Genomic DNA, 72,089 nt, shown 5'->3' with positions numbered 1-72,089 from the left:
GTGTCGTCTCTGTTACAGGTGGAAGTGGAGAAAGGCTTTGTTATAGGCCCGTTCAACAGCTCTCCGTATGAGGTCTGGAGAGTGAGCCCGCTGGGCTTGGCGACGGGCAAGTTCAATAATAAAAGAAGATTGATTTACGACCTCTCTGCGCCTTATTCCACTTCGGTTCCCAGTATCAATTCGCTAACTCCTTAAGATGAGTTCTCCATGAGGTATGCCTCTATAGACAAGGCCATCCAGGCAATCATGCAGTTGGGAAGGGGTACCTGGCTTTCCAAGGCAGACATCACAGATGCCTTTAAGTTATTGCCAATCAGGGAAGACCTGTGGAGATGGTACGGGGTGAAATGGCTTGAGCAGTATTACTTTGCGGTAAGCGCCTGTTCGGCGCCAAGAGTAACCAGCTTGCCACAGTTCTACACTGGGTATTACAGAACGTAGCGAATTGCGAATTCACGATTCACTACTTGGATGACTTTCTCCTGTTGGAACATCCGGCTTCTAGCCCAACCAACCTCGAGTCGTTACGAAGTCTGTTCCAGGAATTAGGGGTTCCAGTTTCCCCTCATAAAACAGAGGGTCCCATCAAGTGCCTCACGTTTTTAGGCATCACACTGGATTCGACAGACATGCAGGCCAGTCTACCTTCAGAAAAATTGGTTAGGATACAACAGACAATTCACAAATTTGCAAAATACCGCACTGTCACAAGATTCGAGCTACAGAGCTTGTTAGGCATGTTGGCCTTCGCGATGCGTATTATTCCTCAGGGACGTTCCTTTATCTCCAGGCTCTTGGCGTTGTTGCCAGCTGTGTCAGGGCAACGGGGCTCGGTCCGCTTGGGTGAGGAGGCCATGGCAGACTTGGCAATGTGGGACTTGTTTCTGTCTGAGTGGAACGGTATCTCCTTTTTCGTGCCATCAGTGTCAGATCAGTCCCCATTGGTAGTAACGGACTCCTCAGCGGTGGGCTTTGCGGCGTTGTATGGCAACCAGTGGTTAGCCAGCTCATGGCCTTCGGAAGTATTGGACGTCCCAGGTTTCGACAAGACTTCAGCCCTGTTCGAGATATACCCAGTGGTGGCTGCTGCTTTCACATGGGGCGACGCCTGGGCTCATACCACGGTCAGGTTCCTGTGTGACAACGCCTCTACGGTTGACATCTTAGATAAGGGGCGTTCTAGCTCAGCGCACATCATGAGATTCGTTAGACGGTTCACATGGCTATCACTACATCATAAATTTCACTTTTCATTTCAACACATAGATGGGTCAAAGAACTTGGCAGCAGATGCGCTTTCCAGAGCTAAATTTGACGTGTTCTTTCAGGTGTGTCCAGACGCAGAAGCTGCCGGCATCCCGGCGCCATTCTTCAAAGATCTAGTCATGGACTAAATACCTACACAGAAGTGGCCAACTCTTTGATCAGGATATCTTTAGCCCCTTGCACCATTCAAGCCTACGACTCAGCCATCACCTTGTTCACTTCTTTTATGCACAACGTAGGGTCACCACCTGTCATTTCGGTTCACAATGCTCTGGCTTTTGTTGGTTTTTGCCATTCTTCACTACACTTATCATATAACACTATCAAGCTTTACCTCTCCGGTTTGCAGCATTACCATTCTCTCTCTCACCCTGAAGCATGCTCTCTGCACTCGTCACACGCAGTCAAGGCAGCTCTCAAAGGGGTACGGGTATTGGCGGCACCTAGGCCTCCGTCACGCTTGCCAGTCACGGGTGAATTGTTTCGCAGCATGTCTGCTCTTCTGGACACGTGTCCGTTTGGTTATCAGGTCAGCACGGTGATCAAGGCAGCCATCTATTTAGCATTCTATGGGTTTCTTAGGCCTGGGGAATTCACTCGTTTTCACAATAGGTCACCGGGTCTGTCTCTAGCTCAGCTCTCACGTTGTGGTTATGGCTTCATGCTCACCTTGTTATTCACTAAAACCAACAGGCACGGGGCAGTTGTTAAGTACTTCCAGACGGATCATCAGTGGTGTCCGGTAGCAGTGTTTTCGCGTCTCTTTTCAATGTTGGAAGGCAAATCGGCAGACAGTCCACTTTTGCCGATTGCTTCATCAGCACTCACAACTGTGCAATTTCTCACTCATGTTCGTACCTTAGTTAAGACCCTAGGCCATGATCCACGTCGCATCACGGGCCACTCATTTCGAATTGGAGCGGCGTCGGCTGCTTCCAAACACGAAGTTCCTGCCCACATCATTAAAAAGTTAGGCAGGTGGAATTCGAGTTGTTTTGACAGGTATATACCTGATCCCTCGTGTGAAATGGCCAATGTGTTCAAAGTGTTGGTCTTAAATTAAATAAAATAGAATTGCACCTTATTCATATGTATTGTCTTTTTTGCCCTCTATAGGCTTTCCCTCCGTACGCGGTTTTGGGCACACATCAACCGTATTTTGTTTGTTATGTGCATTGTTTATTTTAGGTGCTTGGGTACAGCTCCAGGTGTCCAGAGATGTAAGTATGTATAATGGTGATATTGTTGGGTTACAGGTTCTAACGACTCTTCGAGCAATGACCACAAATATATAAATATATAAAATCGTACAGACACACTGACATACACACACACAATATATATATATATATATATATATATATATATATATATATATATATATATATAATATATAATGTGAGCAAGTGAATGTATGTATATGTGTGTGTATATATCTGTGAGTGATTGTATGTGTGTGTACCTGTATGTATGATGTGCCTGTTGGCTATATCTTTTAGAATATATTCCATGTTGTATGTATGTGTCAGTGTCTCTATGTATGTGTGTATATTACGTATGTACTATATGTGTCTTTATGTTATGTGCTTGTATTTATTGTATGAAGCACATTATTAGGGAATTAAGAGGAATGTAAGCACATTACATAGGGAATTTATGGAAGCAGAGAATATATTTTATTTATATTGGAACATTATATTTTTATGTAGTCTGGCACTGTGTATAAATCCTTAACCCCTTAAGGACCCAGCCATTTTACACCTTAGGACCCAGCCATTTTTTGCACATCTGACCACGGTCACTTTAAACATTAATAACTCTGGAATGCTTTTAGTTATCATTCTGATTCCGAGATTGTTTTTTCGTGACATATTCTACTTTAACATAGTGGTAAAATTTTATGGTAACTTGCATCCTTTCTTGGTGAAAAATCCCAAAATTTGATGAAAAATGTGAAAATTTTGCATTTTTCTAACTTTGAAGCTCTCTGCTTGTAAGGAAAATGGATATTCCAAATATTTTTTTTTTTATTCACATATACAATATGTCTACTTTATGTTTTCATCATAAAATTGACGTGTTTTTACTTTTGGAAGACACCAGAGGGCTTCAAAGTTCATTTTCTAACAGGGGATACCCACGTGATAAGATAGTGCAGGAGTGGTTACAAGTGAAACAAATACCGAGGAAGACACTTATGAACAAGAAGGAGAAGAAGGAGGATAAGGGGGGTGGACACACGAGGTTCATATCCCAGTTTAACAAACAATGGTCAGGGATGCGGAGGATCCTGACGCGTCATTGGCACGTCTTACACAGTGATGCTAAGTTAAGACACCTACTACCGGATAGGCCCCTTATGACACCCAGGAGGGCACCCAACTTGAGGGACTTATTGGTGACCAGCCACTATGTCCCTCCCAGTTCGGGACAATACTTGTTTGGATCGAGGGGACCGCCCTGGGGCAACTATCCGTGTGGTAGATGTGGAGCCTGTTCCGTTATGGAAAGGACTCAGAATTTTGCCAACTCTAACGGGACGAGGGAATATAAGATCGTCCACACCATCAACTGTGGTGTCTCTGGTGTGGTTTATCACGCGCGCTGCCCATGCAATAAAATCTATGTGGGTATGACCACGCGGGAAATGAGAGCGCGCGTGATGGAGCACATCAGAGACATAAAACATTCCGCACGCGATGATTGGATAGACTAGGGTGGATCACTTGGGAAACCTCTAGCCAGACATTTTAAGATCATGCACCAATCCAATTGGAGACTATTGAAGGTTAAGGGCATTGATAGGATCTATATGGGGAATAGAGGAGGCGATGCCACAGGGGCCCTCCTACGTAAAGAAACAAAATGGATTGTGACGTTGGATACCATGACCCCTAAAGGACTAAATGAATATTTGAGTTTCTCTCCCTTCCTATAATTTGGGACTTGTTTTTAATGACTGTTTCTTTTATTGAGGTACTACTGTGCTCTTTGTGATGAAGTGACGTATATGGGGACACCTAAGGAGGAGTGAGTCGATTGGCATCATTGCAAGAATCATTTTTCACCCACATGGAACAACAACATTTGAAGGATGTGGACCTACGTGATTATCCGACAGCAAAGAATTTGGACACTTAAAACTTGGGACTGATATATACCAATAATAAATAGGATTCCTTTTTTCCTGAGGACCATTTGGGTCTAATATATATTATATAGTTATATCCAGGTTTTGGGAATTTTCACTATGCGGTTATAGGCATATATAGGTTGTCTTTGGGGTTGTGAGTGTGTTATGGCTATGGAGGTGGTGGATCACTTGGGATTTGCACGGTATGGGTTGCATGTGTGCATGTATGTGGGTTTGGTGGGGATTTTTTTTTGGGGGGGTGGGGGGGTCGATTGGTGGGGGGGGATCGATTGGTATGTGTGTGTGTGTGTGATGTGTGGGGTGTTGGTATGTACTGGGAAAAGGGGGGGGGGATGGGGGATGGGGGGGGAGTTTGTCACCACTACACGAATTAATTAATTACTTTATATTCACAGTTACACTACATTAAGTTTATCATTATCTTCACACTATGATCACAAGCACATACAATGATTACAAGTACACATAATAGGGGGTTTATCACTAGGTGGGTAACTGAGTCTTGCTCTCCTATGGGATTATTATTATTAGTATGATGAACAATTTTTTATCTCGGGGTATGATGGTGTTGGGTTGTGCATGCATGGGTATGTATGCGGGTGTATACACATGTACGCGTGTGTGTACATGGGTGAATGTATATATACATTCACTTTATATATTTTCTCACATTATTGAATTTCTGAATTATTCTCAATATTGGCATCTATGGTATGTTGAAATGGGTGTTTTGGTTAGAATATATCATTGGATATGGGATGTTTGGGTGTAGGCTGTGGGATTCTTGTGTAGGTTTCCATACTAGTCTGTAGGGGGCTCCCTAAGGACAAGGATACGTAGTTGCTAGAGATATAAAGAGATCATATGATAGATATGGATACTAGTATGGATTATAGGTCCTTATGATTCTTGCTGTGATAGACAATGAGGGTTATTATAAATTTATTTTGTAAGAATTAATTTAGATTTAGGATCCAATAGTATGGTATTCCTACTTTTGATATTTGATATATGATTAGTATTTCTATTCTATATATATATATTTTTCAATACAGTGCAAACAATTTATAATGTTGTGTACCTTTCCCTTGTTGGGATATGCGATGCGGCTCCCCTAGTTGATACTCTAGAAAGAGGATGGTTACGCCTGGAGCGCATGCGCGGATTCGTGGCGCTGTGCCGCCTTTCGGAGGGCAGTCAGTACGGGTGGATGTGCTTCAAGTTATGACGCGCATCCGTCAGTGACGCCACCCGGAAGTCGGCCGGCATCCAGTTCCGCTACATGCGCCATTTGAGGGCGACCATATAAAAAGCCGGTAGTTCCTACCTCATATAGCGCCTCTTGAGAAAGGAATCATCCGAAACACGTGTCGAGGTTGCAGGATCATCACTGGGAAGCCGCCAGCATGTCACAATTAGGTATGATTTGAGATATTGTTCTCCTATGTGCTGACTAAATGAATACTGCAAGACTGTATATTGGCATTACTGTGATTTCTGTATATATCCCAGTGATATCCTGCTCAGCTTTGTGTTGGGGGGTTTTTAAGGGTGGGTTATTTTATGGGTGTTTTTTCTACCTGTTTTGTATACATTAATAAAGATGGAATTTTGATTTATATCTTTGGGCTAATTTTGTAGGTTTTGTGGCTTCAAAGTTCAGCAGCAATTTTCAAATTTTTCGCCAAATTTCCAAAATCTAAATTTTTCAGGGACCAGTTCAGGTTTGCAGTGGATTTGAAGGGTCTTCATCTTAGAAATACCCCACAAATGACCCCATTATAAAAACTGCACCACCTAAAGTATTCAAAATTACATTCAGTCAGCATTTTAACCCTTTAGGTGTTTCACAGGAATAGCAGCAAAGTGAAGGAGAAAATTCACAATCTTCATTTTTTTACACTCGCATGTTCTTGTAGACCAAATTTTTGAATTTTTACAAGGGGTAAAAGGAGAAAATGGATTGTTATTTTTGTAGCCCAATTTCTCTCGAGTAAGCACATACCTCATATGTCTATGTAAAGTGTTCGGCGGGCGCAGTAGAGGGCTCAGAAGCGAAGGAGCGACAAGGGGATTTTGGAGAGCACGTTTTTCTGAAATGGTTTTTGGGGGGCATGTTGCATTAAGGAAGCCCCTATGGTGCCAGAACAGCAAAACCCCCCCACATGGCATACCATTTTGGAAACTAGACCCCTTGAGGAACGTAACAAGGAATAAAGTGAGCCTTAATACCCCACAGGTGGTTCACGACTTTTGCATATGTAAAAAAATATATAATTTTTTTCACTAAAATGTGTGTTTCCCCCCAAATTTCACATTTTTGCAAGGGTTAATAGCAGAAAATACCGCCCAAAATTTGTAACCCCATCTCTTCTGAGTATGGAGGTACCCCATAAGTTGACCTGAAGTGCACTACGGGCGAACTACAATGCTCAGAAGAGAGTCATATTTGGCTTTTTGAGAGCAAATTTTGCTCGGGGGCATGTCGCATTTAGGAAGCCCCTATGGTGCCAGGACAGCAAAATAACCTGCACATGGCATACCATTTTGGAAACTAGACCCCTTGAGGAACGTAACAAGGGGTACAGTGAGCATTTACAACCCACTGGTGTCTGTCAGATCTTTGAAACAGTGGGCTGTACAAAATGTTTTATTTGCACAGCCCACTGTTCCAAAGCTCTGTCAGACACCAGTGGGGTGTAAATTCTAACTGCACCCCTCACTACATTCCGTGAGGGGTGTAGTTTCCGAAATGGGGTCACATGTGTTTTTTTATTTTTATTTTTTGCGTTTGTCAAAACCGCTGTAACAATCAGCCACCCCTGTGCAAATCACCTCAAATGTACATGGTGCACTCTCCCTTCTGGGCCTTGTTGTGTGCCCTCAGAGGACTTTACGCCCACATATGGGGTATATCGGGAGAAATTGCATTACAAATTTTGGGGGGCTTTTTTCCCTTTTACCTCTTGTCAAAATGAAAAGTATAGGGCAACACCAGCATGTTAGTGTAAAAATTTTTTTTTTTTACACTAACATGCTGGTGTAGACCCCAACTTCACCTTTTCATAAGGGGTGAAAGGAGAAAAAGCCCCCCAAAATTTGTTAGGCAATTTCTCCCGTGTAGGGCAATACCCCATATGTGACCCTATTCTGTTGCCTTGAAATACGACATGGCTCCGAAGTGAGAGCGCCATACGCATTTGAGGCCTGAATTAGGGATTTGCATAGGGGTGGACATAGGGGTATTCTACGCCAGTGATTCCCAAACAGGGTGCCTCCAGCTGTTGCAAAGCTCCCAGCATGCTTGGACAGTCAACGGCTGTCCGGCAATACTGGGAGTTGTTGTTTTGCAACAGCTGGAGGCTCCATTTTGGAAACAGTGGCGTACCAGATATTTTTCATTTTTATTGGGAGTGGGGCTGTGTAGGGGTATATGTAGTGTTTTTTTACTTTTTATTTTATTTTGTGGTAGTGTAGTGTAGTGTTTTTAGGGTACAGTCACACAGGCGGGGGATTACAGCGAGTTTCCCGCTGCTAGTTTGAGCTGCCGCGCAAAATTTGCTGCATCGCAAACTTGCAGCCTGATACTCACTGTAAGCCCCCTGCCCATGTGAATGTACCCTGTACATTCACAGGGGGGGAACCTCGAGCTGTTGCAAAACTACTACAGTCTATCAGTGCATGCTGGTAGTTATAGTTTTGCAACAGCTGGAGGCACACGAGTTGGGAAACACTGAGTTAGGAAACAGACAATGTTTCCCAACCAGTGTGCCTCCAGTTGTTGCAAAACCACAACTCCCAAACATTCTCAGGCATGCTGGGAGTAGTAGTTCGGCAACATCTTTAGAGCCAGATGTTGCCGAACTACAACTCCCAGCATGCTTGGAGTTGTAGTTTTGCAACATCTGGAGGACTACAGTTTGCAGACCACTAATACAGTGGTTCCCAATCTGTGCCCTTCCAGATGTTGCAAAACTACAACTCCCAGTATGCCAAAACTGTCAAGGCATGCTGGGAGTTGTAGTTCTGCAACATCTGAAGGGCCAGATGTTACAGAACTACAACTCCCAGCATGCCTGGACAGTAAGGGCATGCTGAGGATGTGTAGTTTTGCAAAATCTGGAAGGGCACAGTGGTCTCCAAACTGTGGGACTCCAGATGTTGCAAAACTGCAACTCCCAGCATGCCCAGACGCCAAGGGCTGTCTGGGCATGCTGGGAGTTGTAGTTTACAGGGTCCCATTACAGCAATGCATGTCGCTTTACGGCTGAAGATCTACTCACCTGTCACCGCTGCCGCCATCTCCGTCGCCGGGATCCGGGTCTTCAGGGACAGCACTCCCCCGTCCCTCTCCGCGTCCTCCGGTCTTCCTCCCGTCCTCTCCGGACTTCAAGGGGCCGGGCAGGACGGGAGGAAGTAACCGCCCCCCCCCCCCCCCCCCTGCGATTGGTCGGTTAACTAACCGACAGATCGCAGGGTCCTGGCTGTCTGTCATGCGAAATTACCGGGCGGTCGGGTCCCAGAGGCCCGATCAGCCCGGTATCGCCGCAGATCGCAAGGGCGATTTCCCTTGCGATTTGCGGCGATCGCCGACATGGGGGGCCTACATGGCCCCCCTCGGCGTTTGCCCTGGATGCCTGCTGAAGCATTTCAGCAGGCATCCGCTTCCGATCTCTGCCCGGCGCGCGGCAGGGTCCGCAAACCCCCAGGGCGTAAGTTTACGCCCTGGGTCCTGAACAGGTTAATGGTGGCACAGTATAGTTAAATAATAGTGGCACAGTATATAGTTCAGTAATGGTGGCACAGTATATAATGAATTAATAGATGAATGGTGGCACAGTATATAGATCATTAAGGGGGGTACGGTATATAATTAAAGGGAAACTGACAGGCTGTTTACTCGCACTAAACCCAATACACTAGGTTACAGTGCAGGAGAACAGGAGAAAGATAATGTTATACTTACTAAATGTGGACCAGCCGTTTTCTAGGTATTGCCCCACATTGCTAGTATGCAAATTCAGTCTTGTGCGCAATGGAGGCGGAGCTTCCCTGTCTCCATCCTGTATGCTGTGCTATGCCTGGACGTCTTTGTATATTTATAATTATTTTTTAGCCAACTTGTATATTGCAGCATGTAAGCATATATTAGTGTGGTGTCCATCTCTTCAGTGTAAGAACCAGGGCTGTGTGGAGATTCCTGCATATGGTGGGTGCTGGGTGATTGGGGATGGGTGCTGGGTGATTGGGGATGGGTGCTGGGTGATTGGGGATGGGTGCTGGGTGCTGGGTGATTGGGGATGGGTGCTGGGTGATTGGGGATGGGTGCTGGGTGAGGCCAGATACAGTGCACGTTCTGTCATATAGAGCTCAGACCGGGGCATATAGGGGGAGATTTATTAAAACCTTTACAGAGGAAAAGCCTTCTGCAAAATGAAAGCAGCGATCTGATTGGTTGCTATGGGTGACTGCACCGCTCTTTCTCTGCACAGGTTTTGATAAATCTCCTCTATAATACAGTATATTATAGGGCAGCTGTCACATGTTTTCTGTAAATAAGACTGACAGCACAGCCAAAGTGTATATACACATGGCAGACCTCAGAGAAACTGTTCTTGACTTTATTTTACAAAAGCACCAACTTTTATGGGACTAGGAATGTCAAGGTGGCCTGGCCAGAGGTCCACTGTGTCCCTGGGCCGCAGCCCATTAAGTCTGGCAGACGTTGTTTTAAAGAAGTGCCCTCTTTTTTTACTTGAGCCCCTGCCCTCTAAAATGTCTGTGCAAGCCCCTGTTCCCCACATTAAGTGCAGTATAGTCCCCCACATTAGGTTGGCAGTATAGTCCCCCACATTAGGTGCAGTATAGTTCCCCCACAATAGGTGCAGTATAGTTCCCCCACAGACATACAGCCTTCAGCCATATACAGTGTATGGCTGGAGGCTGTATGCCTGTTTACTGCCCCACTTCAGTGTTCCAACCACCACTCCGGATTCACGATCTACTGCTGTGGCCTATGGGCCATAGCAGTAGGTCCCGGGACCGGAGGAGAGGTGGTCGGAACACTGAAGATGACGTGCCGCTGGTCACTTACCATGCGTGCGCGTCCTCCTCACTGCTCCGCTCCGCTCCGCTCTGCTCTGCTACTATGGGAGCACGCACGGGACATCAGTGACATCCCTGCGTGCGCTACCTACCGGCGGCCCCTGCGTTTTGAAAGTTAATGCGGGACCACAGAGATGTAACCAGGGCATCCTTGTGTCCTGAAAAGATTTTTCGGGACACAGGGATGTCCCGAATGTGACGGGGGGCCCCTGTGGGCACGGGGCATTGAGCAGGTGCTCCATGAGCGCCAATGATGATCCGGCCCTGGGAACATGACAGCGGGCATTATATGTGAGGGGCACATGACAGGGGCCCCCTGACATGTGCCCATATAATGCCCCCTGACATGTGCCCCTCACATATAATGCCCCCATGTCATGTGCCCCTCACATATAATTCCCCCTGTCCTGTGCCCCTCACATATAATGCCCCATGTCCTGTGCCCCCACATATAATGCCCCTGTCCTGCCCCCTCAGGGGGCATTATATGTGAGGAGCACAGGACATGGGGCATTATATGTGAGGAGCACATGTCAGGGGGGCATTATATGTGCATTATATGGGCACATGACGGGAGGGGGGGCTCTGTCATTTGCCCCCACATATAATACCCCCTGTCCTGTGACCCCCACATATAATGCCCCATGTCCTGTGCCCGGGTGCCCCCCACATATAAATTATAGTGCTCCCGGTCATGTGTCCTTATAATTTACCCTTTTTCTTTGCAAATCCTTTGCCCGAGCAGCTCTAGTGGTCACCTTTCTCACACATTGCTCCATTCTGAGAGTGAAAGCCGCGGGGACGTGATCTCCGTGCACTGGCGCGATGGCCAGCTGTGGGTGGCGTCCCAGCGGCTCTCACTACAAGAATGGTGAATGGAGCAGCATGTATGAAATGTGAGGGAGTGGTGGAGCGGGACACCATGCTATAGTACAGGAGCGTCGGAAGGGGCAACAATCTCGGGGCCTCCCTGGATCCACCACTGGGGTGGGCAGCAGCGGGTCAGGACTCTGGGCCCTTCTATTTACTCAGAGCACAGGGCCCGGCATGGTGCAGGTGCTCCATGAGTGCCAGTGATGATCCGGCCCTGCATGCAAGTATATGGGACTTCTGTTGCCTTACTCCACAAGCTCCGCTCTGCATCTCTTGATCAATGTGTCAGTCCGGCTTGCAAGCCACACCCCATCTCACAAAGACACGCCCCCTGTTTAAGCCCCACCCCTTTTATTATATACCCCTTTTTGTGCATCGGTCTGGCTTGCCATGTTCCCTTCTTATTTTGGCTTACAATATCTTCATCACAAATCAGTCCCACCTGATGGCAGGATATGAGGATGGGACATAAGGACGGGATGTGGGGTCTGGATGTGGGGACGGGATGTGGGGTCTGAATGTGGGGACGGGATGTGGGGTCGGGATATGAGGTCAGGATTAGAGATGAGTGAATTTACAGTAAATTTGATTTGTCATGAACTTCTCGGCTCGGCAGTTGATGGCTTATCCTGCATAAATGAGTTCAGCTTTCAGGTGCTCCCGTGGACTGGAAAAGGTGGATACAGTCCTAGGAGACTCTTTCCTAGGACTGTATCCACCTTTTCCAGCCCACCGGAGCACCTGAAAGCTGAACTAATTTATGCAGGATAAGTCATCAACTGCCGAGCCGAGAAGTTCGTGACGAATCGAATTTACTGTAAATTCATTCGTCTCTAGTCAGGATGTAAGGACGGGACATGAGGTTGAGATATGGGGACGGGATATAACAACAATATATGAGGACGGGATATGAAGTCAAAAGCTTTATCGTTTGTTGATTTTTCCTCCCCAACAAGGATTAGGAAGGAAAAACCGGGCAACGCCAGGTACTCAGCTAGTATATGATAAATCTAATACATTTAGATACTGTGGGCTTATATTTTACCACCTCTTAGTTGACGTAAAGTGGTGAAACATTTTGGCATTAGATATATATATATGTATCTATTTGCATATGGTGTAGGATTTCAAGGCATGGAAGCCATGTAACTTTGCTTCTTAGCTTTACCCCTTCTCAGGAAGTATAATGCAAATAAGGCTTTTATTACAAAAAAGGTTCTCTAGGAGTGGATCCACAAATAAGTACCATTACAAAAACATATTTATCCTCTATTTTGTATCCACTCCTGACACTGGCCTAAAAAACTACATAAAAACTGAACAGTGAATCCATCCTAGGGTAATGTTTGTATCTAGTTTAAATAAAGAGATTGGGGCTCAGGGTCATGAATATTGAGTTAGTAATAAAAATGTATTTATATTAAAATATTCAGCTTTATGTGTTTTGTAACTCACAGGGCCCTTGTGAGCCAATAGATACACAAGATAACAATAGTGCAGTATAGGTGTTGACAAAAATATTAGTAATAATTAAAGTGAATGAAAACATAAGTAAAATAACATTAAAAGTATGTGGTCACACACTAAAATAGGTCTGACCTGGAAAAAATGTTGCGCAAAATTTTTTACTTTGGCTTGAAATTGGATATGATGGTGCGCGATATAGTACTTGTGCTCTATATGACTTTAACTCTATATGAGAACCCACTTCATTAAAGGGGTACTCCGGTGGTCAACGTGTTTTTCCGTTTTTGACTTACCCTATTTGTTTTGTTTCATTTCTATTCTTGTTGTTTAGGTTACTCTTTTTCCGTTCTTTGTTGTCTTTTTATCCACCACTTTGTTTTCCTATCTTTGCTTCTATTTCCTGTTTCTTGTTGTGCTTAAAACTACAAATCCCAGCATGCCACATGCCTTGCTGGTTTGGGGCGGCTCCTTTTTTTTGTTTGTTTGTTTGTTCCGCCCTTTACCCACCCTGCTATTTTCCCGGGTCAGCCCCCTTATACACAGCACACAAATATAATCAGCCCTGGTTGGGATACACTGGCATACACACACAAAAGGGACTCCAACTCCCAGCATGTGTCATTCAGGAGTCTTCAGTCTGTGGTATAACACCAGCATGCTGCCTCTGTAGTCTCCTGGGGGTTGTAGTTCACCACACTTCTATAGAGCATACACCAGTGTTTCCCAACCAGGTTGCCTCTAGGTGTTGCAAAACTACTACTACCAGCATGCCCAGACAGCCAAAAGCTGTCCGGGCATGCTGGGAGTTGTAGATTTGATACAGCTGAAGACACCCTGTTGGGAAACAACGCACTTTGTTTGTAATATACTGAATAGGCTAGGCCAGTGTTTCCCAATCAGTGTGCCTCCAGCTGTTGCAAAACTACAACTCCCAGCATGCCCAAAAGCTGTCAGGTCATGCTAGGAGTAGTAGTTTTACAACAGCTGGAGGCACACGGGTTTGGAAACACTGGTGTAACATAATGTGTATGCTGAATAGGCTAGGAGAGTGTTTCCCAATCAGTGTGCCTCCAGCTGTTGCAAAACTATAACTCCCAGCATGCCCAAAGGCTGTACATGCATGCTTGGAGTTGTAGTTTTGCAACAGCTGGAGGCACATTGGCTTGTAAACACTAGCATACACACACATAACAGGGACTACATCTCCCAGCATGTCATTCAGGAGTCCCCCCCCCCCCTCCCTCACACACAAAAATCACCCCCAGTCTGAGATTTATTCCCCTGCAGTCTATACATCCCCAGCCCATGCACTTTGTTATCCTCCCCTTCAGATAACACTATTATCTTCTCTGTCTTCTTTCAGTGCAGACCTGCATCCTCAGAAGACAAAGCAGGGGGAGGGGAGATGAGGAGCTGTGTACGTCCTCTTTCTCCCCCTGCTCTGGATTCTTTCTCTCATTCACACCTGCGTCCTCCAGGAGGGGGAGATGAGGGGGCGTGGCCTATCTCTCTCATGCAGTTCTGAAAGAGCAGAGAAAAAAAGCCCTGACATGTTGTCCACAGCCTAATCCTAACATGTGGACAACAGTAAGAGATCCAACACAGAACTACAGAACTTCCTGGCCCACAAACAGGTAAGAAAAAAAGACACATACTACACAAACATATAATACATGTCAATTGCAAAAAACATGAACATTAAAAGAAGATGCAATATAGCCAAAAATCTTAACCACCGGAGTACCCCTTTAAGTCAGTATTGTCCAGGTACAGGTCTGAAAGTCCCCAATCCGGGGATAAAGTATTTCAAAGTCTCTGTGGAATATTGTTCATTGACTGTACTGCAATATTAGTCCACTGTTATACAGTGATCAAAGGTACCTTGTGGTGTGCGTGAGTCCAGATCCTCGTACCGGTTCTCCTGGCGGGGAGGGCGCTGCTGGTGACTCTGCCGTCTCCTGTATTCGCAGCACAGCTGGCAGTGGGCTCTGGTCAGGTGGATTACATTGCTTCAATTGGTACAGCAGTAACAGATCACACCGGCGTCCTTGTGTTTGAGGTAGTGCACGCTGACACAGATTTGATTGGCAGATCAGGTAACAAAGCTGGATGAATAAAATTCAGACTGTAGATGTATCGCAATATTGGAGATAGTGGTGGTAACTGGTATATCATAGTATGGCTTGATGCTTTTCACGACCTCCGTAGGTCCTTACTTCAGCAGCTCAGTATGCTGAAGAAAGGACCTACGGAGGGCCTGAAACACATCCAGCCATACTATTATACACCAGTGACCACCACTATCTCCAATATTGAGATACATCTTCAATCCAGCTTTGTTATCTGATCTTCCAATCAAATCTGTGTCAGTGTGCACTACCTCAAACACGAGGATGCCGCTGTGATCTGTTACTGCTGTACCCATTGAAGCGATGTAATCCACCTGACCAGAGCCCACTGCCAGCTGTGCTGCGACGGCAGAGTCTCCAGCAGCACCCTCCCGCCAAGAGAACTGGTACGAGGATCTGGACTCACGCACACCACAAGGTACCTTTGATCACTGTATAACAGTGGACTAATATTGCAGTACAGTCAATGAACAATATTCCACAGAGACTTTGAAATACTTTATCCCTGGATTGGGGACTTTTAGACTTGTACCTGGACAATACTGACTTAATGAAGTGGCTTCTCATTTAGAGTTAGTCATATAGAGCACAAGTATTTAAATACTTTTAATGTTATTTTACTTTTGGTTTTTATTCATTTTAATTATTACTAATATTTTTGTCAACATATATACTGCACTATTGTTATCTTGTGTATCTGTTGGCTCACATGGACCCTGTGAGTCACAAACGCATAACGCTGAATATTTTAATATTAATAAATTTATATTATTGATTCAATATTCATGACCCTGAGCCCCAATCTCTATTTAAACTGTTTAACCTCCTGACAACGTGGGTATAGGTGCCATTTGGGTAGCTCAGATCTATAGGTTTCTAGTCTAGCAGGAGCCTCTCCAATACCCTATTTTTAATGTTTGTATCTGTAGAGTATCATTTGCAAAATGATAAAATGTAAATATGTACTACTGTATGCTATGTTATTTTTCCCATAAAAATAGTTAAGGCTTCCTTAATAAATGGAAGTCACAACAATGATGTAAACAGAGCATAAAACAAGTTTCTCATAAAGCAATGATCAAAACCAAAAACCTAATTAGAAATATAAAAAGTTTTATCCATTTTTACAGTATTTACAGTGCTTCCATAAGCTTAAATATGTGACATTTTCCACAGTAGTTAAAACAACCAGCTTGTCTTCAGTGCAGTTTCACTTTGAGAGAGTGTTTTGTGTCGTATCCTCAACTCCATGCACTCCATTGTGGGAGGATAGCTTGACAACTCAAATTTGTTGGCAAAAAGACTTGAGGAATTGTATAGCCATTGTAAATCTCCAACTCCGTACACACACACCTGTCTGATGTAACGACCTATAACAGACAAGAGAAAAACAATGCAAAATATTATTTACAGAATTAATCGTTTTTAACATAATTGTATAACTGGATCCTCATGATGTCTAGAATCAGAGGGAAGAGTAACATATAGAAGGCCTCAGACGTGTGTATCCTAAATCCAGATGTCACTTTACAACCAACTGTGATTCTACAGAATTAGACTATGTGCACTATAAGTTACAGTAGTATTCAGAAGATCCTTGGGGATTCCTGTTGTCACATCTTGAATACAGACAGTTAAAAATGTAGAATACACTCATTGTAATAAGCCTTTAAAGTGGAACTAAACTTTCACACAACTTTTGACATGTCATGTCAGATGTTTTAATTGGTAGGGGTCTGGTTGCTGAGACCCCAACTGATCACTAGAATGAAGAGACAGAGGCTCGTTTAAGTGTCAAGTCCCTTTGTTTGTGTCCAGCTTTCCTCATAGACTTTGGCTGCATTCATACATTGAGGAAAGTAGAGCAGAAACAAAGAAGCACTGTTCTCAGGTGAGGGTCTCTTCCCTCTTTTTCTACCACTAATAGTGGTCTCAACAATCAGGCCTTACCAGTCACAACTTCTGACATGTCTCAAGTTGTATAAAAGTTTAGACACTGAAGAATAATTAATCCTGCGTGCTGATTGACAAGCTTTAGGCTTTAGCAGACAAACTTCACAAGCCACTTCCAGGAAATCCAAGAGTATATTTAATGCACACCAAAATGGTTAAATACAGGCATGGAGTAAATAGTGTACAAAGATAGAGTTCCTTACATAAAAATGATTGAAGATAGAAAGTTCATATCTCCTGGTCCTTGAGCATTCCTATGTGTGTAGGAGAGATAGCTTTAGTTTTGAGGCCTGCAGAGGGAATAATGCTGTTCTTCCTTGCGGTACCCTCCTCGTGTTACCTTCTTCGTCTTAACCCATCTACTAGGTTCAAATGGCCTTCTTATATACTACTAGCTTTGGCCTCATTGGATACATAACAAGTCCTTAAATGTATAGATTCTATTCCAGCTTATGTGGTAATGCTGACAACCTACAAATATGGTCTTAGGTTGTTTCTCCCTAATTAGTGACTAACTATAGAATATAGCTGGCACCACTAAGTTGTATATTTGGAGCACTTCACGTGGTTACATGTCAGCCATCTTGACTTTCACTAACCTTCAGTATATATAAGATACAAAGTGATCTCTTATCTATGATTACATATGGTCTTATGTTAGGGGTAAGTAAGTTTTGTTAATTATGATATTACAGACACAAAGGAACAAAACCTGGTACATCCCACATACGGTCACACAAGCACAGTTGGAACAAAACTCAAAATGCCTGAACATTGTCACAAACTATGCTGGCACAACTTGGTACATGAAACGTAACATATATAATAATATTTACAGTAATATAATATTTACAGTAATAATGGACTTTCTAATTGCTTTTTATTCGATTTTTTTAACAAGCTGAAAGGCATGAATGTCAAGTCACTTGAACACTGTATTGTTAGGCTGCTTTCACACCATGAAAAGTACCAGTTATATAACACCGTTATAAAATAGCGGGCAATCGCGGGGTTAAACCACCATTAGAAAATCCCTAACATACATTAGAAAATCCCATTATAGTCTATGGGATTTTTTTAATAGCCGTCTTAACCCGTTATTCATAACGGACATTATTTTATGACGGGAGATAGGAACAGAAGAAATAGTGCATGCACTATTTCTTCCGTTCAATCGCCTGTCACAAAATAACGCCATTTATGAATAACAGGCCATAACGAGTTAAAACGGCTATTTAAAAAATCCCATAGACTATAATGGGATTTTCTAATAGCGGTTTAACCCCGCGATTGCCTGCTATTTTATACCGGGTACTTTTCATAGTGTGAAAGCAGCCTTAGATGAGAAAGAAGTCAGTTCTTTCTGAACCGTTAACTCCTAAAAAGCTTATATGGCATGTAGCAGAGTCCCTAGAGGACTGATTGTGTACAAGTGTCTCAGTTCCAAGAGGACAATGACTTGGAAAAATGTACAGCACTCCCTAATACTCCAAAAATTGGTATTGAAAAAGAAAGATATGAGCAAAGAATGTGAGAAGATTTTCACCAAAATCATCAAAACAAAATTTTTCTGAAAATCAGTTTGACAGTTTTAAGATCCATAAGAAAAAGTTATTATCCTTGCAAACCGAAGTAAGAGAGCAAAAAAAAGAAAAGTTCCTCAGAGATAAGAGAGACTTTAAAAAGAATCTCTCATTCTCTCTTGGTCTATATTTAAGGATTCCTAAAAGAAAGAGAAAAATGGACATGACCAAAGAAAGAAAATTTCTCAGCTATGCAGGAAAATCAGATTTTATAGATCTCGTTTCTATTGCTCTGAAAATGAATGTTCATTGTACAAAAAGTAAGGTATCAGCTCACCACTTGTAGTATCACGTGTTCCCAATGTAATCACACAACACACCTCTCCAGCGGGAGCTTCGGACGGATCTCAGGGGCCGAGTCCCCAGGTGAGACAATTGGAGCAAAAGGAAGAGGTTGCCGGCTCCCAGACTGGGTAAAAAATGTAGCTTTATTGTATCACATCTTAAAATCCAGTGCACAGAAGATGAATAAAAACATGAAAGAGCAAGACACAAACGTACCGACGCGTTTCGACTTAACTGTAAGTCTTAGCCATGACTAAGACTTACAGTTAAGTCAAAACGCGTCGGTACGTTTGTGTCTTGCTCTTCTCTCATGTTTTTATTCATCTTCTGTGCACTGGATTTTAAGATGTGATACAATAAAGCTACATTTTTTACCCAGTCTGGGAGTCGGCAACCTCTTCCTTTTGCTCCAATCTGAAAATGAATATTGTCTAATAATGTCTTCAGATATGGTAATACATGGTACATGGCATAGGAAGACTCATTTTGTGCATGTACGTCAATATCTTTATAACCATATTTCCCTTATCCTTTTGTCCAGCATGTAAATTATTTCTCCAGTATGTAGACAACATCTTCATAAAGTGGAAAGGATCCGAAAAATCTTCAGCAACTTTGTGAAATTTCTTAATGAATGAATACATAAAACATATCATTTTGGAGAAAAAAAGAGTTAGAGTTCTTAGATGTAACAGTAGAACAGTGTTTGGATAATCAGGCTTTAGAAAAACTATAGCCAAGAATTCCTTATTACACTTTGAAAGCTCTCACCCTTGTCATGTGAATAAGTGTATCTTGATACAGAGATTTATTTATTAATAGCCAAAGATTCGAAAAAGAGACTAGCTGCAAGAAGTGATCCTTCTGAGATAATTAATAAGGATTATATAAAAGGCAAAGAAAAGAAAAAAAAACTGATTTGTTTTCCCTTTTAAAAACAATCTGATGAATAAGACTATAAACAAAGCCATAGGTAAAAGGTTTATGCTGGAGAATTATTTCAAACTAGTAGTGGGGGCACAAAGGAAATCGATTTCCTAAAGAACAAAACAATAGGAGATTTATATGAGAAGTAAAAGTTGAATAGGAAATAAAAATAGAACAAATTGGTGGACAAAAAACCTTACCTGCTGGGAATTTTTCATGCAAAAACTGCTCCGTTTTGTTGTCATAAATTAACGCAAATACATTTTTGTGTAGAAGACTATGAGATCTTGATCAGTTAATCACTTGCAAAAGTACATATGTTATCTATTGTTTATCTTGCCCTTGTGGCCTATATTTTATTGGAAAAATGAGGAGGCAACTATGTACATGAATAGGAGAGCACATTTATTCCATCATGACCGACAAGGGAGCTTAACATTTTTTTCCTAAAATGAAAAAGGTTCATTGGGGAAAAGTTTCAGGAGACAATTGGCATACCTGTCTCTTGAAATGGCTAAATGTAACTGGTCCACTCGGTCTGAATACTTGTAACAACTTGTGCATGTTATTTTAAGGGTCTATTCACACGTACAGTATCCTTATGTTTGATGTGGGGGATTTAAAGCTGCAGATTTGAAGCTGTGTTCAATCATTTAGTTAACATTGAACACTGCGTCATAAAATCTGCAGCTTCAAATCCTGAACATATTTAATGATACTGTACATGTGTTTTTATATTATCAATAAGTTCCTTTGTTTGTTGTCTATTGTTATCTGTTATCACCCACTCACATTTAAAAGCATGTTCTCACACGTCATGATGGTATTAGAGATCAGAAAAAACACCTACATGGTGCAAAACAATTGTATGCACCCCCACATCTATCCCCTGCTTCCTCCCTTGTGTTCTGTTCCGAATTTTATGGATTAATAAAGATCAATTTTATATTTTACATTGTTACCGGTACAAATCTTACATAAATAAAACCCTAAACACAATACATGTATTTTTTCATGTATACCTCAAATCTTAGGTTCCAACATATACTGACATTCTTTGGTAAGCCATTTTCTGACTTAAGGGCCCTCATTTACTAAGTACGATTTTTACTAGTGTGAAACGTTGTTTTCCAACTTGTAGGATTTTTACTACTTTACACATTTACAAGTGGGGAAAATTTTGTCACCAGCTTTTTCTAGGTTGAAATTTCCAGCCATTTATTCACAGCAAATCCCCTTTTCTGCTTTTAACAATGCAGTGTCAGGTTTGTCGGATTTTCTGGCACAGACATGTCATAGACACTATGCGCCAAAATAACTTGGAATAACCTGACAAAAACTAGTCGCTTTTAGCTTAGTAAATGGGGGTCAATGTCTCTGTATAGGATGGTGCAGCAGTGTTTGTACTGTGAAAAAAGGTAAGTTAAATGAAAACGGTCACCCGTTCACCCACACTAAACCCAATACACAGGGTTATAGTGCAGGTGAACAGGAGACCAATGCAGGCTCTCTGATCAATATACATACCTGCAGTCTGGCGCTCTGTCAATCTCAAGATCAGCTTCTTTCTGCGCTGAATTGCGCGTTGGAGGCGGGCCTGTCGGTGGTCATGTAAGCGCATGTGCCTGGTCGCTGGTCACGTGAGCGCTTGTGCCTACTGAGCACTCACGTGACCAGCGAACATGAATATTAAAATCCAGCTGGCCGGCCCGCCTCCAGCGCGAAATTCAGCGCAGAAAGAAGCCGATCTGCATGTATGTATATTAGTCAAAGATCCTGCATCGTTTTCCTGTTCTCCCGCACTATAATGGCTGACTATTTTCCTTTAATGCTCACCAGCCCTGTCAATGCCAAAAGGACATTTTAAGGATAATAAACAGGTGCACCTCATACAGACATCGAATGTGCATATTATACTGTGAATTGATGTATTATATGCCAACCATTTATGCCTGTATTGCAAAAGATTTTGCAGTGTATTAGGTTGTGCCTTTTTGTGTACAAATAATGAATTTTTTAAATAAAAAAATATTGTCATATTTGAAGATTCTGATACATTGAGACAATGTATACTGTAATGGAAGACAGTTGTCTGTCAGCATTGTCTGATCAAGTGCAAGTTGTACAAACAAATAGTTGAAATTTTAACTAGGCATTTAAAAAAAGAAGCCGCTTCTCCACCCCATGGATCTGCTATATCTTGTTCTGCTATGTGTATCAAGTGTCCTGTTATCTTTGACTTTCATACTAACGTAAAAACAATGAAAGCATGTTACCATGGCAACCATCGTGACTACTGTCATCACTCCACTTTATCGCTCTGAGATTACCTTCCCATTTAGCATCTGGCATCGACCCTGGAAAATCTGTTGGAAAAGGGCAAAAACATTGTCTCAGAAAACGTACATAACCGGGGTAAAGAAATTCATAAGGATACATAAGGATATTCTATCACAGGATTTAATGGAAAGTAAAATAACTTTTCAGGAGAATTTATTTTTTTATTAATTCACAATTAGTGATAAAACTGGAATAAGAATGCATTAAAAGTTTCGTTGCTATTTACTACAAAGTTATTTTAAATAAGGACCAGTGATGTTTAACCACAGTATTAGTCATCCACTTTATAAACAGAGGGGGTTCTTTTTAAAAACACCACCGGAATTGAGACAGTTTCTGGCTCTAGCTAAGGGGAACTTTACTGAAGAACTTGTTGTATACAGTTTATACAGGCTCTTAGGGTGCCTAGAGTGGCATCTTGCAAGGGGCGATGCCTGGCCAGTAAAAAAATAAAAGTAGTGCTTGGTCCAAGATGCTACCTTCACCAACTATCACTTCTTAGGGGGTGCAGGGGGGTGGGTTGCAAGTCAATGCAGTTACTCACAAGCCACACTGACTCTTCCCAGAAAAGCACACCAGTAGAAAAGCAGAGAGGGATGCACTTCCCTCGCCGATAATGTTCCCCCTACGTGTGGTCGTACAGTAAACCGCTGTTTACTGTACAGAAGCTGTATTCATTTAATGATGGGAGTCCTGCTGTAAACAAAGTTTCCTGCAGCTTGGCCCATGGCTATACATCTGCAGGCCCAGCTTGGGCTGAGCAGGAGGTATACATTTTATGCCAGAAAAATGATAGTATAGCAGCTCACTCAACAAGTAGGGTTAAACAAGGATCTGGATACTAGACTATTACCCATAAGTCCAAACCAGCCCCAATAGGGAATTCAAGAAGAGTACATGTATTCATACACTGGGTGTTCACATAAATTGTGCTTGGAAAAGGAGTGGAGTAAGGAGAATAAGTCACAAGAGGTGATTTATTAGATAAACAATAGCCTATTAGACCATATATCATAAGGCTACGTGTAAAACTTAGAAACTTCAAGGGCAAGCAGTGTTTGCTATACAACCATTGCCTTTCAGTCACTAACAGCAACACTACTATTAGACATAAGCCAGTCCTTACCCTTTTAACAGACATAACTCTTTTATTCTTCACAAAATAGCAGTACGTACTTCAGCTTACCACACCTGTTTGAAGTTACTCCCCGCTCTGGAGCACATCCAGGCTGAGCACACCAAATACTACAATGAACAAAAGTGCCAGCTCACGAACAAAGGTCCAACCTTCTTTTATTTAATTCAACAGCATACAAAATAATACAAAGCACAGAGAAGTGATTTTCTTTATGTCACTTTTATGTGGTTTGTATTATTTTGTATGCAGTTTTGATTTGATAAAAGAATGTTGGACCTTTCTCCATCAGCAGACCCTTTCGTTTTCTTTTTTTTTTCCATCCACAGAGCCATATGAGGGCTTATTTTTTGCCCGACTAGTTTTACTTTGCAATGACAACTTTCATTATACCATAAAATGAACCGTGAAGCAAAACAATATATTTAATTATTTTTTTTTATTTTTTTTAAATGCTATTTTGCAATATTTAGAGGGCTTTATTTTAATGCAGTGCACTATACGGTAAAACCGACATACTCTTTGGGTCAATACAAATAAAACTATACCCCTCAAACAGCAATATCGTTCGGCACTGCACTCTCAATCCAGTCTTGTCTGAAACCCACTGCTTCATACACAAACCGCTTCTGCTAGTGCACTGGGTTCTTTATTTTTATGTTTAAAGAATACCTCCATTATTGGTCTGGACAGCAAGATATATGATTAGGTTGTGCTGCAGCTTTGGAGCATGGGACTTCTGGCAAATATGTCTCTTAAATGCGTCTTCAGGCAAGCCTCTCAGCCAAAATGTTGCTTCCAATTTCAACCACACATCCTTCCTCTGGTACCATTTTACACTTTAAGCCTCAGGAACTTTAATCTGTTTCTTGCACACATAGCGCCTTCATGTCTTAATTATTTGAAATATTTCATTACCAAATACATGTATGGATTGTAAATGGTATATTGTGGAATCATTTGTGATATGCCTCAATTCAGGAATTTGGTAGAACTACACTCATCTTTTTCCTTTCTGTATGTGTAAAACTTTGATAAAATACAGATTTAAAGAAAAATCCTCTGTGTCGAATCATCCAAATTTGCATAATATTTTATAAAAAGTATAAATGTTAAGGCTTACACAATTTAGCAAAGCAACTGCCATCTGCTACATCGCTATGTACTTCTAAATTATATTATCCAAATTTTAGAAAAATGTTTTCTATTTACAACACGCTAGATTTGCTTTCTTGCTAAAAGAATACCTGGACTAAAAAATAATAAAGATATATGTTTGTATATATGGAAATACATTTACTAGAAAAGGCTTTTAGGAACAACATTCAAATTAGCTTCTGCAAATGGCTTTACTACAAAAATCATCTGTTTTGCATGATGTTTCCTACTAGTATATGACCTTGCTCCCTTTACAGATAGAGAGAGCAGAATTAATTATTGTTGGTGTAGGGGAACGGTTTTTGCCTACCTTTATTTTGTGTGGTGCCAATATGTTTGTGCCCCAAATTTATTAAATGGTCGCTAGGCATTCGCAAAATTTTACACAGGTACACATTTCCTAAAGTTTCCCTTTGGCTAAGTTTCCACTTAGGCTCCATTCACATTGTACATTTTGTATAATGTGAACAGACCCTTCTGGCAGTGTCCTCCCAGACAGGGAGACTCCAGCTGTTGCTAAACTACAACTCCCATTAAGGCTTAGTAGTGGTCTTATTGATGGAATCCTTTACTAAGCCAGGGCTTAGCGTTAGCCCCAAAAAAATCTGGCTGAGAATTAAAATACGGGGAACCCTATGCGTTTTTTTTTTCCTGTATTTTCATTACCAGACAGATACCAGCCAAGCAGCAACAGCCTGACATTACCAGGATGGGCGAGTGACCCTTGTTACTGGCCCTACTCAGCCTAAATAATGCCAGCCTGTTACCGCCTAGGCCCAGGAGCGCCATTTTTGACACTCTGGGCCTGTTGGTATCAGCTCTTCCCGGCACCCCTGTGGCGGTGGGTACCGGGGTAATTGGGGGTTAGCGCTAGCTGTTTTTGGGGATAATGCTAAGCCCTGGTTTAGTAATGGATTCTGTCATTAAGACGGCTTCCACTACTAAGCCTGAAAATTTTATTTAAAAAAAAAAAGACACATTATAAAATTATTTTATTTGAAAAAACACTCCCCCACAGCCCTCGTTAACCATTTTATTAAAAGGAAAAAAATCCAGTTTATCCCTAGTAATCCTTTGAATCCACCGTAATCCTCTGCATAGACAGATCTGAAATGAGAAGAAAAAAAAATACAAAATATTGGTTAGTACATTTTTGGCGCTGTCCGCTGGGGAGAGCGCCCATAATACAATGTCTTCCCAAACAGGGAGCCTCCAATTGGTGCAAAACTACAACTCCCAGCATGCCAAGCCTTTGGCTATCTGGGCATGCTAGGAGTTGTGGTTTAGCAAAAGCTGGAGTCTTCCTTGTCTGGGAGGACACTGCCAGATGGGTCTGTTCACATTATACAAAACGGACAATGTGAACAGAGCCTTACTAGCCTGGCTCCAGTCATCACTAGGGCACGGAGCTACACAGACCCGGCCGCAACAGGAGCGAGCGAGGGAGGTAAGTGGACGTTGGCTTCTGTATACACTATATAAAGCTATCTATAGATAGCTGTAATTAGTGTATAATGCCCAAAGAGGCTATAGGAGCAGGGAGTCCAGTCAGTCTGGAGACAGGATTCCCGGCTCCTGTATAGTATACACGGGTACACCATGCCCCCCTGTATACTATACGGCCAGGAGAGGTGGGTAGTGATGTTATACATCACTCCTCATCTCCTTACACTCTGTGGACCGGGTGCTCAGCATCCGACCCATAGAGTGGAACTTGAAGGCAGTGAAAAAACTGCCACAGGGGAAAAAAATGGCTGTTTCCACACAGCAGGGAAAACACCAGAAAAAACGCCAGAAAAACTGCCAAAATGCAGGAAAAACCTGTGGCAGTTTTTCTGGTGTTTTTGCTGGTGTTTTTTTTTTCTCCACTTTTTTTTTTTTTTTGCAAAACGCAAAGAAAAACGCCAATTCTGCCTCATGGCGTTTTTTTGGTCAAAAAATGCTGTGGCCAGATGTTAGCTGTAAGTCAATGAGAAATCGCAAATTTCAAATTCCAATTTGCATTTTTTCACTTTGGCGTTTTTTTTAATCCTTTTGGCATTTTTTCACTTTTTCTGTGTTTTTTTCCGCTCTTTGGTGTTTTGAAAAAAACGCTGTAGTTCCCTCAAACCGGCGTTTTTTGTCAAAATCGTGGCGTTTTGCTCCAATAGAAGTCTGTGGGAGTGAGAAAACGCCAAGAAAAACGCTATGTGGAATTTAACTTTGGCATTTTTGCAGGCGGTTTTTAATCTTTTTTGGACTTTAGCTATCCAAAAAAGTGATGTAGATAGCTGTTTTTAATAAAATTTGGTAGGTTACCATTAAAATTTTTGGTAAAAAATATACAGTAGTGAAGGAAAAAATTTTATCTAACGAAATGTATATTATTGAAAAAAAAAATAACTATTACTTTTTAAACAGGGATCAATTTGTGTGCGGGGAAATAAAAATGTAGCCGACAATTATAAAAATGAATTGTGTGTGTGTGTGTTTAACTTTTTTGCTTTATTTTTAACATTTTTTTTTGTTAGTACTACTACTCCCAGCATGGAACACACTGTTCCATGATGGGAGTAGTACTACCTGTACTAATAGACAGATCGCCCGCTGCGATCTTTCTGTATAATATATAGATGTGGCGGCCGCTCTTCTATGGTCCCCTGCAATGACGTATATTTACACTTGTTCATATTTCCAACAGAGCTGTGATTGGCCAGATGGTTCCAGCCAATCACAGCTCTCTGTGAGAAATAGGAATATGTGTATATATACGGCCATGCAGGGGACCATAGGAGAGCGGCCGCTACATCTATACATTATACAGGAGGATCACAGCAGCTATCAGAAGTGATACCTACAGTGATCTTTCCAATACTGCAGGTAATACTACTCCCAACATGGAGTACACTCTGCCTCATGCTGGGAGCTGTAGTACCTGCATTAATAGACAGATTGCAGCGAGTGTCAGAAGTTACACTTGCTGTGATCTGTCTATTAATACATGCACTACAGGTACTACAGCTCCCAGCATGGAGCAGAGTGTACTCCATGTTGGGAGTAGTAGTGCCTGCTTAAGGACACATCGCAGTGGATGTCACTACTGACACCCTCTGTGATCGTCCTGTCTATAGCAGAGATGGAGCGGCTCTATACATCGCTCATATCCCTGCTCTGCACTATACTCAGGGCCGGCCACTCATTCATTCATCTTTTCCTCAGAGCTGTGATTGGCTGCAACCATCCGGCCAATCACAGCTCTGGGTGGGAAATATGAATTTCTGTTGACATCATTGGCCGGACTATAGTGCAGAGAGGCGAGCGATGTATAGACCCGCTCGCTTCTCTGCTATATTATGGACGATCGCATCGGGTGTCAGGACTGACACCCGGGGCGATATGTCTATAGTGCAGGTACTATCACTCCCAGCATGGAACAGTCTGTTCCATGCTGGGAGCAGTAGTACTACATAAAAAATGTATTTAAAAAAAGTGAAACACACACTTTATTAAAAAAGAATAAAAATTGGGTTATAAAATATATACATTGCGCTTAATAAAAAAAAATTCCATCAGTGCTGCATCCTTTTATTTTTTTTGCACCCAAGAAATTTTGGGTACCAAAAAAAAAACAAAAACACCAAGGTGCAATTTCCACACAAATGAAAAAAAAACGCAAGAAAAAACGCATGATGACGTCACTTGCACTGGCGATTTTTCAGCCGTTTTTTTAATCCCTAAAAATGCAGTGCAAAAAACCAAGTGGAGACTTAGGCTAGGTTTCCACTTGGTTTATTTTGTACACCTAAGGCTGAGGGAGGGGAAGTGTAAGTCCTTCCTTTATATGTCCTATTCCTTTTGAATACACTTCTGGCTTTGGCTCAAAAACTGCAGTGGCAGTATACCAAAAACTGCCAGAAAAAAAAAAAAACAAGTGGAAACTTAGCCTTTAGCAGACTATTTTGCATGGTAAACTTGTTACACAAAATTTTGTGACATTTTATCCCTTTGCAACTTTTCTACATGCACAAAAAAAGGCCATATCTGGGCAACTTTTTTTTAGGTGTTCGCACAAAACTTTGTGACAGTTTATAAAAGTTGCACATAATAGATCAGTTTCCACTACAACCATCAAAGTAAAACTTGATTTAATAAAGCACATTTTCCAAAAGTGCAGTCTGCAAAAGTCCCAACATTTTTGCTCAGCCGCATTGCACAAAAAATTACGACACTTCAGCAAAAAAAACTAATATTGTGTACACACAATGATAAATTCCCACCAGAGACTTTTCTTCCCAGGATTACATTTACAAAGGTCCTGCAATAACAAAAAGTTGAAATTCACACAAAAGTAGTCTGACCTGTTGTAGGTGCCATTATGAAGATCGCAGTGTTCTTGAATTTTTGATTGTCAAAACAATATAGAGCATTTAAAAAGGGTTTTACAGATTTTTGTTTATTGATTGCCAATCAAGGTGTGCTCCAATTGGGACACTGACCAATGTGAGTGCTTGTCTCTAAACAGCACCGTGGAATTGGCACTATATAAATTAATAAAATAAATCAATTGGCAAAAATGTTCCACCCATACAGAATTGTTGGATTGCTGCAAAACCTGGCACTCAGTTATGTCTCAGGCAGATATGTAAATGATTGCAGGTTTAGACTGATTAGACAACACTGGGTCTTGCCACAAAAAGGTAATTTCCCCACTGCCCCATAAAAAGGCTCTCAGAAGCTACTTTTGGGTAGGGTACCTCTTGGTAAGAGACCGATGACTTCTAGAAAGGCCTCTGCAACACACTCAAAGATGTTTTGCTCTATAGGGCAATAGGAGTTACAATGAAAAGCTCTATACTGCAGTATTCTCCTTAAGCATGTTCACACGGTGGAATTTCCAAGCAAAATTCTGTGGTAATATTCCACTCTGGAATTCCACTGTAGCAGAGTCCTTTTGATTTTAGTGGGATTCTGCTGCACTGTGCACATGGTGGAATTTTCGGCATCTGCAGAAACATTGAACTGTTTCGGTAGATTCCCCTCAGGAAACCATTTGCCGTCTATGTGCCTGTGTGCTCAGGGCCGGTGTTAAGGCGGGACAAACCAGGCAATTGCCCATGGCCCCCATCCCCCAGTGGGCCCCCCAGGGGGTCCGCCACTGAGCAGCCCCCAAGATTAATTTCCCCGTCACATTCACAAAAATGAGCCGACCGGACCGAACGTTTCACTCCGGTCGGCTCATTGAAATGAATGACATACGGGAGCGCATACGGTCACATACGGGAGCGCGAGGTTTTAGCTCCCCCCTGCCGTATGCGCTCCCGTATGGGACAAAATGTAGTGTGAACCCAGCCTTAGCCTGTTTTTACCTGAGGAAGAGGTATGTGTAAGCCTCGAAACGCGTTGTGATTTGGCTTTAATAAAGAAGATTATTATTTAAACCAACATCTGAGTGGATTGCGCTATCATTCCGTTTTTTTTCCTGCATCTCTTTCCATTATAACCATCGGCCTTGAGTATCTCCACACCGACCCCAGAAAAGCGGCACCACTTCCTTGGATACTTACGGACACAGTAAAGTTGCTCATACACAAACTACCAAAGGTGAGCAGTTTTGCTAGTTTTTGTTCCTACATGAACACACCTATAATCCAGCAATACCATCCCATGGGAAGCTCTGCCTCTTTCTGTTTTATAGTATATTCAACCTAATGTGAGGGAACTACAATCTAATGTGGGGGAAATATACTGCCAACCTAATGTGGGGTACCTATACTGCCAAACTAATGTGGGGTAACTATACTGCCAACCTAATGTGGGAGAACTACAATCTAATGTGGGGAAAATATACTGCCAACCTAATGTGGAGTACCTATACTGCCAACCTAATGTGGGGTAACTATACTGTCAACCTAATGTGGGGGAACTACAACCTAATGTGGGGGAACTATACTGCCAACCTAATGTGGGGGAACTATACTGCCAACCTAATGTGGGGGGACCTATACTGCCAGCCTAATGTGGGGGAACTACAACCTAATGTGGGGGAACTATTCTGCCAGCCTAATGTGGGGGAACTATACTGCAAACCTAATGTGGGGCAACTACAATCTAATGTGGGGGAACTATACTGCCAACCTAATGTGGGGGAACTATACTGCCAGCCTAATGTGTGGAACTATACTGCCAAACTAATGTGGGGGAACTACAACCTAATGTGGGGGAACTATACTGCCAGCCTAATGTGGAGGATCTACAACCTAATGTGGGAGAACTACACTGCCAACCTAATGTGGGGAAACTACAACCTAATGTGGGGGGAACTATACTGCCAACCTAATGTGGGGGGGGAACTATACTGCCAACCTAATGTGGGGGAACTATACTGCCAACCTAATGTGGGGGGAACTATGCTGACAACCTAATGTGAAGGAACTATGCTGTCAACCTAATGTGGGGGGAACTGTACTGCCAACCTAATGTGGGGGAACTATGCTGATAACCTAATATGGGGCAACTATGCTGACAACCTAATGTGGGGCAACTATGCTGACAACCTAATGTGTGGGAAACTATACTGCCAAGCTAATGTGGGGGAACTATGCTGACAACCTAATGTGGGGCAACTATGCTGACAATCTAATGTGGATAGTACCTAGAGGGGTAGTCTTATACGGCGAGTATATCCCAAACTCTATATTTTAACTGTAAAAGTTGGGGGTTGTCTTTTACCCCCAGTCGTCTTATACGCCGGAAAATACAGTATATCCAGAGTGCATACATATAACATTTTACACGTTCAGTGCTGTACTACAGTCGTGAATACACCCTAATTTGGACATTCATTATACATACAAAACATTCTTGTGCAATTAAAATCAATATATATACAGTGGCTGTAGGGATGCTCACTCACCGGGACATAATAAATTTTATTTTTACTTATTTTATTTTTCATTGTTCCTCTAAAGGAGGTGATTTGCAATATTCTAATATGGCCTCTGTAATATCAGAACTGGACTTACGCATGCGCTAGATTCTGATGTATCTCTGTATATAGCCACATGGGAATTTAAGGCTGCATGCGCAGTCGTATAGATTAAGCGCACTGTGCGCATTCACATACATCCCAGACCTGGTTGCTATTGCTACCAACACGCTCTGTCAGTATAGACGGCCCCTACCGGACATGACATTACAAGACTGCGTCCGCACAGTCACAGGAGTGCGACGCTCATGCGCAATGATTTGTTTAAACCCCAGCTGATTAATTATGTCCTGGAGAGTGAACATCCCTACAGCCACTGTATATATTGATTTTAATTGCACAAGGATGTTATGTATGTAAAATGAATGTCCTATTTAGGGTGTTTTCACAACTGTAGTACAGCACTGAACATGTAAAATGTATGTATGATGTATGTATGACAGATGTATGCATGTATGTATATAATAGATGTGTATGATAGAAGAAGGGTCTGGAGGAGGAGGCGGACAGAGGGGTCTAGAGCAGGACGAGGAAAGAGGGGTCTGTAGAAGGAGACAGAGAGGGGTCTGGAGCAGAAGGTGGACAGAGGGGTCCAGAGAAGGAGACAGACAGGTGTCTAGAGGAGGAGGCGGACAGAGGGATCTGGAGGAGGAGGCGGACAGAGGACTCTGGTGGAGGAGGCGGACAGAGGAGTCTGGAGTTGGACAGAGAGGTCTGGAGGAGGAAGCAGACAGAAGAAGTGGACAGAGTAATCTGGAGGAGGAGGCGGACATAGGGGTATGGAGTAGGTGGCGGAGAGAGGAATCTGGAGAAGGAGGTGTATATAGGGGTCTGGAGGAGGAGGCGGATAAAGGGGTTTAGAGAAAGAGACAGACAGGTGTCTAGAGGAGGAGGCAGACAGAGGGATCTGGAGGAGGAGGCGGACAGAGGAATCTGGTGGAGGAGGCGGACAGAGGAGTCTGGAGAAGGAGGCGGACAGAGGAGTCTGGAGTTGGACAGAGGTCTGGAGGAGGAGGCGGCAGAGGGGTCTGGAGGAGGAGGCGGACAGAGGGGTCTGGAGCAGGAAGTGGACAGAAGGGTTTGGAGGAGGAAGACTGAGGGGTCTGGAGGAGGAAGACTGAGGGGTCTGGAGGAGAAGGGCTGAGGGGTCAGGGGTGGGATTCAGCCTAACTGAGAAGAAATAGTGTGTGGCAGTATTTTAATTATAGATACAGTGTGTGGCACGGGTTACAGATTTTGACAGTGTTATATTCAGATGGAACAGTGTATGGCAGGGTTATATTAAGAGGGCATGATGTCTGGCAGGATTCATTCAGGTGGCTCAGTTTCTGGGTATGGTCTGTGGTGGTAATGATGGTGGTTGTTGTCAGTTTCTCAGTATAGGATGTCCTCCTAAACTCAGGTGACAGACTGATAACATTTGAGGTATTCCCAAAATGTTTAACAATCCTTTATGCTCAGGATAGGGGGATATCAAAGTGATAGGTGGGGTCTGACTGATGGAACACCCACCAAACACCAAAACAGAGGAGTAATGTCCCCATAAATTAAAGAGTGGTCCAGTGCTTCATGCATTCTCTATGGAGAGGAACTTCTCCATAAACCAGAAATGGAGTGTTGGTCGTGTATGTGCAGCATTGTAACGGGACATGGAAGGTGGTGGATCCTCTGGGCCTGTGTGGATGATGTCATGAGCCGTGCCAGGGAGCTGAGTCTAAGGTGACGCTGGTTTTCACTGGAGCCCGCCACAAAGTGGGATGGTCTTGCTGCGGCGGGCGGCACCCGGGTTGCTACCCCTGGCATGATTCGTCCACACAGGTAGCTGGGAGATGGCGTGGCACAGAAGGAGACTAACAGGACGTGGCAAGATGACAATAGGTCAGGGCAGGTAACACAGGTGCAGGGGAGGTAAGGTAGCAAGGAACAGGTACATGGTAACAGGGACACTGGACTTTCACTATAGCACAAGGTAACCAAAGATCCGTCAGGGAAAGGAGCTGATATTAAAGGACAGGGGACAGGTGTAGACACTTGATTATTTGAGCAATGACCCTTTAAGTGAAAGAGCTCCGGCATGTTTGCCCTAGGAGGCAGGGGCACGATCGCCGGGGCTGCGAGGAAACGGAAAGGCGGAATATGAGGGAGGTGAGTGACGGGCTTGGATTCGCATGCGGGCGTGGCCCGCATTGCGAATCCCAGCCTCCCCTGCAGTGGGGACATAAGCAGAGAGCGCTCACGGCCGGCATGTCCGGCCGGAGTGCAGGTGTTACAGTACCCCCCCTTTGGTCTCCCCCTCTTCTTTGGAATTCAGAGAGTTCCTCACTACATGAGACCAGGGGGTTCTGGAATAGGCAAAGGCTGTAAGGAACTTGTAGGCTTCTGTCGTGGAGTCTTGCGTCTTCAAAGGTGACCAACTGACAAGGAAAAATGTCCCCAATTCAAGACTTTACATCTCAGTTTAACAGGCAGAGAAGATATCACAGGGGGAACTAGACAGTGATCTTGGCAATATTGTCCCTAACAAGTGATTTCACCAGATTTCCAGTCAAGTTGTGTAGAATGACATGGAAGCCAAGGAAGACCAAGAAGTAGCCCCGAAGTACAATGTGGTAGCACATAGAATTTAATTTTTTCCTTATGCAGATTCTGTCCATTAACAGAAGAGATGTAGAAGGGCTTGGCAAGACGAGACACTGAAAGACTGTGTTTATGGACCTGGGAGGCACCAATGAAGTTACCAGCGGAACCGGAGTCCAAAAGAGCAGAAGAGATGAAAGACATCTTGGCAGAGGAAAATACTTGAACCAGGGTGCTCAAGCAAGGAGAGGTAATATTAACATCTAGGGAAACCACTCCTACTTGTCCAAGTTGAGAGCGTTCTCCAGGACGCGGAGGCAGGGTCGGCATTAGGGCGGGCAAACCAGGCAATTGCCTAGGGCCCCCATCCCCCAGGGGCCCCCTGCGTGCGCACGGGGTGTGCCGGGTGTGCCTGGGCACACCCTAATCATGCCCGGGGGGATCCGCGGCTGCCACTGAGCAGTCCGCAGGGAGCCCCGTCACATTCTGGACATCCCTGTGTCCCGAAAGATCTATTTGGGACACAAGGATGTCTCAGTTACCTTTCTGCGGCAGCCCCCACGTTAACTTTAAAAACGCAGGGGCCGCCGGGAGGTAGCGCATGCAGGGACTTCACTGACGTCACGTGCGTGTGCCCATAGCAACGGAGGAGTGGCACATTGAGGAGAAGGACGCGCGCCGGCCTGAATGGTAAGTCACCAGCACCAGCTGACAGCACATCATCTTCAGTGTTCTGACCACCTCTCCTCCGGTCCTGCTCACCGGAGGAGCGATGGTCGGAACACTGAAGTGGGGGCAGTACACAGACATACAACCTCCAGCCATACACTGTATATGGCTGAAGGCTGTATGCCTGTGGTTGAACTATACTGCACCTAATGTGGGGAGCTACACTGCACCTAATGTGGGGGAACTATACTGCACCTAATGTGGGGGAACTGTACTGCACCTAAGGGCAACCATACTGCACCTAATGTGGGGGTACTGTACTGCACCTAATGTGGGGGAACTGTACTGCACCAAATGTGGGGGAACTGTACTGCACCTAATGTGGGGGAACTGTACTGCACCTAACGTGGGGGAAATATACTGCCAACCTAAGGTGGGGGGACTATACAGCCAACCTATGGGGGAACTACAACCTAATGTGAGAAAACTATACTGCACCTAATGTGGGGGAACTGTACTGCACCTAATGTGGGGGAACTGTACTGCACCCAATGTGGGGGAACTGTACTGCACCTAATATGGGGGAACTGTATTGCACGTAATGTGGGGGAACTATACTGTCAACCTAATGTGGGGGAACTATACTGCACTGCACCTAACGTGGGGGAAATATACTGCCAACCTAATGTGGGGGGACTATACAGCCAGCCTGTGGGGGAACTACAACCTAATGTGGGAAAACTATACTGCTCCTAATGTGGGGGGAACTGTACTGCACCTAATGTGGAAGAACTGTACTGCACCTAATGTGGGGGAACTGTATTGCACGTAATGTGTGGGAACTATACTGTCAACCTAATGTGGGGGAACTATACTGCCAACCTAATGTGGGGGAATTAAACTGCCAACCTAATGTGGGGGAACTATACTGCCAACCTAATCTTAGGAAGCTATACTGGCAACCCAATGTGGGGAAACTATACAAAAATATAAAATTGTACTATTCTGATTCCTATAACTCTTCTATTTTTCTGTATATGGGCATATATGAGGGTAATTTTTTACACTTTGATTTGTAGTTTTTATCGGTACCATTTTTGTTTCGATGGGACTTTTCAATAGCTTTTTAGATGTTTTTTATGGTATTTGAAGTGAATAAAAATGTGCAAATCTGGTTAGTGCACTATTACGACTTTTGGGGCCCCTATTTTGATTTTGCCTAGGGCCACGCTAAGTCAAAAACTGGCCCTGCACGGAGGCCGTATAGAACAGTCTTTGAAAAAGTGTTCCGGACTGGCACAATATAGGCACAAATTCTCATTGCGTCAACCAGATTTTTCCTACTGCGTTAAGTGAAAACGGTCCACTTCCATAGCCTCTTCGCAAGAGGCAAAGTAAAGAGTAGAGGTGGATGTTGGAACACGGGGGACAGATGAGGTAAACACCGTGTTTTGGCAGGTTCTTTTTCCAAAAGAAGTTCCTCCTGCCTCTCGACAAAACGCACATCAATTCGAGTGGCTAAAGGATGAGTTCGCTTAGGTTAGCCGGAGAATCTCGTGCAGCCAGAGCATCCTTGATTCGAGAGGAAAGTCCTTTTTTAAAGGTAGCACACATGGCCTCATCGTTCCAAGAAAGTTCAGAGGCAAGAGTGTGGAACTGAACCGCGTAGTCGCCAAAGGAGGAGTTTCCTTGGCAGAGGTTCAGTAGAGCCGTCTTGGCAGAGGAGGCTCGCGCGGGTTCTTCAAATGCATTGCGTAATTCTGCAAAGAAGGCCAACAGGTTCAAAGTGACCAGATCTCTACAATCCCAGAGAGGAGTAGCCCAGGCCAAAGCTTTTCCAGACAGTAGACTGAACACAAATGCCACTTTAGCATGCTCTGTCGGGAACAGATCTGCCATAAGTTCTAGATGGAGAGAACACTGTGTCACAAAGCCTCTACACAGCTTGGGATCTCTGTCATACTTAGAAAGCAAGGACAAACAAAGCTTGGTCCCGGGAGAAGCTGCTGCTGTTGCTGTTGTTGCTGCTGAGCAGCAAGAAGCTGTTGCACCATGGCTGAGAGTTGATTCAGTTGTTGCACACGACTGTTGAGCCACGACGGTGGGAAGATCCGAGACATCTGGCAACCCAGCGGGATCCATGTCGGATCTTACTGTAACAGGACACGGCAGGTGGTGGATCCTCTGGGCCTGTGTGGATGATGACGTGAGCCATGCCAGGGAATGTAGTCTAAGGTGCCACTGGTTTTCACCAGAGCCCGCCGCAAAGTGGGATGGTCTTGCTGTGGCAGGCGGCACCCAGGTCGCTACCCCTGGCACTACTCGTCCACACAGGTAGCTGGTGTGGAGATGGTGTGGCACAGAAGGTGACTGGCAGGACGTGGCAAGATGGCAGTAGGTCAGGGCAGGTAACACAGGTGCAGGGGAGGTAAGGTAGCAAGGAACCGGTACATGGTAACAGGGACACTGGACTTTCACTATGTCACAAGGTAACCAAAGATAGATAGATGTAGACACTTGATTAATAGAGCACTGGCCCTTTAAGTGAAAGATCTTCGGCACGCACGCGCCCTAGGAGGTGGGGGCACGCGCGCCAGGGCTGCGAGGACACAGAGAGGTGGAAGATGAGGGAGGTGAGTGACTGGCTGGGATTCGCATGAGGGCACGTCCGCGATGCGAATCCCAGCCCCGCCTGCAGCAGGGACATAAGCAGAGAGTGCTCATGGCCGGCATGTCCGGCCGGTGCGCAGGTGTTACAAGCATGTTGTGCACAGTAGTGGGAGAATATTAGAGGAGGCTGGGTGTGGTTAAGGGCGTGTATGAGGGTGTGGTTCGGGTGTGGTCAGAGGCATGGCTGGGCTATGGGCTCTAGCCCTGGGTCTTTTGGAGACCTAGCAACGCCAATGTTTCTTATCTCATTATTGCATTAAAAAGAACAGTAAACTTTTTAAGGCACCTAAAACATTTTTGGGCGCATCCACCTGAACTGTATTGATGGTCTATTTACAGGTTAGGCCATCAATAGTTGATCTGTGCTGTGCCAAAACCAACATCTAGCCCCCCACTGATCTGTTTTCTGTGTACTGGCGGCACAGTGTTACTATAGCCCTAGCTTCTACTGATGTACTACTCAGGTTGATGTGCGCTAAAAATGTTGGTGGGCATTAGAAACTACTTTAGTGCTTAGAAAAGTAAACATTTTATTAATATACTTTTTATTTAAAAAAATATGTTTTTATATGTGTGAAAAACTCTTAAGACACAAGGGGTATCTCTGTGTCATTTTGTCATCCGACCCCAATTGTTCAGTCAGATTAAACCTCACAACAGTAAAAAAAAAAAGTCAGATTTAATTGATGGGGACCAGCTTAGCTACCTGCTATGTGTGTTCCTGCAGCTTACTGTTGGATCTATGCTGAGTTGTCAGCAGTGTGAGAAAATCATTTTTTTTTTTTTTTACATAGAGTTCAATGCAGAAGATATGAAATATGTTTGAATCCCGTGATGGTTTTTGTGAAAATAGCAAAGTTCATCAGCTCACCTTGACCACGCCAGATGTCCGCGCCCGGATAGGGGTAACCCAACCCACGAAAGAGAAGAGGAGACATTAAACCTACCCATCTATAACTTGTCGGTGAAGGTCTTCACGGAGGCGCAAACGTCTGTGTTAGTGATAGGCCTCTCATTTGCACCAGCATATAAGTTTGACTTCTTTTGCGCCATGCTTGATATTAACAAATTTGTTAGGAACATTACATTGCGTAAGCATTTTGCTACCTTTGATAACTTGGACGAAACTTGTGTAGCGGAGGACGTTATATCAGCTGTGTCCAGTGATACTACAAATAATGTGGACATTGCTGTAGAACGAAATGATCCTGTTATCTATGCCAATGTTCACACTGACAATGTGATTTTTACTGGTTTGGATGCAGTGGCGGGTTTTTCGTTTAGGAAACTCATCACTGCATCTGATTCACAGCAACTTGTTAATCATGATACACCTTGTAAGCCGCCCCCCTTCTCCACCTCCAATCCCGATTTTTACCCAATCATGTCCAGAACATCCGTTCTCGACAATTTTCAGGAATGTATGGAAAAGGAGCTTACCATCCTAGCTCAAAATAACTCTTCCATAAAATACAATCTTACATTTAACCACTTAAGAACTCTGCAAATTGTATTTTTACATTTTAGTTTTTTTTCCTCCTCGCCTTTGAAAAATCATAACTCTTTTATATTTTCATCCACAGACAAGTATGTGGGCTTGTTTTTTGCGTGCCCAGTTGTCCTTTTTAATGACATCACTCATTTTACCATAAATTTTAAATAAAAACACAATTTTTCAAATTTTGGAAGGTTTTGTTTTCACGCTGTACAATTTACGGTAAAATGACATGGTTTCTTTATTCTTTGGGTCAATTTGATTAAAATGATACCCATGATTACATGCTTTTCTATTATTGTACCGCTTGAAAAAAATCACAAACTTTTTAACCAAATTAGTACATTTAAAATCCCTCTTTTTGCTGACCTATAACTTTTTCATTTTTCTGTATAAGTGGCAGTATGAGGACAAATGTTTTGCGCCGTGATCTGTAAATTTTATTGATGCCACATTTGCATATATAAAACTTTGATTACATTTTTTTTATCAATTTCATTTTTTTAGTGGAATAGAAGCAATTTTTGACTTTTTTTTTTTTTACATTCACGACGCTAACCGTACGGGATTATTAACATTATATTTTAATAGTTCCGATATTCACGCACACAGCGATACCAAATATATTTATTCATTTATATATATATGTTAGGATTCGGCAGGCTGGATGTGGAGCCTGCCGCAAAGCGGGATGGTCTTGCTGCGGCGGTAGCAACCAGGTCGTATCCACCGGCAACGGCTCAACCTCGCTGACTGCTGAGAAGACGTGGGACAGAAGGACTAGACAGAGGCAAGGTCAGACGTAGCAGAAGGTCGGGGAAGGCGGCAAGGTTCGTAGTCAATGTGGATAGCAGAAGATCTGGAACACAGGCTTTGGACAACACTAACGCTTTCTCTGGCACAAGGCAACAAGATCCGGCAAGGAAGTGCAGGGGAAGTGAGGTAATATACACAGGGAGCAGGTGGAAGCTAATTAGACTGATCGGGCCAGGCACCAATCACTGGTGCACTGGCCCTTTAAATCTTAGAGCGCTGGCGCGCGCACGCCCTAGAGAGCGGAGCCGCGCGAGCCAGAACATGACAGCCGGGGACCGGGACGGGTAAGTGGCTTGGGATGCGATTCACGAGCGGGCGCGAATCGCATCCCCAGTGCAGCGCTCCCGGTCAGCGGGTCTGACCGGGGCACTGCAGAAGGGAGAACGCAGCGAGCGCTCCACACAAGGATGTACATTTACATCCTGCGTCATGAAGGGGTTAATGTCTGAGAATGTCTTGTACTATGCACTATAAATTCTATCACACCTTCACTTGTTAACTCACAGAACTTACAACCAAACATTGTCCAGATTCTTATTCTTTTCCTATTTGCTATAAGACTTTTATATTATGTTCTGCACTTTTTGAGTCAGAGCTGTTGGCAACCAGGATGTTTCAAGGAGAAATGGCTTGAGTAATTATTAGTAATAAGGGCAGAGAGATAAAGTATTAACTCCCTCGCTCCCTCCCTCGTTAATGTCATTGATTTACACGTAGGAATTTAATATTTCCAAAATCTAGGCATTGTTCTGTCAAAGGGAGAAATCTGTGTGCAGTGCATAATACATTATCTGACCATAGGCATTTAATACAGTAACATAACTGGTCATAGACATAAAAAAATACCAGGAGAGCAGCACAACTAAAATAGTACAAACATAGGTGGTGCACGCTGGTTAGGGACCTTGGTGAGAGATTCATTCATCATTCCTGTGTTACAGAAGCAATGTTTCCGCGACCTCTCGTCACCATTCTCAAGCTTAACTAGCTGACATAAAGTGCAGCCTTAAATGTGTTCACTTAATTACATGATTGAAGAATGAAGATAAAAGAAAAAACACTTAACACCTTGGCGCTATGGAAAAATAATAGTAATAATGTGCCCCACAACAGCTATACCAGTCTTATGGGTACCTGTATGACCATTAATAGTTAATAGTGGGATAAAACAATAAGCTATGGCTGGCAGCAGCACTAATTGGGGTCTTGTTGATTAGTCAGTAAACAGATCTATGGGGGGTGTTTATCAATTTTGCCTGTTGACAGTTTCTTTTTACCCTTTTTTTTTTCACTTTGGTTTTCGTGGACATGCCCCAAATTTATCATTTGGTGCAAGTTGTTAGTAATTTTGGCTCAAATGTTGAAATCAGCTGTTCACAGCGCCTTTTACACAGAACTTACCCCCACGGAGGACGCGTATTTTACCCTGTAGAGCAGCCATTTCGGAGTCCCTCCTGCAGTTTATCAGCAAGCGACATGAGTTATTTTCTTTTGTGGGGTTTATAGCCACCATGTGAAATGGATTTTATTTTCAACTTGGGTATTTTTGTTTTGTTACTTTAGTGCAGTGGTCTTCAACCTGCGGACCTCCAGATGTTACAAAACTACAATTCCCAGCATGCCCGGACAGCCGTTGGCTGTCCGGGCATGCTGGGAGTTGTAATTTTGCAACATCTGGAGGTCCGCAGGTTGGAGACCACTGCTTTAGTGCTTACCTTTCCTGAACCTGTGTGGCCATGTCCAATGCTGTCTCAACGGAGGGTGAAGGTTCCTCAGAGACAACTATGTCACAGGATAGTATTTTGACGCCTTTACATTTTCTGACATTGCTAAGTGTGTTTTCCATGTGCAAAATTTCTTGGCGGGGATTTGCGCCCAAAAATCGGGATTTGCGCCAATTGCGCCAATGATGAATTACTGACTAAAGTTAAAATCACACACAGGACCGTGTGATTTTGAGAAAGTTGTAAAAATGACAGTGGAGAAGATACGCCAAACTTTGGCGCAAAAAGACACTGTGCCAAAGTTACGTGCAAAAGTTACGTGAAAAAAAACACATAAATCCTTTGATAAATACCCCCCAATGTGCCCCACAGCAGCTATACCAGTCTAATGGGTCCCTGTATGACAATAGTGAGATAAAACAATAAGCTATGGCTGGCAGCAGCACTAATTGGGGTCTTGTTGATTTGTCAGTAAACAGATCTATATATGTGTATGAGAGCGAGAGCGCAGGGGATATCTGTGCGTGCCCATACACATGGACACTAAAGAACTATAAATTCTCCACAGTTGATAAGTCTTATGCGTAATATAGTTTGTTTGTTTTTTTACCTTTTTCAATCTATATTCCTGCTCAGATCCTGTTCCTCTGGTGTCCTCTTCCTCCTCCAGGAGAAACAGGATCTGTGTAGGAATTTAGATTGAAAAAGGTAAAAAAAAAAAAAAACTATATTACACATAAGACTTATCAACTGTGGAGAATTTACAGTGCTTTAGTATCCATGTGCATGGGCGCGCACAGATATCATACACACACATAGATCTGTTTACTGACTAATCAACAAGACCCCAATTAGCGCTGCCGCCAGCCATAGCTTTTAATTACATGATTGCATCATTAATATACAGTGTTAATTACACAGTGTACATCAAAACAAAATAAATTGAATTTACAGAGACAGTAAAGCATTGATGCAGTGATCCATATTCATTATTCATGTGACAATTCCTGGTCAAAGACATAAGATATCCATATTCCTAGAATTCTCCCATTAACATAGTATTGCACATACCTGGTATTCTGTTCAGTGTCACCCAGTAATGTTCATCTGGACTATAGGTGTCCTTAGACCATTTTAGTAGATCCAAGGCTCTCTGATCTTCAAGAATAAATTTAGTAAACTCCCTTGTCAAGGCAACATATGCAGACCCAAAGAATATGGTGATATTGTGAGGAGGAGGGGGCTTTAAAATGTTGGTCCTCAGCACATAAGAATGTACTATATCCTCACGATGGACATATTTGGTGCGGGGGATGGCATGATCTGGAGGAAGGACCCCCGGAGTGATATTTTTTCCATTAAATTTTTTTAAATGTTGCACAATCTCCCTGTTTGTCTTTAAAGGGAAATCCTGTCCACACGTATTGATCACATACTTCCACTGCACCTCTGATCTCAGCAGATCTTTCATGCAGTTCAGATCAGCCTGTAGTCTTGATATTCCAGCGTAAACCACAGGCTCCATTTTCGAGGCCAGAAAAGCATTAGGAAAGCAATTTACTAAATCCTCTACTGCCTGAAAGTAATCTGCACTTGCCTTCTCATCCACATGGATGCAGTAAATATTTTGGGGCATGTAGATGGCTCTGAACAATTTCTCAAAGGTATCAAATTCCTTGTGCAACACAATTATGTAGGCTAACGCAAAATCTGCCTCTTCAGCCGACAGAGGAGCTGTGATGTAATGGTTCTGGATTAGGTAGTCTTCCATACATTTCCTTCTTTTCAGGGGAATTGTGAAGGAATTCACCCAAATAAAGGAATTTTTATGTTTAGCTAGTCTGTCACAGGCAATCTGTAACAGAGATACATCGTGGGAAAACGGCAGCCTGTTTAAGTTATTCTGTCCATTGAATTGAATGAAATTACAAAGGAACAATAGACCAACTCCCAACGTAACCACAAAGATAAATAAATGAAAATAGACAGTATTTCTCCGCAGAGTGAAAAAAATGAAAAGCTTATCATAGTTGTTAAAAAACCTCATATTCTTCTAGCTGTGTGTTCCAGGTGTCATCATATTCGTCCTCACTGCCGGGAAGGATGTTAATCAGCTGGTGTTACAGTGTGTCTGTTTCCTCTGAAAGCTCTGCTTTAACAGAGCCCAGCCTCCTGGGGCAGCCTACTTTTATATGAATGCAGCTATCCTACTATTGGTGACTCTAGTATAAATGACTGATTGGATGTTTTTCTCCTTTTCCTTTTCAGTAAGATTAGATTACATATTAAACCCTTTAAAACCAGCACTTTGCAAGGTGCTTACTGTACATTGAGCAACCTGAGGAAATTATTTTAACTCAATTGCTAATCTGCTATCCAAATACTGATATTTTAGTTATACAAGGGCATGATATCTTACACAAGGAAAGGTTTTGTGATTTCTCGTGCATATTTAAGGCTATAGAAAAATGAATGATTACATATAATATTGGTTCCTTCAAATAAAAAATATTGTACTAAGTTTGAGTCTGCAATCTTCATTCCTTCATTTATTGGCATTATGTGGCATATGTGGTGTCCCAGCACCAAAGGCTGTCCTGTGGGCTAAAGATTGCCTTGGGGCATCCCTGCTGTCTATATGTTGGGCTCACTGCTCCATTGTCTGAACTGTTATACTGTGATATATTTTTGGGTTACGTTATGTATTGATTTATGCACTGTACCTTTAAGGGTAAGAGTGACCAGATGACCCTGAAGCCCCAATGGGGACCCCCAAAACCTAGTTTTTATGTGGTACAACTAGAAAGAGTGTGGGGGATGGGCACTGCACACTTGTAAGACAGCTTTGATGCAGCACAGCAATAGTGCACTTGGTGAACAATGGTAACATCAATTGGGTGCCAGACACTAGTAGAACCAGCAATTCCACATATAAATCCACAAAAAGAAAAAAGGATGTCTGCACTCACCATTCAAGATGAAAAAGATTGGGACTATATTGAAGAGGTGTCCATGTGTATAACATATTCGAACGCATTCGATATACTGTCCAGATACAAATAAAATTCACCAAGGTGCAGGAAGGGAAAGACAGCAACCAGCCGGCAGCCAGAGCGTAGAACAACACGTCAGTGACAATTCATCCGGTTCCTGATCTCTTGAATTAACAAGGTATATATGGGGAAAGGAGGAGGGGGAGGAAGAGTGACCCTTCACCAACATAAATACATAGTTCCCATGTTAAAACCAATAGAAATCACAAAAACATTTTATCCTGCTATTTTATAACAAAAAGAGCTAAAAATCATTTCTTTCATTAAGACCCAACGGGCCCAGAGCTTTTAGTCTCGTGATCCACTTTGCTTCACATTGCAATAATTTTATATGTCTGTCTACACCTTGCGGTTGTTGTGGAATATGTTATAAACCTGCAAATCGGATATGTTCGATTTTCCCATCATCATCTATATGGGAAATAAATCTAGTGGCACATATTTTTGTACGTAGAGAATATAAATGTTCTTGAAATCTAACATTAAGATTATTTTTAGTTTTTCCTATATAGAAAAAAAGCAGGTGAAGACAATATACTAAAATTAGATCTACAAGAAATAAATGTATTTATTTTAACTGTATAGCTGCCTAATTGCATTTACTGTTTTTTAATTCTATGTTTGCAATAATTGCAATGTCCACAAGGGAAATTGCCAATTGGTATATTTTTTGTGAGCCAGTTAGATTCGGTATGGGTTTTAGATATTTTTTTTTTTTTTAATATAGTCATTAGATGGAAGGGTTGGACGCGCTGTTAGGGTAGTAAAGTGCTAAAACATCGTTTTTCACTGCTTGACTAAATAGGTCAATACTGCTGTCTGGGGAGACAGAAGGACAAAATTTTGATTTATTGCCAACAGAAAAAGGTGTGCTCTAAACCATAGAATCGATGTCCTCATGTTGTGGAGTCTCCCTGGACAACAGGTCAGCCAGCATAGCAACACATTCATTATCAATATCATCAAACTCTTTAAAGGGAAACCCAATTTACTTATTTGACAAGGATTTTCACCTTTTTTATTCACAACTACAGTTTCAGTGAAACCTTGAAGAATCTTTCGAGTCCGATCTGAATAGACTTGAAAAGATTGATCTCGAAATGTTCCTCTACAAAAGGTTCATTTAAACCAAAATGTAAACCTTTTTCTAGGACTTTTATGCATATCTCTGGTACGGTAATTCAATATTTGTCAGATTGAATATATTTGTACAGCCAGTTACTGGCGCCAAGAGATGCTTTTCCTTTTTCTGGGTTGAGTCCACATGTTACAGTTTTCTCCTTCTCCCTCTTCTAATTTTTCTCCCAAAGGGATAGTAGTCTTGACTTGTCTTTGGTTACTAGGACCAGGTTCGTTCGAAGTGTTAGATTCGGTGGTGAAAAAATCTGTGGTGTAGATTTTTTTTTCTATAGTTAGATGGTGGATAGTTGTTGTTTTTTTTTTTACTGCGATCAGATTTTTTATTTTCGGAATTCCAAAAGAATATTTTTCCTGTTTCGAAGTCTTTTTTGTATCTTAAATATTTATATTTTTATTTCTTTTATTGAATTTTGTAATTTTTGAAGTTTTTTACTGATTGTTTTTGAATTGAGTTATAGACATACATTTCTTTAATTCAGATTTTGCTCGTAAAAGTTCTGTCGTGATTTTTTCGTATTCGTTTTGATTTTTTTCTAAAATTATTTTTTGTAGTTCTAGAGCATGTTTTAGGTGTGCTTTTTTCCATTCCTCAACAAACATATGATCATCTTGGAACTGTGATGGTGGCTTATAAAACCGCAGACCTCGAGGGGCTCTATTGCATTCCATGTAGGCAGATAAAGATTTTATAGTCCAAAAAATCTTTTTCATTTTGAATGGTGAGAGCAGACATTCTTTTTTCCTTTTGTGATTTATAGTTCTCACGAGGAGAGTTCAGTTTCAGTTAGGAGAGCGTTGGAGAGAGGAGTTCAGGAGTTAAGTGCAGATACCGTGAGGAGAAGCCAAGGGAGAAGAAAATCTCAAAATACTGCAGCCACACCAATATCTAGAAAACCCTGGCACACAGGTGAATGTCTAAGGCTGGGTTCACACTACGTTTTCTCCCATACGGGAGCGCATACGGCAGGGGGGAGCTAAAAGCTCGCGCTCCCGTATGTCACCGTATGCGCTCCCGTATGTCATTCATTTCAATGAGCCGACCGGAGTGAAACGTTCGGTCCGGTCGGCTCATTTTTGCGCCGTATGCGCTTTTACAACCGGACCTAAAACTGTGGTCAACCACGGTTTTAGGTCCGGTTGTAAAAGCGCATACGGCGCAAAAATGAGCCGACCGGACCGAACGTTTCACTCCGGTCGGCTCATTGAAATGAATGACATATGGGAGCGCATACGGTGACATACGGGAGCGCGAGCTTTTAGCTCCCCCCTGCCGTATGCGCTCCCGTATGGGAGAAAACGTAGTGTGAACCCAGCCTAAGCCTGGCGGTAAGCAAAGTTCTTGGGAAAAATCTCTTCTTCAGTCAGTCAAGTTAAATATTTCAAGTCAGCATAGCCTGTTAATAATTTTTAAATCTGCATTTAACAACAACTACAACTCCCAGCAAGGTGACTGGCTACTGGGTTCCACTCTGCCCATCCCTCTTCACAAAAGACTGTACTGTTTAAGATCTGCTACTTACAGCAACAGCAAAGATAGTTATCCGTTACCGTATATACTCGAGTATAAGCCGAGTTTTTCAGCACGATTTTTCGTGCTGAAAACACCCTCCTCGGCTTATACTCGAGTGAACTCTCCACCCGCAGTGGTCTTCAACCTGCGGACCTCCAGAGGTTTCAAAACTACAACTCCCAGCAAGTCCGGGCAGCCATCGGCTGTCCGTGCTTGCTGGGAGTTGTAGTTTTGAAACCTCCGGAGGTCCGCAGGTTGAAGACCACTGCGGCCTTCGACATCATCCAGCCCCCTCTCACCCCCTTTAGTTCTGTACAGTACTCGCCTCCGCTCGGCGCTGGTCCGGTGCTGCAAGACTGTCCGGTGAGGAGGTCGTCCGGTGGGATAGTGGTTCCGGGCTGCTATCTTAACCGGGGAGGCCTCTTCTAAGCGCTTCAGGCCCGGCCCCAGAATAGTCACGTTGCCTTGACAGCGACGCAGAGGTACGTTCATTACCAACGTACGTCTGCGTCATCGTCCAGGCAACGCCTCTATTCTGGGCCCGAAGGGCGGAGAAGAGGCGCCCCCGGTGAAGATAGCAGCCCGGAACCACTATCCCACCGGACAACCTCCCCACCGGACAGTCCTGCAGCACCGGACCAGCGTCGAGCGGAGGTGAGTACTGTACAGAACTAAAGGGGGTGAGAGGGGGCTGGATGATGTCGAAGGCCGCAGTGGTCTTCAACCTGCGGACCTCCGGAGGTTTCAAAACTGCAACGCCCAGCAAGCCCGGACAGCCGATGGCTGCCCGAGCTTGCTGGAAGTTGTAGTTTTGAAACCTCTGGAGGTCCGCAGGTTGAAGACCACTGAGGGCGGATGATAAGAGGATGATGAAGGGGGGGTGTGGGATGATAAGAGGATGATGAAGGGGGGGTGTGGGATGATGACAAGGGGATGATGAAGGGGGGGGTGTGGGATGATTACAAGGGGATGATGAAGGGGGGTGGGGATGATGACAAGGGGATGATGAAGGGGGGGGTGTGGGATGTCACGTAGAATAGTCACGTTGCCTTGACAGCGACGCAGAGGTACGTTCATTACCAACGTACGTCTGCGTCATCGTCCAGGCAACACCTCTATTCTGGGCCCGAAGGGCGGAGAAGAGGCGCCCCCGGTGAAGATAGCAGCCCGGAACCACTATCCCACCGGACAACCTCCCCACCGGACAGTCCTGCAGCACCGGACCAGCGTCGAGCGGAGGTGAGTACTGTACAGAACTAAAGGGGGTGAGAGGGGGCTGGATGATGTCGAAGGCCGCAGTGGTCTTCAACCTGCGGACCTCCGGAGGTTTCAAAACTGCAACTCCCAGCAAGCCCGGACAGCCGATGGCTGCCCGAGCTTGCTGGAAGTTGTAGTTTTGAAACCTCTGGAGGTCCGCAGGTTGAAGACCACTGAGGGCGGATGATAAGAGGATGATGAAGGGGGGGTGTGGGATGATAAGAGGATGATGAAGGGGGGTGGGGATGATGACAAGGGGATGATGGGGGGGGTGTGGGATGATTACAAGGGGATGATGAAGGGGGGTGGGGATGATGACAAGGGGATGATGAAGGGGGGGGGTGTGGGATGATGACAAGGGGATGATGAAGGGGGGGTGTGGGATGATGACAAGGGGATGATGAAGGGGGGGTGGGATGATGACAAGGGGATGATGAAGGGGGGTGTGTGGGAGGATGACAAGGGGATGATGAAGGGGGGGGTGTGGGATGATGACAGGGTGATGATGATGAGGGTCTGGATGATGACAGGCGGTGATGATGATGAGGATGTTAATGACGGGGGTCTGGATGATGACAGGGGGGATGATGTATTTCCCACCCTAGGCTTATACTCGAGTCAATAACTTTTCCTGGGATTTTGGGTTGAAATTAGGGGCCTCGGCTTATATTCGGGTCGGCTTATACTCTAGTATATACGGTCCCTTGCATCAGTGTATTCATTACCCCGCGCTTGGCACAGTAAAAGCTATCTCATCTTTGAACCCTGGAGGTTACAGTGCCCTGTTGTTGGAAACCAACATTGGCCGCACCAGTATACATTTGATATGTCTATACTGATGGAATAGAACATATTGGAGAAGATAACTGGAGTGAAGTGTCATAGATGGAATGCTGTATGGTGCCAGCAAGACTTGTTTCAAGAGGGGTGGTCTCGAGACATATGAGAGAAATACACATGGATAATCCCCTTGATTTGAAATTTTGGGGGATAGCCCAATATAAACAGGGACCCAGACGTGGGAATTTGAATAAAGTACTTCTTCATGAAGAGGCTAGGTGGATATGTAAATTGAAAGTACAAGCCCCATTGGCTTCAAGGAATGTTTCACATTTTCAGCTTCTTTGTAATTTAATGAACTGCAAATTACTACTCAATGTGAATGAACCACTAGCCTCAATATACATGATGTCATTTATTTATTGGTATTCATTTTTGGTAAAAGGAACATAATGCCTCTATCCTAATAGCATTCCAATTTATAAAAAGTGACTTCCAACACAGATTATAGGCTCAATATGAGCTACATATGATAATTAGTCCAATGTGGAGTACAGTTATGAGCTCCATATGAACTAAATATACTCAATATGAGCCATACACCATGGTGTGAAGGGCTAGCGATCTGATCCTTGTAATAGAACTTACTTAGTTTCATACTTCCCTAAATCAATCTAACATTACAATTGTGGCTTAGATCAATTGAAATCAATTTAAGTGTTAGTGCATTAATCCCTGTGCACATCGTAAAGGCGATGTGCACAGTGTGTTGAAAATCCAAGTGTTGGCGCAGGAGGTTCTACGCAACTGATTACCAACACATGCACAAATAGGTTTATGGCCGTGAGCGACTATTAGCTCGCACAGGAACATCGGCGCAAGATCAAATCTGCGCAGTTACGTGGAAGAGACTTGTGCGAATCCGACATTTTACCTCTACATTATAAAGTGTGATAGGCTGTCTCTGCAGTCAATCTAAGCCCCAAAAGTCAAATGCACCATGGTATATTTCCATTGGATAGAGGATAGATTGTGATAGGCTAATACAACTGCCTATCTATAATCTGACCAATATTGTTACTTGGGTGCAGAAGGAAATGACATGTTTATGTGGCATCATGAATGGAAGGTTATATGTGGCGAAATGTTGGGCAGGCGATGTGTTGAAGTTTTAAATTTTGGACTGCAGCCACAATACCTCCGCACAGAATTTTTTCAATATTAGCATGCAGTAGCATGCATTTACAGTATGGTCTAATTGTAATTTAGTGAGTAAGAGTTTTTAACATTGTGACTCAATAAAAGTTACGTTTTAACCTCTTAAGGAGGCAGGGCGTATTTGTACGCCCTGCGCCCTGTCCTGGTATATAACGTGGGGTCCCGCAGTGACCCTGCGTCATATCAGGTCGGTCCTGGCAGCTAATGACAGCCGGGACCCTGGGCTAATAGCGTGCGGCACCGGTCGTTGTGCCATGTGCTATCAACCCTTTAGACACGGCGATCAAATTTGATCGCCGTGTCTAAAATTAAAGTTAAAGCTTCCCGGCAGCTCAGTTGGGCTGATCGGGACCATCACGATAAAATTGCGATGTCCCGATCAGCTAGCACGCAAGCGGAGGTCCCCTCACCTGTCTCCGTTAGATTCAGGCTTGAGAAATCGACCACCTACAATACTGATCAGTGCAAAGCTATGGCTTTGTGTGTGCAGTGCAATGGCCCCCTATGGGAGCTATAACACTGCAAATAAAAAGTGAAAAAAAAGTTAATAAAGGTAATTTAACCACTTCCCTAATAAAAGTTTGAATCACCCCCCTTTTCCCATAAAAAAAGTAAATAAAAATAAACATATGTGGTTTCGCTGCATGTGGAAATGTCCGAATTGTAAAAATATATTGTTAATAAAACCGCACGGTCAATGGCGTACGCGTAAAAAAAATCCAAAATACAATACAAAACAAAAATGGTACCAATAAAAACTTCAGATCACGTCGCAAAAAATTAGCCCTCATACCGGCCGTACACGGAAAAATTTAAAAGTTATAGAGGTCAGAAGATGAGAATTTTTGACGTATAAATTTTCCTGCATGTATTTATGATTTTTTTCAGAAGTACAACATAACCAAACCTATATAAGTAGGATATCATTTTAACCATATGGACCTACAGAATACAGATAAGGTATAATTTTTACCGAACAATGCACTGCGTAGAAACGGAAGCCCCAAAAATTACAAAATGGCATTTTTTCTTCAATTTTGTAGCCCAATAAATTTTTTTTCCGTTTCGCCGTGGATTTTTGGGTAAAATGTCTAATGTCACTGCAAAGTAGAATTGGTGGCGCAAAAAAAAAGCCATCATATGGAATTTTATGTGCAAAATTGAAAGCGTTATGATTTTTAGAAGGTGATGAGGAAAAAATGAAAATGGAAAAACGCCTAGTCCTTAAGGGGTTAATAGTGGATGGGAAATATAGGGTTCTAGTGATCACTTTATGATCAATTGTATATAGTGTTGATAACAACCCTCCATTCATAGGTCCCTCCTTGTGTATAAATATGTGGCACTGCACTGTCGAATATACTTGTGGATTTACATCGAGCTTTTTTATGAAGGTCTTTTATTCAGTGATGTTGATTTACATCTCTTTATGGAGATTTATTTAGCGTTTATAAGCCTCCTCTTCTTATCCTGTTTCTCTTGGATTATGGATTATGTTTTGTATCTATTTTGTGTTTTTCACCCCTTAACGACCACAGACGTAAATGTACGTCCTGGTTTGGCGGGACTTCCCATACCAGGATGTACATTTACGTCCTGTGTATGACCGCGAGCATCGGAAGGGTGCTCGCGTCATACACGGCAGGTTCTGGCTGCAAGCAGCAGCCGGGACCCGCCCGTAATGGCCGACATCCGCGATCATGCGAATGTCCGCCATTAACCCCTCAGATGCCGTGATCAATACAGATCACGGCATCTGCGACATTGCGGTACTTTGATTGGATGATCGGATCGCCCGCAGCGCTGCCGCGGCGATCTGATCATCCAGCATGGCGGCCGGAGGTCCCCTCACCTGGCTCCGGCCGTCTCCCGGGGTCTTCTGCTCTGGTCTGCGATCGAGCAGACCAGAGCAGAAGATCACCGATAATACTGATCAGTGTTGTGTCCTATACATAGCACTGCACAGTATTAGCAATCAAAGGAATGCTATAGATAGTCCCCTATGGGGACATAAAAAGTGTAAAAAAAAAAAAAAAAGTTGAAAAATGTAAAAGTAAAAAGTAAAAAAAAAGTGAAAAATCCCCTCCCCCAATAAAAATGAAAATTGTCAGTTTTTCCCATTTTACCCCCAAAAAGCGTAATTTTTTTTTAATAAACATATTTGGTATCGCCGCTTGCGTAAATGTCCGAACTATCAAAATATAATGTTAATGATCCCGTATGGTGAATGGCGTAAACGTAAAAAATAAAAAAAAAGTCCAAAAATGCAGCTTTTTTGTCACATTTTATTTTAAAAAAATTTATAAAAAATGATCTAAAAGTTTTATATATGCAAATGTGGTATCTAAAAAAAAGTACAGATAATGGCGCAAAAAATTAGCCCTCATACCGCCCTATATATGGAAAAATTAAAAAGTTATAGGTGGTCAAAATAGGGCGATTTTAGATTACTGATTTAGTACAAAAAGTTTTAGATTTTTTTTTTAGCGGTACAAAAATATAAAAGTATCTAGTCATGGGTATCATTTTAATCGCATTGACCCATAGAATAAAGAACACATGTCATTTTTACCGTAAAGTGTATAGTGTGAAAACAAAACCCTCCAAAATGTGCAACATTTTGGTTCTCATTTAAATTTCCTCCCTAAAAATTTTTTTGGGGGTTCGCCGTACATTTTATGGTAAAATGAGGGGTTTCATTACAAAGTACAATTGGTCACGCAAAAAATAAGCCCTTATATGGGTCTGTAGATGGAAATATAAAAGAGTTATAGATTTGAGAAGGTGAGGAGGAAAAAACGAAAACGCAAAAATAAAATTGGCCTGATCCTTAAAGGGGTATTCCAGGAAAAAACTTTTTTATATATATCAACTGGCTCCAGAAAGTTAAACAGATTTGTAAATTACGTCTATTAAAAAATCTTAATCCTTTCAGTACTTATGAGCTTCTGAAGTTAAGGTTGTTCTTTTCTGTCTAAATCCTCTCTGAGGACACCTGTCTCGGGAAACGCCCAGTTTAGGAGAGGTTTGCTATAGGGATTTGCTTCTAAACTGGGCATTTCCCGAGACAGGTGTCATCAGAGAGGATTTAGACAGAAAAGAACAACCTTATCTTCAGAAGCTCATAAGTACTGAAAGGATTAAAAAATTTTAATAGAAGTAATTTACAAATCTGTTTAACTTTCTGGAGACAGTTGATATATAGCCCAAGCAGGTTCCAACAATGCAATGGGGTACATTGTTTTCCTCAATAACTCTGATGATACTACATTTTCTGAGAAAATTCTCTTATGATTGTATAGTATTCTTTTAGATAGGACCTAGGAATTCACTGGGATTAGGCACTTAGATGACTAGTTCAGAACATGTCTCCTATGGAGGGAGAGGAGACAAATCACTTCCACTCCTTTCTAGTCTGAGATAAGCCTAGACTGAACTAACTATTCTAGATTAGAGTCCTGTACTCTAGCTAAGCAGGAGACCAGGAGCAGGAGGCTCCACCACAGACACTAAAACCTTCCATAATTCAAAGTATATGCAGTGTTGGTAACTAAGGACTCCTCTCACATATACTTAAAAATGTCACCGTTAGAATCACAAAATTAAGCAATAGCAGTAAAACATTGTAACGAGTCAACAATGAAACCATACAGCAACCAAGATTTTTCTGAAAGCAAGATCTATACTGGAATACTGCAATTCACCCCCATAGTGTCCAAATGTTACCAATATGCCATACCAAAAACAAATATATATAAATATATTCAACAACCTATAATTGTAAAAATATTTTCTCAAAAGTGACTCAAATTGTAGAGACTAAATATAACAAAAATAAATTTATAGAATACATTTATACAGTGCACCCACCATTTTCTTGACATAGAACTACTTTTTAATTCATTTAGGAATCCCTACCTAAATGGAGGGCTCTCTGTGATGTTGTATGGGGGTGGTTTATTGAACTTTTTTCCAGCTCAGTGGAATGGTAGTTGTGTGGTTGCAAATCTCAATTGGTTGCAAATGGTTAAATTAAGTGCCATTTAGTGAAACTTATGCTTAAAGCGTACATCCAATCTATGGGACTTACAGCAAATACACATCTTTATAACTGAAAGTGTACCCAGACACAAGTCCCTTTCATCAGAAAAGGGCTAGTTGATCATAGTATGGTTACCTTGGCAACCACAATGCCCAGCGTGGCCTGCATCTCCCCATGCTGGAGCTGAAGATCATGTGTCTCAGGCTCGGAGATTGCAGCTGGAGCCAATATCGGATGTTCGCTTTATACTTACAGATAACACAACATTATAAAGAACACATTAATTTTTTTTTTGTGCACTGTACTCTAAGATACTGCCATTTTGGGTCAATGCATAGGGAGACAGAAGCAAGCTTCGAAATCAGCCCCCGCTCCCCAAAAATCCATTTAATATATGGTCCCCAGAGAGGGAACGTCTCAAATATTAAACTGATAAGAGCAGATACTACACTTGATCTTAGCCAAAAAGCCGAGAAGCCATAGGACACAAAATTATTATTCAGTTGTAGTCGTGCAGTGTCCTACAGTGTCCTACTGCATGTTATTTGTGCTGCCTATTGGTTGTCAGATGTGGTACCTCCATGGTCTGTTCTTCTATGTCACGCATTTCCTTGTGTTAGCACTTTATGCATTCTACATGCTACTTACAGTGCCACTGTCAGCAATATCCTTTAAAATATTGTTGCCATCTAGTGGTTGTATTGAGGTAGTACTGTAAGTAGGGAGTACATACACTAGCCTAAATGTTTACATAGGAGAAAGTCCTAGAAAGTCTGAAGTGCCTTGCTCAACACTGCCTTCTGCAGATCTGAGGGAGGAAATTTAGTTTAAGCGCAAGTTAGTTGGGGTGCTAGGCTGAGATAGCAAAGTGAAAGTGTCTGGGGCAGGCCTGCTCCCCTTTATGTAAGCTAGGCCTCTGGAACCCTCTATGTACCCCCTATGCCACAGCAAAATAAAGATTAACGACCCATAGTCCTTCAGCCACAGCCAAAAGTGTACACTTCAGGCCACATAGAGAGAGCTACAGACTATAGCCAGTGAGGATAATCATCATGCATACTGCAATAGCAGCTGGTATTGTGAGGGGCTAACTGGGAGTTGGAATACTTTGGACAAAGTGACCACAGTGGCTAGGCTGGGCCCTGGACACCTATCTTGTGCACTCAACAACCTTCGTCTATGGGGACTACAAGGCTAGGGCAGTCTATGACCCTGAGACAAAGATCGCTGAGAGCCAGGGAGACTGAACTGAATCTACTGCCACACGACAACTTAGTACTTCAGTAACAAGTAGACCAGGTACCAGGATACTTCAAGGGAAATATGCCCTATGCAGCCACAGGTCACACTCCCCTAACACCAGCCCTGCTCCGGATTTTCTTCTCAGGAAGAAAGTACTTAAAAACAACAAAAAAATGAATTTAAATGATAAATAAACATTGTGATGTACAGTGGAGGCCGGAAAAAGTACCTGTTGATATAAATCGACTGTCGCCTTCTCACGTTTACCGCTCTGCTGTTTTGTTTCCCTACTATGCTGATATGTCATTTTGTTATCACTTGAAATATAAAAATCTTGGATACAACTTACCGGTGAGTGCTCCACCCTTCATCCTGTTTTCATTAACTGTAATTACTTAAGTTGTGGGTTGTTCCTGTGTTATGATGGTGGTTAGTGGGCATGGAACTGTTGAGTTGTACAATTCAAGTAAAAGGGCTCACCTATGGAGAGACTCTGCTAAAGTGAATGTAAACAGGTACATATCTTTGGTGGATAGTAAAAGTTTTTGATTGCTACTACTGGTGTCCATCTGTTATTATTTTGGCCGTCTAGAACCTTTCATATACCATGTGCTTTACATTATGGCCTTTTCAATATTAACTGATCTAGAAAATTAAAGTTATGGTATAGTCTGTTTTTTTACAAACTAAATGCTAGTTTTTTTTATTTATTTATTTAAATATTTTTATTATTTATTTACCATATAAATACAAATACAGTATATTAATACACCAACAACATTCCATTAAACATTCCTCTAACATCCCCCTCCCCCCCCCCCCATCCCTGTCAGAAGGAAGGAAAGAGAAGAGGAGAAGAAAAAAGAAAAAAGAAAAAAAGGAAAGACAAAAGGAAACTCACTCTTTCCACTCCATCCAAATTGGTCTGAAATTGTTTAATCTTCTCCTAGACCTACCGACCCTCCATTCTTCATACTTCCGAATTTTTTGAACTAGACTCTTATATTCGCTTGCATTAGGACTGCTATTGCCGAAAAGCCCTCTCAGGATCACCACCTTTGCAAGCATAAAGATACGGGACAGTAAGGCTGGGTTCACATATATCAGTCATCCGGCACAGTTTCCCTCCAGCGTGCACCGGAGGGAAATTGATGCTAGAACTGATCCCATTCATTTGAATGGGACAGTTCACAATCATCCAGCGTCTCAATTTTGACGCCGGAGGGCACCGGACAGGGGAACGCAGCTTGCTGCGTTCCCCTGTCCGTTGCCCAGAACCAATGGACGCCGCATGCCATACAACTGATGACAAGTTGTCATCAGTTGTGGCATCAGTTGCATCAAGATTTAGGCTGAGTTCACCTATGCCGGATGCCGGACATATGTGAACCCAGCCTTACTCTCTGGACTTCCTAACCTTACTAACATCTCTAAGAATGACTTCTATTGCCGACCAGTATTTCTTCAGGTTCAATTTATTTTCTACAATCTGAAATACCTTTGACCAAAATTCTTTAATCTTGGGGCATAACAACAGCAAATGAATTAGATCTGCGTCAACCATACCACACTTGGGGCACTCTGCCTTCCTCCAGCTCCCTATCTTTTTTAACTGTAACGGAGAATAATATAAATGATAATTTATTCTTATTTGCATAATTTGATACCTTTTATTAATTGAGCACTTTTTAGCATTCATCAGGATATTTTCCCATACTTCCCCAGAAATTGGACCAAGTACTTTCTCCCACCTCCTCTTTTTATTTTCCTGGAAACTAACAGGGACAGTTTTTAGGAGTAACCTATATATATATTTAACCTTCCCACCTCCTTCTAGGTTCATATAATCTATCACTGTATGTGTACAAATCTTACATTTCTTCTTATTTTCGGTGCATCTATATGCTTCACACAGTTGAATGTACCAAAATTTATGCTCATTCCGCAACCCAAACTCAATCTTTAGTGTTTCAAAATTTTTAATCTCCCCGTTTAGAAAAATCTGTGCTACATATTTAATCCCTCTACTTTTCCAAAAGTCACTCCCTACCCCCTTAAACTGTGCCAAATCTATATTATCCCATAGCACCGTATTACTTATACTTCCCTCAATATTACACCTTCTTTTAACTTCTTGCCAAATTCTACTAAGTACTTCTATCAGTGAAATATGCCCCAATTCCTTCCCCACAGGAATACCTGCTTCAATAAATTTAAAAAAAAAAAGTCTCATAGTGCCTCCTATAATCCTTAAAGCGTACCTGTCATAGTGCAAAAAAAAGAAAAAAAGTGATATGTTACTCAGGACCCAATCCTGATCATGTGCATATAATTTGTATGTGCCTCGGGCCTATATATCCAGAGATATAAGCATTTATCTGCTGGTGAGTTACTTTTTCATTGTGCAGGCTGGAGGGGGTGTGTCAGTCTGTCTCCCTCACAGGAGCAAGCCTGGGCAGTCAGCCAACCAGTACTCTCTACTCTGTAACCCTTTCCTCTCTGGTTTTATGCTGTGTCATGTTACACAGAGAAAGATACTTGGAGCTTGCCTGCAGTAATAAGAAGACATTATGGTGAATTCAAACATACTTTCTCCTAGTAAAGCTGGATGCTAATCAGCATAGCTGTCACTATGTGTTTCATTCACCTTTCACAGACTCCTGAATGTCTAATCAACTTCTTTGTCATTCAGGAGTCCGAGAAAGCTTTGACTATTTCAGCATGCTGGGAGTTGTAGTTTAGTAACAACTGAAGCTGCAATGTTTGTAAATAACTGTGTTAGAGCAGTGATGCCTCCAGCTGTTGTAAAACTACAGCTCCCAGCACGTCCACACATCCTTTATCTGTAGTTTTGCATACACTCAATGGAAATCTCCTATACTGGATACCGGTATGCTTTACAGCCGGTATCCAGTATGCTGTAAAATCTAGTCTGTCTAGTCTAGACTAGTCTAGACTAGACTAGTCTGTCTGGCTATAAGACAGGCGACCCCTAGTGGCGGCTATTTTGAGCTTGAATTTCAGGTGAAAATTTGAATTTTTTTTAACAGGTGTGTATTGTGAAATGTCATATTATAATGAGTCCTGCAATATATGAAAAGTTTTTAACAATGACAGTGCATCTTTAAATAATTCCCCCCAAAGTGCTTCACTCCACCCGCATCTGATATTCTGAAGGTTTTTAGCAAAAAAGTATAACCTAAATTCCAGTAATCCCCCTCCCCTTCTCCTTCCAAGTGAACCCACCTCATATATTTCATACGTACCCTGCCTCTCCCCCATATCAGTCTTCCCATTTGAGCCTCCAGTACCCGAAACCCCTTCCCGGGGATCCAACACGGGCCTGCCCCCAAAACATATAATACCTGAGGAAGTACTATCATTTTAATTACCGTATATGCCGGTGTATAAGACGACCCCCAACTTTTACAGTTAAAATATAGAGTTTGGGATATACTTGCCGCATAAGACTACCCCTCCTACCGCGATGTACAGTACCTTGTAGTTCCCCCCCATATTAAGTAGGCAGTATAGTTCCCCCACATTAGGTAGGCAGCATGTTCCCCACAATAGTAGGCAGCTCTCCCACATTAGGTCAGCAGTTCCCACACATTAGGTCAGCAGTTCCCACACATTAGGTCAGCAGCTCCCACACATTAGGTCAGCAGCTCCCATACATTAGGTCAGCAGTTCCCCCACAATAGTAGGCAGCTCCCCCACATTAGGTCGCAGCCCCCCCCCCCACAATAGTAGACAGCTCCCCCCCACAATAGTAGGCAGTTCCCCCCCAAAATAGTCGGCAGCTCCCCCCCACACAATAGTAGGAGGCTCCCCCCCCCCACACAATAGTAGGCAGCTCCCCCCCCCACAATAGTAGGCAGCTCCCCCCCCCCCCACAATAGTAGGCAGCTCCCCCCCCCACAATAGTAGGCAGATCCCCCCTCCCCACAATAGTAAGCAGCTCCCCCCCCCCCCCACAATAGTAGGCAGCTCCCCCCACAGACATACAGCTTCCAGCCATATAGAGTGTATGGCTGGAGGCTGTATGTCTGTGTACTGCCCCCCACAGTGTTCCGGTCACCACTCCTCCGGCCCGGGGTCACAATCTACTGCTGTGGCCTATGGACCATAGCAGCAGTCCCGGGACCGGAGGAGCGGTGGTCGGAACACTGTAGATCATGCGCCGCCAGTCACTCACCAGGCCCCGGCCAGCTCTCGTCCTCCTGTGCCTCTATGGTTGTACGCACGGGACGTCACTGACGTCACGTGTGTACAACCATAGAGAGGTGGAGAAGCGCAGAAGGACCAGAGAAGGACGCGTGGTGGTCGGGGAATGTCCGGCACAGGAATACTTATGATTATCTTCCCGGCTCCTGTGTGCGGCTGCAGGCGGGGGCCGGCCAGAGCATGTAAAAACGAATTCATGTATACTAAAAACCAGGGTGCCTCCAGCTGTGGTGAAACTACAACTACCAGCATGCCCAGAAAGCCTTTGCCGGTCCGGGCATGCTGGGAGTTGTAGTTTCACAACAGCTGGAGGCTCCCTGGTTTTTAAGTATACTGTACAGTTATTAGTTTGCACATGCTCTGGCCGGCCCCAGCCTGCAGCCACACAGGAGCCGGGAAGATAATCATAAGTATTTCTATGCCGGACCCCAATACCCGGCGTATAAGACGACCCCCGACTTTTCAGAAGAAAATTCGGGGTTAAAAAGTCGTCTTATACGCCGGGATATACGGTAGACCGATCCTGTCCGCAATTGAGAGAGGCAATTTAACCCAAGCATCCACTTTTTTTTAGCTTGTTTAATAGTGAATTAAGGTTAAGCTGAATAAAGAAATTTTTTGAGGGCGAGAGTTTGATTCCTAAATAGTCCAAATTCTCATCTCCTTTTAAAACCTTCACCCCCCATTATTCCATTAATGCTAGTTAATGGAAGCATTGTTAGGCCTACACACAGTCCATGATTTCCCTTAAAACACTGACATATAAAGCAATTACCAGGAAGAGTTAATAACTAATATAAATAAGACTTTTTTCACACAGGTAAGATCAAATTTCGCAACACACACTTATATCTAACAGTCATTGTCCGCTTGGTACTACTAAGGTTGATACCAGTGCATGATTTACTTTCTATAAAAAAAAAAAAGAAGGTTCATTTCATACTGTGATGAAATGCTGATGAAATTTTACAGGCTGGAAGGATAATGAATAATAAGGGTTCTCCGATTCCCCATATTCCAGCTCCCCTGCATCGTCAATAGACTTATTGACACTAACGTAAAGTGGCATCAGGTATCCCTGGTTGTCGGTGGTAAAATACACATAGAGGTATCAGAAGCTGCAGTTGCTTTTTCCAAGCATTCAAAAAGATATCCCTTTTTGGGAGTAGCAAGAGCTTTTTAGTCTGCCAAGCCAAGAAGGCGGCATTGATTTTTCCCATCATTCAAAAAATTATGCCTTTTGGAGAGTAGCAACAGAACTGTTGGACAGTAGGTGGTGGATTGGCATTAGCCAGCGTATAACAGTAGGTGGTGTGGTACCTTGGTAGGGGCATAGGGTAGTTGGCGTGTTGCGATTCTTGAATTATAAAGGGCGCTGTTAACCCTTATCACTCGTGACGCCAAGGTGAGGGTTAAATACTGTAATGGTGCTGGGCCTATCGCCACCCTTCCCAAGAACGATAGGTGAATGCATAATAAATGGATTGTCCACAACCACTGTCAACTGAAACTTGCAGAAACTTTTACTGAAGATTTTCTGAAGCAGACAATAGCAATAACAGTCCATGAACAAAGTCTATTTGTATCTGAGCAGCGATTGACAGTTGGTTGAGATCAGGTAATCTCAGTTTAGCTTTAGGAGGATTCCGTTGCATAGATCCACTGGATTTAGGGGTGCGTTTAGGTCCAGTGATCTTACGGTGAATAGCGGGGAATTAGATATCTATAACCGCGGTGATGTAGGCCGAGGCCGCAAGGCTTGGGCCTAGTAAATGTACTTGAAAGTTGCGGAGGTCCTACCTCATTCAGTGATAGCAACCCAAGAGAGAAGAGGGGGATTAATGGCCGCAGCTCCCTTATATGGGCAGGGGCAGGACATTTTGGATTGGTCCAAAACAACTGTCACTTACCGTTACATGGCATTATGGGATAACACGTGACTCAAGAACCACCTAAGGTCCTTCAACATACCATAGAGTTCTGAACCGTGTCACATGACCCGCAGGTCCTGCGATGCTAAAACAAGTGAGTAACACCATATGCATATATTTACATAGATAATATTTATAAATATCAAGTTACTAAGGGGTGACTAGGGGTTAATTAGGGAAGAGAACCCCGACAGTCCTATGGACTGTAAGTTTGGGGACTAATAACTAAGGCACTGTATGAAATACTGTCCCGGGACACCACACACCCCCTTACTTAAAACAAGTCGACCCTGACACCTGTCCCCTAAGGTAGAGGGACTAGGACAAGGACAGAATTATAAACATTCTATATACATTCTGAAGACATGTTCTTTTAATCTGACTAGCATTCTTACTAGACAACTATGAAGCTTACTAGACATTTTGAAGCTATCTAGACATTATGAAGCTATCTAGACATTAGTTTCTAGCTCCTTAGACATTTTTATAGCTCTCTATACATTTATGAGGCTAACTAGACATTAGTACAGCTCTCTATACCTTTAGTTTCAACCTGACTAAACATTTTTGAAATCTCACCACATTTACTTTTGTTTTGCCACAATGAGTCACCTGTTAGTACACAAAAGGGTATATTGGCTTGCCTGAGGCTATCTACCAATAAGGTCAGCTACTAGGGTGTATCGGCTACATGCTACTTACCCCTAGAACACAACAGTATAACCTTACCTAGGTTACCTTTAGAAATACGTGTTTAATTTTACGCTCGCAAGAGCATCTACTGGCCAGGTAGAGCATCTCACACACGTAATAAAGAGAAAAGGGAAGATTAGTGTACCTAACAGTGGCAGGTATTGGATATCAATAGGCTACAATTCCTAAAGGGTTTCTTGAGTGTGATACATATACACCTGATAAGTGCCATTTTTAGCAAGAAAGTCTCATGAATATAGGGATATATACACAAAAGGACGTGTAAGGATCTGCAGTCCACCTACATTAGGAGTCTATGTTTCTTGGCTGGCACAAAACTTACGATTCTCCTACTGACTAGGAGTCTCTTGACCTGATGGTCAGGAACAAAGCTTAATGGTTACGTTGCGGAACTTGGAACTGGAACAGTCTTAGCATAGTCCTGCTAGGCACACATGTCTTGAATTTTGTTACTGAAAAACAAAAGTGGTTAGCAAAGAAAAACAACAGTCATTACTTTACAGTCCTTCAGAAAACATTCTTCTGTACTCTTCTTGTGCCTCTTGTAGACCCCCTAGCCCTTCCAACATCAGGGGCTGGCTGGGAGTTAATGCAACTCCACTTCCACACCACATTGGTGAGAGTAGATAGGGTAACAGTAGGATTCAAAGTGACTAGGGGTTTATTGGTCGGGATCAAGGTTTTAGCCCCATCTCCATAAGGTTTTAGCCCCATCTCCATGCCAGGAGCGGGCCATAGCACTTTCGTTGGTACCCTTGCAGGAGGCAAACTCTCATTGCTCCGAGAGGGCCTAGGTACATACGTTGGTACCCTGGAAACAGACAAACTCTCATTGCTCCGAAAGGGTCTAGGTACGGTCTTTGGTGCCCGCAATTTGGGTCTACTTTCTTGGTCCTGAGCAGGCCTTGGCACTGTGCTGCACGAAACAGATGACTGGAGCAGTAGAGGCTCCTCCTCCTTGAGTACGTTGATGGAGGCATCAGGAGCAGACTATTTTGGCCTCAGGTTGAAGGGATCCAATTCCCAATCTGTAGACAGAAAATATTTGAAGGGAAGCTGTGTTTGGGCCGTTGGTCTTGTGACCGCAGCAGCGCATTCTCCACGCAGGCCCTGGATGGGGGTTTACTCCACTATCTCACCCACCTCCAGAGAGTAGAACTTTTTATGTAGATAAGGCCTCTGTACTGCTCGCCGGTTTACGAGGATGTTTTGCCCTGTATGGCAATCTAGGAGTGTCCCATAACCTCTGACCTTGTCGAACTTGGCCACAGTTGCTCTTCGTCGTTCTAAAGGCTCCTCCCCTTCTTGGGGATGATCCCACTTGTTTTTTTAGTATTCTCCTGATAACAAATTCTCTCCTCAGGAGGCAAATGCACATGCTTAGGGGCGTACAGATCTCTGTGTCGGGCCTTTAATTTGTCCATCAACTCAGCCAGCTCGGCTTCCTGATGGGCCCTTTCTCTTTGTGCGGTTGGAATTGGTGGGAGTGGCTTCCCAGGTATCGGTTGTAGAACTGTGTGCATATACTCGATGAGTCCCGGCTCGTCCCCAAAAATCCACTGGGGCAAATCTGGTGAGTGCGGTTGAGCACTCGGCAGGCTGGACAGGGGTATTTCAGGCTCAGGGCTGGAGGAGGAAGAAAAGGCCGCCTCTGGCAGGGTACTCACTGCAGACCCTTCCGATGGGATCTCGGCCCACGAGCCCCAAGTTCTGTGGTGAGGGGACAATCTCACCAGCGATGCTACTCCAGGTGTCCCAGCGCAGTCTCCTGGAGGTGTATCCGGCCAGTCATCATCATCATCGGGCAGTGGGGGAAGATTGCAGGCCCCCTCTTCGTCCAATGACAACCGCTGCAGACGGTCGGCAATCTCCTGGAATAGTTGGGCTGCGACCGCCACAACTTTCCGTTGCTCCGTCGCCATTTTGCTGTTCTCACCACATGGAACGCTGCTCTCCTCCATGTCTGTACTCTCGGGCTCCTTGTGCAGACTGAAGAGGTCGCTGTGCAGGGTGTCCTTTATACTGGGCTTCCTCAAAATGGCGGCCGGCAGGAAGGACATCATCGGTGCAGCCCCGACTTCCGGTCCTCCCAAAAACGACTCCTCTGTTTCCAAGTTCCCTTTCAGCGCAGGACGTGGCGCAGCGCAGGACTTTTTTGTGCGCTTCTCCGGCAGCAGGTTAACTCTTCCTGTGCTGACCGGGCCAGAGGATCGAAGCATGTATTCATTTCACAGTTTACACATTTTTGCAGCAAATAAATCTTCGCCTCCCCCCTTACTTTTCGCGTGGCCCCCTTGTAATGCACACCACACGCACCACTCTTGTACACAGAAATGCGGTTTGCGACACATGAATAAAGTCTGTTATATTAGGGGGGGAATACAATTTCACTAGTGGCAACAGCAGCAGGCACACACCCGAATCCTGTGCGTCAGACGCCAAAAAGGCTTTGTGGTACCTTGGTGGGGGTATAGGGTAGTTGGGGTGTTGCGGTTCTTGAATTATAAAGGGCGCTGTTAACCCTTGTCACTCATGATGCCAGGGTGAGGGTTAAATACTGTAATGGTGCTGGGCCTATCGCCACCCTTCCCAAGAACGATAGGTGAATGCGTAATAAATGGATTGTCCACAACCACTGTCAACTGAAACTTGCAGAAACTTTTACTGAAGATTTTCTGAAGCAGACAATAGCAATAACAATCCATGAACAAAGTCTATTTGTATCTGAGTAGCGATTGACAGTTGGTTGAGATCAGGTAAGCTCAGTTTAGCTTTAGGAGGATTCTGTTGCATAGATCCGCTGGATTTAGGGGTGCAGGTCCAGTGATCTTGCGGTGAGTAGCAGGGAATTAGATATCTATAACCGCGGTGATGTAGGCTAAGGCCGCAAGACTTTGGCCTAGTAAATGTACTTGAAAGTTGCGGAGGTCCTACCTCATTCAGTGACAGCAACCCAAGAGAGAAGAGGGCGATTAATGGCCGCAGCTCCCTTATATGGGCAGGGGCAGGGCGTTTTGGATTGGTCCGAAACAACTGTCACTCACCGTTAAACGGCATTATAGGATAACACGTGACTCAAGAACCACCTAAGGTCCTTCAACATACCATAGAGTTCTGAACCGTGTCACATGACCCGCAGGTCCTGCGACGCTAAAACAAGTGAGTAACACCATATACATATATTTACATAGATAATATCTATAAATATCAAGTTACTAAGGGGTGACTAGGGAGTTAATTAGGGAAGCGAACCCCGACAGTCCTAGGGACTCTAACTTTGGGGACTAATAAGTAAGGCACAGTATGAAATACGGTGCTGGGACACCACAGTGGCAGACTGGCATTAGCCAGTGTACAGAAGGAGGTGGCGGACTGGCATTAGCCAGCGTACAGCATGAGGGTGGTGGACTGACATTAGCCAGCGTACAGCAGTAGGTGGCAGACTGATGTTAGTTGTAGTAGTCAGCATACAGCAAGGGTGGTGGTAGTAGTTTCTAATCAGTGGCATCTGGCACTGGAGGTTTAAAATGCTCATCGATCCATGCCTGATTCATTTTGGTGAATGTCAGTTTTTCCATGTTGCTGACAATCTTGTTCATTTTGGGGTGACAATGCCGCCTGCTGCTCTGAACACTCTCTCCAAAGCTACCCTAGAGGGTGGACAAGACAGAACACCCAGGACAAGCTTGGCAACTTCTGGCCAATGGTCTAATCTGGTGACCCAGAAGTCCATGGGGTCTGGGCTCATGGTGTCTGTCAGAGAAAGGGCACTGCTGAAGTAGGCCTCAACCTGGTTGTTCAGGTGGTGGTTCACATCCCTGTGATGATGATTTAGGTCAGGGGGGAACACTGGATACAGAAACTTTTGTCATCATGTGCTCCAGCGTGAAGATGCTGCTGGTGGTGCTACTGTTGCTACTGCTCCTTCCTGTTACAGGGGTAGTGCATGCTGGCAGAGGGAGTGGAGCGTTGACTCAGCAGAGAGCAGAGATTGAACCCCTGTTCAGCAGGTGTTTGGTGCTGGAAAGCTGTGGCAAACTGGCTGCATAGCTTCTCTTAATAGAACTCCAATTTCGCCTCCTTCTCTCAGAAGACGAGAAAAATTCCCCCATTTTGGCTTTACACTGAGGGGTTAGGAGTCTTGCTTCCCAGTAGTCATTTCTTTCCTTTAAGCTCACAATATGTCTGTCACTGCTGTCACGATGCCGGCTGGCAGGTAGTGGATCCTCTGTGCCAGAGAGGGATTGGCGTGGACCGTGCTAGAGGATCGGTTCTAAGTCACTACTGGTTTTCACCAGAGCCCGCCGCAAAGCGGGATGGTCTTGCTGCGGCGGTAGTGACCAGGTCGTATCCCCTAGCAACGGCTCAACCTCTCTGGCTGCTGAAGATAGGCGCGGTACAAGGGAGTAGACAGAAGCAAGGTCGGACGTAGCAGAAGGTCGGGGCAGGCAGCAAGGATCGTAGTCAGGGGCAACGGCAGAAGGTCTGGAATCACAGGCAAGGAACACACAAGGAACGCTTTCACTGGCACTAGGGCAACAAGATCCGGCGAGGGAGTGAAGGGGAAGTGAGGTGATATAGGGAAGTGCACAGGTGTAAACACTAATTGGAACCACTGCACCAATCAGCGGTGCAGTGGCCCTTTAAATCGCAAAGACCCGGCGCGCGCGCGCCCTAGGGAGCGGGGCCGCGCGCGCCGGGACAGAACTGACGGGGAGCGAGTAAGGTACGGGAGCCGGGGTGCGCATCGCGAGCGGGCGCTACCCGCATCGCGAATCGCATCCCGGCCGGAGGTGGTAACGCAGCGCCCCGGGTCCGTGGAACCGACCGGGGCGCTGCAGTGAGGGAAGTGTAGCGAGCGCTCCGGGGAGGAGCGGGGACCCGGAGCGCTCGGCGTAACAGTACCCCCCCCCTTGGGTCTCCCCCTCTTCTTGGGGCCTGAGAACCTGAGGATCAGACTTTTGTCCAGGATATTGTCCTCAGGTTCCCAGGACCTCTCTTCTGGACCACAACCCTCCCAATCCACTAAAAAAAAAGTTCTTCCCCTGACCTTTTTAGAGGCCAAAATCTCTTTGACAGAGAAGATGTCCGAGGAGCCGGAAACAGGAGTGGGAGGAACAGATTTAGGAGAAAAACGGTTGAGGATGAGAGGTTTAAGAAGAGAGACGTGAAAGGCATTAGGGATACGAAGAGAAGGAGGAAGAAGAAGTTTGTAAGAGACAGGATTAATTTGACACAAAACTTTAAAAGGACCAAGATAGCGTGGTCCCAACTTATAGCTCGGGACACGGAAACGGACATATTTAGCGGAGAGCCATACCTTGTCTCCAGGGGAAAAAATGGGAGGAGCTCTTCTTTTCTTATCTGCGAATCTCTTCATGCGAGAAGAAGCCTGTAAGAGAGAATTTTGGGTCTCTTTCCATATGGTGGAAAGATCACGAGAAATTTCATCCACAGCGGGCAGACCAGAGAGCAAGGGGGTAGGGAGGGGGGGAAGAGGGTGACGGCCGTACACCACGAAAAACGGAGATTTGGAGGAAGATTCAGAGATTCTGAAATTATACGAGAATTCGGCCCAAGGTAGAAGATCTGCCCAGTCATCCTGGCGGGAGGAAACAAAATGTCGTAAATAGTCACCCAAGATCTGGTTAATTCTCTCTACTTGTCCATTGGATTGAGGATGGTATGCAGAAGAAAAATTTAATTTAATCTTGAGTTGTTTACAGAGAGCCCTCCAGAATTTAGACACAAATTGGACGCCTCTATCCGAGACGATCTGTGTAGGCAACCCGTGAAGACGAAAAATGTGTACAAAAAATTGTTTAGCCAACTGAGGCGCTGAAGGAAGACCAGGAAGAGGGATGAAATGTGCCATTTTGGAGAATCGATCAACGACCACCCAAATAACAGTGTTGCCATGGGATGGGGGTAAGTCAGTAATAAAATCCATACCAATCAGAGACCAAGGTTGTTCGGGGACAGGTAGAGGATGAAGAAAACCAGCGGGCTTCTGGCGAGGAGTCTTATCCCGGGCACAGATAGTGCAGGCTCGCACAAAGTCCACCACATCAGTCTCTAGAGTCGGCCACCAATAGAAGCGAGAGATGAGTTGCACAGATTTCTTGATGCCCGCATGACCTGCGAGATGGGAGGAGTGACCCCATTTGAGGATCCCAAGGCGTTGGCGTGGAGAAACAAAGGTCTTTCCTGGAGGAGTTTGCCTGATGGAGGCTGGAGAAGTGGAAATCAGGCAGTCAGGAGGAATGATGTGTTGAGGAGAGAGTTCAATTTCAGAGGCATCTGAGGAACGAGAGAGAGCATCGGCCCTAATGTTTTTATCAGCAGGCCGAAAGTGAATTTCAAAATTAAATCGGGCAAAGAACAGAGACCACCTGGCCTGACGAGGATTCAGCCGTTGGGCAGACTGGAGGTAGGAGAGGTTCTTGTGATCGGTGTAAATAATAACTGGAAATCTTGATCCCTCCAGCAGATGCCTCCATTCCTCAAGTGCTAATTTAATGGCTAGAAGCTCTCGATCCCCGATGGAGTAGTTCCTCTCCGCCGGAGAGAAGGTCCTGGAAAAAAAACCACAAGTAACAGCATGCCCGGAAGAGTTTTTTTGTAGAAGGACAGCTCCAGCTCCCACTGAGGAGGCATCAACCTCCAATAGGAAGGGTTTAGATGGGTCAGGTCTGGAGAGCACGGGAGCCGAAGAAAAGGCAGACTTGAGTCGTTTAAAGGCGTCTTCCGCTTGAGGAGGCCAAGACTTGGGATCGGCATTTTTTTTTGTTAAAGCCACAATAGGAGCCACAATGGTAGAAAAATGTGGAATAAATTGCCTGTAATAATTGGCGAACCCCAAAAAACGTTGGATGGCACGGAGTCCGGAGGGGCGTGGCCAATCTAAGACGGCAGAGAGTTTATCTGGGTCCATTTGTAGTCCCTGGCCAGAGACCAAGTATCCTAGAAAAGGAAGAGATTGGCATTCAAACAGACATTTCTCTATTTTGGCATAGAGTTGATTATCACGAAGTCTCTGAAGAACCATACGGACATGCTGGCGGTGTTCTTCAAGATTGGCAGAAAAAATCAGGATATCGTCCAGATATACAACAACACAGGAGTATAGTAGATCACGAAAAATTTCATTAACAAAGTCTTGGAAGACGGCAGGGGCGTTGCATAGACCAAAGGGCATGACCAGATACTCAAAGTGTCCATCTCTGGTGTTAAATGCCGTTTTCCATTCATCCCCCTCTCTGATGCGGATGAGATTATAAGCACCTCTTAAGTCCAGTTTGGTAAAAATATGGGCACCTTGGAGACGATCAAAGAGTTCAGAGATGAGGGGTAGGGGGTAGCGGTTCTTAACCGTGATTTTATTAAGACCGCGGTAGTCAATGCAAGGACGTAGAGAGCCATCTTTTTTGGACACAAAGAAAAATCCGGCTCCGGCAGGAGAGGAGGATTTACGGATAAAGCCCTTTTTTAAATTTTCTTGGACGTATTCAGACATGGCAAGAGTCTCTGGGACGGACAGAGGATAGATTCTGCCCCGGGGTGGAGTAGTGCCCGGGAGGAGGTCAATGGGACAATCATAAGGCCTGTGAGGAGGTAGAGTCTCAGCTTGTTTTTTGCAAAAAACGTCCGCAAAGTCCATATAGGCCTTAGGGAGACCGGTTACATGAGGAAGCACAGGGACACGGCAAGGTTTACTGGGAACCGGTTTTAAGCAGTCCTTGGAACAAGAGGGCCCCCAACTCTTGATCTCCCCAGTGGACCAATCCAGGATTGGGGAATGGAGTTGAAGCCAGGGAAGTCCAAGAAGGATTTCAGAAGTGCAATTGGGGAGGACCAACAGTTCAATCCTCTCGTGATGAGATCCGATGCACATTAGAAGGGGCTCCGTGCGGAAACGTATAGTACAGTCCAATCTTTCATTGTTTACACAATTGATGTAGAGGGGTCTGGCGAGACTGGTCACCGGGATGTTGAACCTGTTGACGAGAGAGGCTAAGATGAAATTTCCTGCAGATCCAGAGTCCAAGAAGGCCACAGCAGAGAAGGAGAAGGCAGAGGCAGACATCCGCACAGGCACAGTAAGACGTGGAGAAGCAGAGTAGACATCAAGGACTGTCTCACCTTTGTGCGGAGTCAGCGGACGTCTTTCCAGGCGGGGAGGACGGATAGGACAATCCTTCAGGAAGTGTTCGGTACTAGCACAGTACAGGCAGAGATTCTCCATGCGGCGTCGTGTCCTCTCTTGGGGTGTCAGGCGAGACCGGTCGACCTGCATAGCCTCCACGGCGGGAGGCACAGGAACAGATTGCAGGGGACCAGAGGAGAGAGGAGCCGGGGAGAAGAAACGCCTCGTGCGAACAGAGTCCATATCCTGGCGGAGCTCCTGACGCCGTTCGGAAAAACGCATGTCAATGCGAGTGGCAAGATGGATGAGTTCATGTAGGTTAGCAGGGATTTCTCGTGCGGCCAGAACATCTTTAATGTTGCTGGATAGGCCTTTTTTAAAGGTCGCGCAGAGTGCCTCATTATTCCAGGATAATTCTGAAGCAAGGGTACGGAACTGTACGGCATACTCGCCAACGGAAGAATTACCCTGGACCAGGTTCAACAGGGCAGTCTCAGCAGAAGAGGCTCGGGCAGGTTCCTCAAAGACACTTCGAATTTCCGAGAAGAAGGAGTGTACAGAGGCAGTGACGGGGTCATTGCGGTCCCAGAGCGGTGTGGCCCAAGCCAGGGCTTTTCCAGACAGCAGGCTGACTACGAAAGCCACCTTAGACCTTTCAGTGGGGAACTGGTCCGACATCATCTCCAAGTGTAATGAACATTGGGAAAGAAAGCCACGGCAAAACTTAGAGTCCCCATCAAATTTATCCGGCAAGGATAGTCGTATTCCAGAAGCGGCCACTCGCTGCGGAGGAGGTACAGGAGCTGGCGGAGGAGATGATTGCTGGAGCTGTGGTAGTAACTGTTGTAGCATAACAGTCAGTTGAGACAGCTGTTGGCCTTGTTGCGCAATCTGTTGTGACTGCTGGGCGACCACCGTGGTGAGGTCAGCGACAACTGGCAGAGGAACTTCAGCGGGATCCATGGCCGGATCTACTGTCACGATGCCGGCTGGCAGGTAGTGGATCCTCTGTGCCAGAGAGGGATTGGCGTGGACCGTGCTAGAGGATCGGTTCTAAGTCACTACTGGTTTTCACCAGAGCCCGCCGCAAAGCGGGATGGTCTTGCTGCGGCGGTAGTGACCAGGTCGTATCCCCTAGCAACGGCTCAACCTCTCTGGCTGCTGAAGATAGGCGCGGTACAAGGGAGTAGACAGAAGCAAGGTCGGACGTAGCAGAAGGTCGGGGCAGGCAGCAAGGATCGTAGTCAGGGGCAACGGCAGAAGGTCTGGAATCACAGGCAAGGAACACACAAGGAACGCTTTCACTGGCACTAGGGCAACAAGATCCGGCGAGGGAGTGAAGGGGAAGTGAGGTGATATAGGGAAGTGCACAGGTGTAAACACTAATTGGAACCACTGCACCAATCAGCGGTGCAGTGGCCCTTTAAATCGCAAAGACCCGGCGCGCGCGCGCCCTAGGGAGCGGGGCCGCGCGCGCCGGGACAGAACTGACGGGGAGCGAGTAAGGTACGGGAGCCGGGGTGCGCATCGCGAGCGGGC

General features: G+C 44.0%; 1 protein-coding gene and 1 non-coding gene across 3 annotated transcripts; both read right to left on the bottom strand.

Moving 5' to 3' along the window:
- Positions 1-15,793: 15,793 nt before the first annotated feature.
- LOC130273803 (N-acetyllactosaminide beta-1,6-N-acetylglucosaminyl-transferase-like) lies at positions 15,794-43,418 on the bottom strand. 2 transcript variants are annotated; one of them, XM_056521138.1, is made up of 3 exons: positions 42,362-43,418; positions 22,073-22,108; positions 15,794-16,364 (listed from the first exon to the last, which is right to left on the bottom strand). In XM_056521138.1, exons 1-3 carry the CDS (start codon positions 43,335-43,337, stop codon positions 16,174-16,176), a joined length of 1,203 nt encoding a protein of 400 aa, XP_056377113.1. In that variant the 5' UTR covers positions 43,338-43,418; the 3' UTR covers positions 15,794-16,173. The 2 variants fall into 2 exon arrangements, with proteins under 2 accessions (XP_056377113.1, XP_056377112.1); XM_056521137.1 differs by having other exon boundaries at positions 15,801-16,364; positions 22,019-22,108.
- An 11,161-nt stretch (positions 43,419-54,579) lies between these two features.
- On the bottom strand, positions 54,580-54,771 carry LOC130275204 (U2 spliceosomal RNA). Its single transcript, XR_008844699.1, has one exon. It is a non-coding gene; the product is annotated as a U2 spliceosomal RNA (small nuclear RNA).
- Between the last annotated feature and the right edge of the window lie 17,318 nt (positions 54,772-72,089).

The sequence above is a fragment of the Hyla sarda genome, chromosome 5 (assembly GCF_029499605.1).
Source record: "Hyla sarda isolate aHylSar1 chromosome 5, aHylSar1.hap1, whole genome shotgun sequence".
Lineage (NCBI taxonomy): Eukaryota > Metazoa > Chordata > Amphibia > Anura > Hylidae > Hyla > Hyla sarda.
Note: the sequence above shows the minus strand (reverse complement) of the source record. Positions and strands in the feature narration are given on the sequence as shown.

Coding starts and splice junctions, on each gene's coding strand:
- LOC130273803 (XM_056521137.1), bottom strand. CDS start 43,337: ATGAGGTTTTTTAACAACTATGATAAGCTTTTCATTTTTTTCACTCTG. Junction 22,109..42,361: donor GACACTGAACAGAATACCAG/GTATGTGCAATA, acceptor CTTTTCCAACAG/ATTTTCCAGGGTCGATGCCA. Junction 16,365..22,018: donor TAGTCACGATGGTTGCCATG/GTAACATGCTTT, acceptor TGTCTGTTATAG/GTCGTTACATCAGACAGGTG.